The sequence below is a fragment of the Suncus etruscus genome, chromosome 1 (assembly GCF_024139225.1).
Source record: "Suncus etruscus isolate mSunEtr1 chromosome 1, mSunEtr1.pri.cur, whole genome shotgun sequence".
NCBI classification, from domain to species: domain Eukaryota; kingdom Metazoa; phylum Chordata; class Mammalia; order Eulipotyphla; family Soricidae; genus Suncus; species Suncus etruscus.
The window spans coordinates 178,126,982-178,199,070 of record NC_064848.1 but is presented as its reverse complement, the minus strand read 5'-3'; the positions used below and the strand labels follow the sequence as shown (position 1 = coordinate 178,199,070).

Below are 72,089 nucleotides of genomic sequence, written 5' to 3'. Positions count from 1 at the left end.
TAAAGAAAAGTCTGGCTGGGGGGGGAGCGAGAGGAGAAGCAGGCAAAAAAGGCAGAGAGAGGGAGGCAGCAAAAAGTCATGTGAGGAAAATCACATGGCAGACAGGGCCATGGGAATAAAAGTACGCTGACTCTAAGAAAACTTTAGCTGACTGCTTGTGAATTATTTTTCTGCTCTTACCCTGCATCTTCAGACTAGATGCCAAAGGGGCTAGAGGCACAGTGGGAGGACATACCTAACACGTGGCTCTTTATATAATTTTAGTTTTACCTCAACACCTGAGTACTGCTGGGTGTAAACCCCCCCTCAAAAAAAAGAGGTCTCCCTGGAGTCGAAGATGTAATTCAGAGGTAAAGGCGCTTACTCTTACATATGTGACCTGGGTTCAATCCCTGACATCATACACATACATACATCACATACATACAGAGTCTTACCTGGGTAACAGCAATCCTGGAAATGTTGCTAGATGAAGAAATAGGTTTGTCAGAATTCCTATCAGAAGGTCTAATAGAGAAGCTCCGATAGAGCCGAGATGGCAACTGTAACTGACTATGGTCAGTCATGATTTTTCATACCTAAGAGGTTTCCCAAGGAATCCCTGAAGGATGTCTGTCTAAACAAAGGCTGTCCAATGTCTTTCTAAACAATGGTTTGAATGGATAAACAATAATTATTGGCCCTGAGAAGCTTGGATAAAGGAGGGAAGACATGGCTGGGGGGAAATTTTCCCAGAGAGGAAGGGGCAAGAGTGGTAGTAGCCAGGCAAGTAGGCAATGGATGCAATGCCCCATGCCCTGAGATGAGTGGCTCAGGCGGGCCTGTGGAAATACAGTGTGCATTCTAGAGACAAGGCAGACAGCCTCCTTGAGGTGTCACCCAGCCCTGGGAGCAGCCTGCTACATGGCGATATTCCATACCCTGTGAAACAGTCATGATGACTACCTCAGTTTAAAAGGCTTTATCTGTGACATTCCCAGACATTTTCTCATTTCCTTGTCACAGCTAGCCTGTGTCACTTGGTCCTGATTATTCCTATTTAGCGAATGCAATAGTTGAGTCTCCTAGAGATTTAAGGGGATGGGGAACTAAGGGGAGAGGGCATTATGTCATGAGTGTTGAGTGCTAATGTTGAGTGGGCTAAGATACTGAGATGGAATGTTGTTACTGACTTATTTTTCTAGCACCAAGATCACTCCTGGTGGTACTAGGGTGCCAGTGGGTGCTGGGGATTGAGTTGAGAGCCTCAAGGATGCTGTCCATGTGCTTTTATCACCTAATCTTCCTTTTCCCTCAGAATATGTTTTAGGTCTTAAGCCTCTGGATTTTGCTCATCTGCTTCTTTTGATTTGCAGTTTTCTTTTTCTGTTTAGAGCTGAGATGCTGCTGAAATATTAAAATGCTCTTAACAAAACTTTTTTTTTTTTGGCTTTTGAACCACACCCAGCAGTGTTTAAAGGTTAATCCTGACTCTTCATTCAGAAATCACCCCTGGCAGACTTGGGGGACCATATGGAATGCTGGGGATTGAACCTGAGTCAGCCGCATGCAAGGCAAATGACATACCCTCTATGCTATCACTCTGGCCCCACTCATAACAGAAGAAGGGAAACGTCTAGGCTAAATGTCCTGATCAGCTTCTGGTACTGGCAGAACAACCCCCAAATCAGTCATATGCTGATGGGTTGGGGCCTCAGTGCTTTAAAAATAAGAGAAAAGAACATTTGGGAATAAAGGAGCAAGAAAAATCATGTGCATGCTCAAGCAGCTTAAAAAAAAAAAAGAAAAAAAGCACAAAGAGGAATGAGTTGTTCCCTCCGGGTTTTATATTCTCTTGCCAGATCCTTTAATTATGCCTCTATTCTTTTTTTCCCCCAAATTTAATTTTCCCCCAGACTTAAATAAAGAGCAGATGGATGCTTTATAGAAGGCATGGTGCAGTGGCCTTTTAGAAGTTATTTTTGCCCAGATAAAGGCCCTGGCCTGATCTTTAATTCACTGTGTGATTGTGGATTATTATTTACCTCCTAGGTGGTTCTATTTCTCCAACTGTAACATGGGAATCAGGACATACTTACCACCAAATCACCTTCCAAGAAAAAGAAAGAAATTCAACCTGTCAGGATGAAAATCTATGGAAAACTCCCCAAGGCTAAAGTTGAGTCATTATTATTATTATCAATTTGGGGGGCAGAAGGGGGTGGCAATTCCCAAATAGTGTTCAGGGTGCCCAGGTCACTGCTGCATGGTCCCTGATAATTTGTAGACCACTAGAACATTCCAGTGATGCTCTGAGAGACATATGGAACTAAGGATCAAACTCTGATCCCTGCACTGAGCAGGTATCCTCAGAGTCTAATCCCTGCAATGAGAATGCTACTCAGAATCATTCATTACAGTTCTACAGGTCAAGACCTTCTTTCTTCTGGCTAAGGTGAAAGCTGCAAGGACAGTGGCCAAGATGGGCCTTCAGATCTTCTCAACCTTGTGTTCTTCATAGTACTCTTAGATGTCCCTGTTATTTTTGGGGGTGAGGTTTGGTCTGATGCCTCAGAAAATAGTTTGGAGAAAGAGAGGGCCAGTCTTGGATTATCCAAGCTGGAAATTCAACATAATCTACAGGGGCTGTAGACATAGCATAGAGGTAGGGCAATTGCCTTAAATACTGCTGACCTGGGACAAACCCAGGTTCGATTCCTGGCAACCCATATGGTCCCCCGAGCTTGCTAAGAATGATTTCTGAGTACAGAACCAGGAGTAACCCCTGAGCACCACCAAGTGTGGCCCCACACCCCCTCCCCACCAAAAAAACCCACACACCAAAAAAACCCATAATCTCCATGGGGGATCATCTCAAAGAAGTATGAATCATTTTCATTCAAGATGGAGATAATTCCCTCTGCAACATTAACAAATAAACAACAAACAAGTTTTGTCTGAATTTGTTTTTCTCAAAAGGTGCTTGGTAAGAGGGGATGCAAAGGTAGATCAGATAGATGGAGGGTAGTGGGAGAAGATGATCAATGAATGGGTTTGACTGTGGCTCGGTAGCAGAAGGAGGTATATGTTCCATGGTGCATGTCTGTGGGTGTGGTAATTAAGCACTACTTGTATCGCTAACCACATGAACTGTGTTTGTGGAAAAGATTTCTTTAGTTTGTGAAAATGCTGGACCTTGGTGAAGTGAGTAACAGAAATAGCCAGTAGGTAAACTAAAGGTTTAAGGATTTGAAAGCCAGTAAATGTTGGGGGCTAGAGGCAGACACACACTATGACCACATGAGAGATTGCAGAAGCTAAGAGACAGAGACAAAAGGAAGAGAGTGAAAGGGGCTAGCGGCAGGAAATCAGAAATACAGGACAGAAGACAAGAAGAGCATTCGAAGCCAAGGGAGGAAGACTGAAGGAGGCTAGGCAGAATAGAGAAACCAGAAGACAGCCGTCAGACAGAAGGCAAGGGCAGAAAACATGGAAGAAAGGGTAATGCTGTGAACTCCCTGAAAAGGTTTTTCAAAGACAACAGGGTTGTGGAGTGTGCCTGTGTAGTTGATGGGCTTGCGGAAGAGTCTCAGACAGGATGAAAGCACCTTTCCTGAACCTGGGAAGACAGGATGCAGCTGGCCCCATCCACTGACACTGTGATTTTGTTTCTTCAGAATGGCCACTAAAGGAGAAAAAGAGTGGGGAGTGGAATTCAACACCTACAGAGACCGGGGTCCCATGCTCAGCATTTGATGCTGCAACCCACCTTTCCCGGGGGCATTGGAGGTTGACAGAATCATCCTGCTTTTCAAAGGAAGGAAATCTCTAGCCAGTCCTCCTTCCACACTCAGCTCCGATTGCCAGGGCAGATGGACCAGCACAGATCTGTGAAGAGTCACACCAGGTTACATTTCCTGCATGATGAGCCACACTTCTATTCCAGGGGCTCAAGCTCCTCAAACTGAGAAGTGGAAACACTAATATGGAGAGAGATTTCTATTACCAAGAGCTTCGGGCCAGAGAGATGCCATGGAGGTAAGGCGTTTGCCTTTCATGCAGAAGGATGGTGGTTCCAATCCCGGCATCCCATATGGTCCCCCTGTTGCCTGCCATTTCTGGGCAGGCAGGGCAAATTCTGGGCATTTCTGGGCATTTCTGGGCAGGGCGATTTCTGAGCATAGAGCCAGAGCGCTGCCAGGTGTGACCCCCACGCCCCCCACCCAAAAAAAAAACAAGAGCTTCACTGGAACAAATAAAGGTTAAATCAATGGACAAAAGACATGAGCCAGGAGCTAGGATTCAAAAGAAGCATTCTGAGGACAGCAGGAGGGGAGAGGTGTGGAGGGAAGGAAGGTCAACCAGGAGACTTCAGCTTCCTCTAGTTAGGGAGCTGCAAATCCCCCCTTCTGCATAATTTGCATAGGAAAGGCTGGCTATGGACACCTGCCCACGCTAGCATCTGTTAAATGGACATTGGTACAGGCCTCACTTCTCTCTGAGGTTGAAGTCTGACTGTCCTAGAACTTCATTTTATAGCTCCACAGACTGGGGTTATGATTGTGAGGGGAGCTTGCCTGGTTCCTTTCTGGCTGTTCAGGGGTCAGACACTGGGGTCTTTCTAACCTGAGGCACGCTCCACCAGGGACCCCAACACTAATAAACATTCCACCCTGTGGCCTCAGACCATACAGGGAAATCACAGGCACCCTGTTTTGGGGTGTTTTTTTTGTTTGTTTGTTTGTTTTTAGTTTTTGGACCACACCTGGTGATGCTTAGGGGCTATTCCTGGCTATGCACTCAGCAATCACTCCTGGCTTAGGGGACCATATGGGATGCCGGGCATCGAACCAAGGTCTGTCCTGGATCAGCCCTGTGAAAAGCAAACACCCTACTGCTGCACTATCGCTCTGGCCTCACACTCACTCTGTTAATAACAAAATATCCCACAACACTTATTCTAGAGGGGGCTGCCACAATAGATTCTGTAACCCTGGGGATATCAGTCAGACTCTAAAAACAATAAGGACAAGTGGGATTCAAATCGGGGTTGGGGGCAAGGTTGAGGGTAGCTTACTCGAGGCATATCAGGCAGGGAATATCAGAATGGATACCCTAGGGGTGGAGGTGTGTGAAGGATTTCATCCATTAGCTCTTAGGATGGTGAATTTCCACCAAACTCACAGCAATTCACTTTGGTTGTTGTTTGTTTGTTTTTGGGTCTTACCCAATGTGGATTACTTCTTGCCGTCTGTGCTCAGAGATCCAATCTGCCAGAGCTCAGGGGACCAAATAGGGTGCTGGGGTGGCAAGTTAGCACCCTACCCACTGTAATATCTATCTTTCTAGTCTCAAGACTCAGAACTTTATTTGGGGTGGGGGGGGGCTACACCCAGTGATGCTTAGGGATTACTCCTGGCTATGCACTAAGAAATCGCTCCTGCAACCCTCTGTTCTAACCAGCTGTCCTACTTCTCCATCTCCCATTTCTTTCCCCTCTGTGGCCCCAAGCTCCACCAGCTGTTCCCCAGTGATGTAACCTAGCTTCCCTCTGCCATAATCTACTGACCATGCACCTTTCCTTCCTTCCCTTCACAACTGATCGAGTAAATACTTGATTATTATAAATTTCTTTTCTGTGCTTTAACTTTTTGTTTGGTTCTAATAAAATTAAAATTTCTAAATTTACATTTTATAGGGTATTGTAAATACAAATAAATTGTATACTTGAAAAAAAGTTAAAAAAAAAAAAAAGAAATCACTCCTGGCTTGGGGGACCAAATGGGACACCAGGGGATAGAACCCAGGTCCGACCCCAACTCAAGAGCAATTCTTGCAGAAACTGTGAACTAGATCAGCCAAACATAGAGCCAGAGGTCAGGGACTAGAGATGAAGGGGACTTTAGAGGAGACAAGTTTGGTGACAGGAGGGTCTTTGCCAATGCACGTTTCCCAGGTTGTTCTTCTCAATACCAAGACCACAGTCCCCTTGCTTAATACCCACAAGACTCAGTTTCCTCTCCTCTGGGCTTCTCCCCAGTGCCATACCTTGCAGGCAGGATCTTGGGAAGGAGTTATTAGTTCTCTCCAAATCCCCTCAAGGAAATTGCTTTTGCACGCTAATTTAGGAGTCCATCTCCATCCTACCCTCAGTACCCCTCATGCCTCCCTGACTGACTTCCTGGCACCTCCCTACTTTATGTTTCAAGCACATTTCCTTTATTGCCTGCTCGCCACCCCCCCCCCCCCATGAGGAAGTCAGTCCCATGGCAGGCTCTGGCATCTGTGTTGTTCACTAGGAGAGTCCCCAAACCCCTGGAATACAGCATCTAGCAAGTAGGAGCAGGCATACTTCCTGATTGCATGAATCAGAATTCTCTTGAAGGTCTCTGCAAATTTCCTTGGCAGTTTTGTCTTTACCAACAGAACAGGATCATATCCCCGAAGGATGAATGCTTCAGGTAAGTAATGCAACATGTCCCTTTTCATTTGATACTGTAAATACAAGAATTATCTCTGATGGAATCAAGAAATATTTGCCTTCCATAAGAATTCTATGGTGTTTTGCATGATTGAGTGAGGCTGGGAAACAAAAAAGGGAAGTCCATAAAATATTAGGACAAAGAAACTCACTTGGATTGGGAGTTTCCTGCAGAAAAATTCCCAGGCACACAGGATCATCTTCCTGAAAATGTTTAAGGATCCTTCCTAGGTTCTTGTTAGAGAAGAGTTGTTTCTTGTTCACGTCTGTATATCTTGCATGCAACTTTCATCAAGGTTGTTCTCAAGCCACATGTTTCCTTGTACATGCCATCCCGTGCCAGGAATAGTGTCCTGTAAAATATATAATTTTTTTTGTTTTTGGTTTGGTTTCTGGGTCACAACCCGGCCATGCTCAGGGGGTTACTCCTGGCTCTGCGCTCAATCACCTCTGGCAAGCTCAGGGATCATATAGATGCTGGGAATTGAACCAGTGTCTGTCCTGGGAAACATCCTACCCCTGTGCTATCTCTCTGGTCCCCAATGATTGTCATATTTTTTACCCTGTGGCCTATCTTCTATTCCTGTTCTTATCTTCCTACTCACCCATCAGATCACTGCTGCGACTCTGCCTCTGCAGGGAAGACTTCAGACTACCTCCTTCCCTGGGGAGGAGAGTTAATCACTTTCCTCCCTCAATAATAGCGTGGAAGGCAAACACTCATTGCCATTAGGTTGCATTATGGTTGCTAATTGGTTCCTGTGTCCTTCTCCCCCAGAGATTTCAGAAGCCCAAAGGGCCAAGTCTTGCACTATCTCCCCAACCACTCACAGCTTTGAGGCAGGACTAGGAGATGAAAGTGAACAATGGTGGCTCTAAATGGCCCTGAAGCAGAAAGAAGGAAAACATGTTGATCTTGGGACTGATGTTTTCCTTGTTCTTCATTCTGAGCTTAGCAGGAGGGCAAAAGGCTGTTTCCAGTGACCTGGTCCACTAAACAACCTGCTAAACTAGGGCTATGGTTCTGTGTAGAGCACATGCTAAGCATAGGTGAAATCCCTGGGCTTGAGTGATCCTTAGCACCTACCAAATAGAGTGATTCATTCTCTCTCTCAGGAATTTTGTTGTTGAAAAGCACAGCTCACCACAGGGTTCCTAGAATAACAACTTGCCTCACTCAGGGAGATGGCTTAAAAAGGCAAGAGTGCATGCTTTGTATGTGGAGTTCTGGGTTCAGTCTGGCACTGCAGGGTAGTATGAACCTCCTCCCTCCTCCCAGTAATCTCCCACAGAGTGTGTTTTCAGGCAGGAAATTCAGGTTCAACATAATGTGAATCTATTGCACCAAGTAAGGAACCCTTATTGAAAAGCTACTCAGGGCCTGAGCGATAGCACAGTGGGAAGGATGTCTGCTTTGCACACTGCCAAACTGGTTTAGATCCCTGGCATCCTAATTGGTCTCATGTGCCTTTCAGGAGCGATTTCTGAATGCAAAGCCAGGAGTGCCAAGGTGGACCAAAATCCTGAAAAAGAAAAGCTACTCAAATCACCATTCTATCCTATTGGTCCTATAGGTAGTTGCATCCTCACAGACAAGTAGTACTCAAAATCAGATTACTTTAGGTTCTCAACTGAATTAACAGAGGAGTAGGGAAATTGGTCGGGCCAGAACAATATGTGAGGGTTTTTGCTTGATTTATTTTCATGACAGCAGCCTCAGTGCACAGCCAGTCTTTGGCATATACCTAACAAACATCTGTTGAATGAACATGACTGATAACCCTGAAACATCATTTGAAAGACAAGGATGGGAAAATCACTGATGATTGCTCTAGTAGGGTGAGTTTCCAACAACCCTGCTTAATGAACAGATGTTGACTAAACTGCTGGGCAGTGGGTGCAGTAGGGGAAAGACCTCTGGTGCAACTATGTAAAACAGTTTTTACTGGGGCACAAATGGAGAAGCCCCAAGCTCCCTGCAATTATAGCCATTTTCATGAAATGCTCACTCAGCCTCGTCCTAAGAGGGTGAATATTTAAAGAACATTCTTTGCAAAGAGTACAAATCACTAGAGTGTCCTAGGGAACCATCTGCCTTAGTTTAGTCCTTTGTTACATTTTGATCCAGGACCTTTTATAAGAGCTAAAAAAAAAAAAAAATGCACAAGGTATTTTTAAGAGTCTAAACATGTCTTTCAGGTTGTTTCTACAAGAAACATTTCTGCAGGTGGGATATCACCAAGATTTTAAAAAGCTGGCCATCTGGGAAGTAAAGTTAACATTTATCTAGTGCCAATCAGTTTGCCAGAAGGCATCAAACTAGACACTCTGAATCGGGTTGACTTCATCCTGAAGATTGTGTGAGGAGGGAGGATGGCGTATTCCTCTGGTAGAGAAGGATTCAAGATGATCCACACTTACCTAATTTAACCCAGTTGATCTGACACAGGCTGGGCTGGTCCCATAGAAGCTTAAATGTAGTACAGTAGGGCCAGAAAAATAGTTTAAAGGTCCGGAGTGCATGCTTGCATGTAAGAGGCTCAGGTCACAACCCACAAACCCTATGGGCCTATAGCACTGGGCCTGGAATATACCCTTGAGCATTGCTAGGTGGGGCCCCTAAACAAAACCATTACCATCAGTAAAAACCCATCATCTTGTAGACAGCATTCAGAAAATATTCATGATTTCATGAGAATAGTGTCCTTTGAAAAAAAAATAGCCCTTAACATCTTCTGGTGATTGGAGCCATAAATTTGATCAAGTGTACTAAGACTGAGGCCTAGAACAGAGAAAGCTGAGAAAGCCCTGACTATCTTCCTCGGAGAAGTCAGGGAGATTCCAAAGCTATATTTTCCCAATGGTCAGTCTGTTTGGATTAATGAGTCTGAGTGCACTGAAAGTCTGATAAGGAGTTGAGAGTTAGTTTGGTGGATTGAACTGACTCCTGGGCAGAGAAGCTTTAATAACTCCTTTTGCATTGCAAAGCAGCTAGAGTGCACAGTAGCACTTATTTTTTTTTCTTTTTGAAAAAATAACACCACTGACATATTGCAGGTGACAATGGCACAAAACATAAGAACATGTTGGCACAGTCAGTTAAATGCAACAGAAGCAGCAGAAAAACATGAGTGTAGTAATTCTAACCTCCTAAACTGAAAACATTCCTTGGGTCCTCTTGGGAAACTATTTTGCTTCACAAGGAAGGAGCCTCTTCCAGGTCAGTTTCCTTTGGAGGTTTTCCTACTCTTTTCTCTAATTAGCATACAAGAAGGGGCAGACACAAACTGAAAGACCAAGTCAAAATGAGGAGGTTTGGAAGAAGCTTTGTTTTGAAAAGGTCTGCCTTTGGGTGAAGCCTTTAAACTTTCCTTTGACCCAGGAATTATACTCCTGAGAATGAAAGCTGACCCCTGGGGCTCAGGCTCTTGATGCTTACCTTGGATGAGGAAACTCATCATATGAGCTTGTTTTCTCCTATGTAAGAAAGGCGTATTAAATGCACAATCCATTTTTGGGTAAAGATTAAGTTAGCATACTGAGTGGCTGGCCCACTATTATCTTAGAGACCCTATCATAAACAGAGACAAAACTATACCAAAATATCTGCTGTCACACAATTCATAGTGAAGAAAAAAAAACGAGCACAATCTAAAATGTCAAAAATCAAGTGGGTCATTAAATAAATTATGCTGCTGCATATCCAGTTGAGGATAATAGTAGAGCCAATCATTACAAACACTATAGTATTTCTAAATGTCTATGAACAAATAAGTGGGAAAAAAGCAGTATGTAAAATCGCATACATGACAATATTTACAACTGTGAAACAAAAACCAAATCTTAAAAGGAATGTTTGACATGAATTATGCAAAAATAAAACTGGATGATGAGTCAACTTTACTCTTGCGTTCTCTATTTCAGTCTTACATTATCTAAAGCTTTTTTGTGTGTTTATAGAGTAAAAAAGATCTAGGAAAAAAAAATCTTTACAAAACTTCAAAGATGTTCCTCTTTTTTTTTTTTTTTTTTTTTTGATTTTTGGGTCTAACCCAATAGCGCTCAGGGATTACTCCAGGCTTTATGCTCAGAAATTGCTCCTGGCAGGCCCGGGGGACCATATGGGATGCTGGGATTCAAACCACCCTCCTTCTGCTTGCAAGGCAAACATCCTATCTCCATGCTATCTCTTTGGCCCCAGAGGTGTTCCTTTTTGAGTGCAATTCTGCCCTAAGAACCAGTTTGCAGTGCTAAGTTTCGATTCATTTAATCATGCAATAAACACTGAACCAGAAAGGAAGTAGGTTAGGTAAGATAATTCACCAAGATTAGACACTATTGATAGTTGTTTCTCTGGAATCTTAGGTAAGTTTGGGTTTCTTTAGGAGCACAGCTGTCTAAAATTTGCATATCAATTTCTCATCCACCTTTCCCTGAGTCATTATGAGCCTCAGGCAGACTAGCAGGGGGAATTCAGAAAGGCTAAGGTAAGCTAACAGAGTCAGATCACTCACTCAAGATGGGTGCCTGGTCCCAGAGATTGTGATAGGCACAATGAACTGATCAGAACCATGCCTGCCTGAGGAATAATTTTATTCCCATTCTGATTCCTCCAGCCTGCCCCCTCCCCACTTTCTTTCCGTCATAGGCCCCTCTTGCACTCTATATCCACCAGAGCTATGCTAGAAGACAGAGGTAGAAAGAAAGAAAGCTGTCAGTCCTTGGACTGATCCTAGAAAGAAGGGACAAACAAACATGCTTTTCATGTACATAAGATGGGTCGTGGAATGTTGGATTGAAAAAGGGAGGCACCACTAACCATGCAATGGAGTCTGGGCCAATGGCATAGCAGATGTCAATTGATGGAGGACTGGAAATGAACAAATATTTGGCAGGCCAGGAGAGGTGGAGCAAAAGTACTTGAGGTATAAAATAAACACATGGTGCAAAAGCCATTACAAAAGCACTGTGAAGGTGCGGTATTGCCGGGAAGACCATGAAATGCACAGATACCAGTCTGGAGAGTGAGTTGTTAGGTATGCAGTGTGGTATATGTGGTTGAGGATGGAAGAGCCTCAATCAGCCCAACTTTATATTGTATAAAGAAAAAGTTGCTTTGGGTAAAGATACAATATATTTACTACATGTACAACCTTTGGAATCTAACTAGCTCCATTTAAATTCAATGTTTTACACGAAAAATATTTGGTTAGTATTTGAACTGGCCCTGGCATTTCTATCATTAACACATAGATAATTCAGTAATAGAGTACATGCCTCACAGGTATGAGACCTTGGGTCTCATATTCTGGGTTACTTACTCATTTATTTTTGGTTTTTGGGTCACACCTGGCAGCACTCAGGGAACCATATGGGATGCTGGGATTCGAACCATCAACCTTCTGTATGCAAGGCAAACGCCTTACCTCCATGCTATTTCTCCAGCCCCGGGTTACTTACTTAAGACCAAAAAAGAGCAGGGGAAAGAGACTAGAAAATTCTAGGTGACAGAGCTTACTTTTTTCCTTTTTGATTTTTGGGCCACACTTGGTGGTGCTCCAAGTTTACTCCTGGCCCACTTCTGGTGGGCTTGGGAATCAAACCTGAGTCAGTTGTGTGTTAGGCAAGTGTCCTACAGCTGTAAAAGCATTACAGCCCCCTATAGTGCATTTTTCTCTTCCCACAATAACTTTCAAAAGTACATATGAATGGCATACAGATACTAGATGAGCTCAAATTCTGAAAGAAAAAAATTACATGATCATGTTCATAGTCATCTTATTTAGAGACAGTGGGACAAATCCAAGTAATAATTTTATTCATCTAACGACACATTACATTTTAGTGGTTTTGACAGTGTTACTTTGAGCAGACTTTAAATGAATCCACACAAGTTAATATATTAAAGTAAAATATCCACAATAAAACAAGTGTCTAGATGTTCAGAGCCATGCAGACAGGGGTGATCTGGTTGGTGTTTTAACTGGGTACACCTTACAGTTTAAAAGGTCACTAGCAAATGCTAGTTCTTCAATTCTTCACTCTCTGATAAATCACCAAGTTCATCAGAGTTCTAAACACACATACACACACAGGTACACACAAGTGCATGTGCGTACATGGGCACACACACTCCTTTTTAAAGCCATTATCGGTACAAAATTACAGTAAAAGTCAAATGGATTGTCAAGCCAACAATTCCAACGCTCAGACCCATTTCTAGAAAACAGGCGATTTCTACATCCAATCGAAAACCTAAGCTATTTCATTTATTAAATCACCAACAGGAGATTAATTAACAAAGCAATTAATACATTAATCTTAATATAAGACATTGAGGAAAAACAAATATATATTAATCATCACTTCACTGAGCCAATATTATATTGTAGACTACAGACAAGTGAGTTTCTATTAAAACAATCAATGTTTTAAACCTTTTTCTAGGAAAAAGAAAAAAAAAAGCCTATCAGGAGATGCAGGAGAAAGGCAGAAATGTGAATTTATGCATCAAATTCCACAATTTAATATGAACATCATATGGATGATATAAAGCTAAGTGACAATGACTTAACTGTCAGGCACCGAACAGGCAAGACCACTTAGCTGGAGCTTTCAGTGGATGGCCAAATCCACAATACTATCATAATACAGACATGAACACTCATCCACTGGGGAAAGAACACCTTGAAGAGAACATGGCAAAGGCATAGAGAAAAGATTGAATCTTCTGAAAAAGTGTATGATATCAAAATACTTTTCCATCACTGGTAAACCAAACTCGATCAAGTATATATGGCCCAAAGCTGCACAGAATTCAGAGTCAGAGGTTGGCAGAAAAGTTCGGAAAACGGTAGTTTTTAAAAATTGGCAATTTCTCTCCATGCTTAATAAAACGATCGAGAAGAGGTATAATGTTTGTTTGTGGAATGTTGAAAATTTTCTGCAAAAATTCACATGAATGAAGAACCACGGAGATGTGGTTCAATGAAATTGTTTTTAAAAATTTACAAAAACTAAAGTTTCTCTTTAAAAAATAACCATGTTATGCCAAGATGAAACATGGTAAAGGTAGTGTAAGTTCTGTCCATGATTCTTTACATAGCTGATGGGAAAGTGATAGAAATGATTTCTCTTAAAAAGGAAGCTTGTAGTTGCACTGACTTTGACAACCTGACCCAGTAATTTAGAAAAACCATGTAGTAAAACCTGTAAAATGAAAATACAAAATTCGGCTTTGTAAACATCAGTTGGCCAAGTCTACGCAGAGTCCTTCATGATAGTGGAATGGAATGAAGAATTAATTCACTATCTTATTTATCTGCTGTGAGAGGGAGAATTCCAAAACACAGCTTTTATAACTTTCACAGTAAATATAGTCAAAAGATATAAAGATAAAGTCAGTGCAGTGTCTTCTTTTTTTTTTTTCCCCCCCTCTGTGCAATTTTCAGCTCTTACCCCATTCCCAAGTGCCATAATTAAAATAATACTGGTTTGGAGACCTAGTACAGATTGGTCATAAATGTCGCATAAAATCTGTAGGACTTCGGTAAAGATATTTCCAAATGGCATAGTAATGCACTGCAGCTGCCGTGGCCACAAACAGGTGCCAGATGGCATGGGCAAATGGAATGATGCCATCACTCTTGAAGAACACAACTCCCACGCAATAAATTAAGCCCCCAAAGGCAAGTTCGTAAAGTCCATCGGTGTTATTCTGTCAACAGATGAAAAAAAAAAAGGTTTTGCTGTTACTCGTCATGTGACAAACTACAGAGATCATTGCAATTCCCTCCTAAGTTTCTGGATTTTCTAAGCATGAACAGAATCCTGATGTGTGAGTATGAACTCAATTGAACAGTCTCCTACTTGGATTACTCTTGGGTGGACTGGCCTAATTTGACCAAGCAGTCAGGTTACAGGTCCCAGATGAAAAGCCAGTCTGTTTATCTGTAGCAAGTCTGAACAGAACACAGTCACATCTTGACATGACAGTTCATTTCAATAAAGTGCAATCCCTAGCTTTTATCTTCCCCTTTAGGAGCTTTCTCCTTTATGAAAGGCACACCCACAACACTCCATTTATAATTTACATCTCTGCCTGATATGTAAAATGTTCACTTCTTGTTGACTTCCTATTTTACACCAATTGCTTTTTTTTGGGACCTTTCTTACTTGTGTGAGCTGAAGAGCTTCCCCAAGGACTGTAACAGGAAAATCACAGCTACCAGTGACTTAAGATCAGAGACTGTACAGTAGAACCTAGTTTCTTATCAACTGGAGGCTGCCAGGTCTTTTGTTTATTTGTTTGATTTTGAGCCTGGGTATTTTTTAGTTGAGTTGGAAAGTTACAATCGTGTATTCTAGTACAGAAAGGAGAATTTGTAGGTTACGGTTGCTTTTCAAAGATCTAGGTGGTCAGGTGCTAGAGAGACAGTTCTGGGGTTAATGTGTTTGCCTTGAGGTACTAAACATGGCTTACTCCAGTTCAATGGCCCTTTTTTTTGGGGGGTGGGTCACACCCGACAGCACTCAGGGATTACTCTTGGCTCTATGCTCAGAAATCGCCCCTGGCAGGCACGAGGGAACATATGGGATGCCGGGATTCGAACTACTGTCCTTCTGCATGAAAGGCAAACACCTTACCTCCATACTCTCTCTGGCCCCTCAATGGCCCTTTGTGTGCACAGAGCCAGGAGTGAGCCCTACCATGCCCTTGTCTCCAGCAAACCCCTTGACTAATGACAAACCAAAGACCCACCTCAAGAGTATAATTAAATTGAGTGTGTCAATGAATGGAAAGGAGAAAAGCAAAGCAGGGCATACATAGGAAACTGATGAAAGTCAGTCAATACCCTCCATACTAAGGACTAGGAATAGAATGGTCTCAGGTTCTGCATGGTGGGTAAATTTCTAGCCAGGCAATGGACAGATTTTGGAAGGGATGAGGTATGGATGTCCTATATGCCTGGACATTAATGGCTGTAGAGCAGGTTACTATAATCAAGTCTTTCAAGGAGCTTAGGAAGAAGATTTAATGCAGCTTCCCACCTGAATGGGCCAAGGCAATAGATGACTAAGGGTGAGAAAAAAAAGATAGGATCCAGGGCCAGGGATGAGAATGATCATCTTCCGAGTTTAATTAAGCCCTCTGGGTTTTTGTAGGATTCAAAGATGAGAAAGAAACCAGCTCAAACGAAAAAGGTAATGGATTTCTAACTCTAGTCGCTCTTACCATTTGGAAGTCATTTGTCAGTTTTAGAATCTGGTGAAGTTCTTAACCCTACTGCACCTCCCTCCAAAGCTTTCCAAATGATTAAATCCCCCACTCCCCCATACAACCTCCATATTTGGAGATAATAGATATAAAGTAAAACCTAAGAAATGAAGTAGCCTGAACAAAGTCGTATATCTAGTTACTTTCCCCAAAAGATGATCATCTTTCCTTTAGTGTATTGAAATAATAAACAAGAGCTCAACCAAGTACACAGGTTGGTTGTGACAGTCTATTCATAAATAGTTGCTTAAGATTTCATAATAATCGTATTTATTGTATCAACTTTAACAGAAGTAGAATATTTAATTCTAAAACAAAACACAATTATTTTCTTCATTATCAATAGGTACCTGAAGCACATGTATTTAATTCAATTAAATCTCTGAAACCCTAAATTGGGTTATTACTAACACAGTGAGTAGTTTAATAATTTACTCAAGACCCCACTGCTTTTTAGTGGCATAATCAGGATCTGAATTAAGTATGGGCTGAAGGGGAAACTGAAGATTAGTGTGAAGCATTCCCTGAGTTCCCCAAGCCAGAAGTGATCCCTGAGCGGAGCCAGGAATAAGTGGCCCCAACAACCATCAACCAATCAAATAAAACAATAGCCCTGAATATTATTTTACAGAGTTTAATACAAAGATCAAAGTGGACAATAGAGACTATATTACCCACCTCCTTCTATTCAAATATGCATCCCTATTCCTCTAAGGCAACCATGGCTTTTATTGCTATTGCCACTGTCTATCTGTTCTAAAACTGCACATAAATAGAAGTACACTATAGACTTCTCTGTCTGGCTTCCCCCACCCCTTTATTTTCTGGGCCCAGTTGTACCTAGCTAGATACTTGGGAATTATTCCTACCTCTGTGGTAAAGGATCACTCATAGCAGTCCTTGCAGGGCCATATGGAGTGCCATGGATAGACACCGGACTGGCTTCATGCAAGCAAGCACCTTACCTACTCTACAGTCTATTGCTCTGACCTGGCTTCTCTTTTGCTTGGTATGGTTTTGGAGATTTGTGCTGACACTTATGTTTATTAAGACATTCATTCCTTCTACTGAACATTCTGCTAATAAACAATGATTTTCCTTTTTATTATTGTTTTGGGGACACACCCAGAACTGCTCAGAATGAACTCCTGGTTCTGTGCTCAGGGCTAACTCTTTTTTTTTTGGGGGGGGGGGCCACACCCGGCAGTGCTCAGGGGTTACTCCTGGCTGTCTGCTCAGAAATAGCTCCTGGCAGGCACGGGGGACCATATGGGATACCGGGATTCGAACCAACCACCTTTGGTCCTGGATCGACTGCTTGCAAGGCAAACGCCACTGTGCTATCTCTCCGGGCCCAGGGCTAACTCTTGAAGGGATCTGGTGGACCAAACGGAGTGCCAGGGATTAATCAGGGTTGGCCTTGTGCAAGGCAAGCACTCTACCTGTATTATTATTGCTCCAGGCCCCTGGTGATATATAAAGAATAAAAATCATACTTATGTTGTCTTATAAATTTTTTGTGGATATATGTTTCCATTTATCTCAGTCCTCCAATGGCTATTCTTGGCTAGGTTATACAAAGCTTTACCCTATACAAATTCAGCTTAGAATATAAGGAAGTCTCCAGATTTATGGAAACTAAGACTGATAGATTCTGCCCTCAAGTTGTAGCTCAATAAATAAAAATACAGTTCTCCTTTTCATCTATCCAGACTGCTGCTCTCTGCCATGCCCTGCTCTGTCTACCTCACCCTTCCTTTCCCTTTGCCTCACTGTTTCCCTTTTTCCTCTTTTCTCTCTCCTTTTTCTCTCTTTAATGGGTGATGCTTAACAGTACTCAGGGATCACTTCAGGTAGTACAAGGGGAACCATATGTAGCAGCAGGGCTCTAACCCTGGGTAAGCAGTGTACAAAGCAAGTGACTTAACTTTCTACTAACTAAATAGCTAATGTACTAACTCTCTGGTCCATGTCTCTACTAATTGTTCACCTTTTGGGGTCACAACCAGCGGTACTCAGAGATTGCTCCTCAGCTCTGCACTCCAGAATCACTCTGGGAAGGTTCAGGGGACCCTATGGGTTGTCAGGAATCAAATCCAGGTCTGGTCCTACCTGCTATACTACTGTACTGGCTACCAATGTCTCTTTTTCGTTTTCTTGCAGATTGCAAAATTTCCCCAGACAGAGGTGAGTTGGACACTTATCTTTTGGTTTCTCTCCCCTCCAGGATCATTTTCCTGTTAAGACTCTGTTCTCTATCTCTGTCTCAATCTGAGTTGATGTACTTTTCCTAGTTTTATAATTCCTATGGCAGAAGATGATGTTTTACTCATTATTCTAACCAAGAATTAAAGTTGTGAGTCTTCATGCACATGGTATTAGTTCAGATGAATTATGAAGTTCTTTCTGAATGTTGTGTTTGTTTGGTCTCTATGAGATATTTCACAAGACCCATGGTTAGCTACAAAAACGATATAACATGCACTGGTGCTAAATTGAATTAGTACCAGCACTTGTGTTTCCAACAAAGAATATTTTCAATTCTTCCTCCTCTCCTCTCCTTCCTCCTCTTCCTTGCTGTTGAAATAGCTGTACTACATCCAGCATCCCAAATGACTCTTGACTCCTACCTGTTTCCATTAATGTAAACTTTTCTGGTACTTGTAATGTGTTCCCGTAGTCTCCACTTTCTCTAAACAAATATATCCTAAAACACTACTATAGTTATTTTTTTTTTATTTAATATGATCTGTACTTATTTGCTTGATTCTAAGTGTGAGGTTTATCCTATTCAATCACCAACATTAGTCACTTGCTACTGTACTACTTATGAAAATGCCAATTAAAGATTTAGGCTAGTAAAATTACTGGATAAACCTGCTCATATGATACCCGGCAGGAATTGACTCGAAGTTCTACCCTAGTGATTAGTAACCTATCTACACAGATCTTCTTCCTATTATATTGGGTGTCCTGAGCAGTCCTATATAGTCTTTAAGGCAGATTTTCTCACTGGAGTCATTAACTTCTCTCCTCTCCTCCTGTTGTCTTTATCAACTGAACTACATGTATTTTGACGCTAGACAATCATTAAAGCTTTCATAAGGTTCAATTCTCAAAGAAACATATTTATTACCTACTCAAGATACTTCCTCTGAAAAATCATTTCAATCTACAACTCCCCAAATTTTAGATTTTTATCACCTGGACAAACTATATACAATAAAATAATATTCTTTTAAATATGGTTATGAACTCAGGAGTGAAATAATAGTGTAGTTCTTCTGACCACTAGGCTCAGAAGAAAGTTCAAACTAAACACGTGTGATATCCTTAATGAATATAGTGGCTAGAGCCCTAAAATGTAGAATATAAGATAGTGGAATACATAAGCTAAAGCCAAAAATAACCAATTGGGCGGGATAATATAAATCTAATGATGTCTGTTGCAGATTGATGGAAATTTCATAATGATAATTTAATTTAAAAGGCAGATGAAAATACATGATTACCAACTACTTAAAAGTGATGGTACACTTCTACCCATAAAAATCCCTTAAAGATATTTTCAAGCAAAGTAAGAAAAAAATAAGTATTTTATCAATATAACAGCACTAATATGGCTTATAAGCAAGGGTAAACATAGAATAGAGTATTTATTCAACACCCACCTCGCAAGGGGTTAATGTTTAAGATATACAAGGCACCAGTATAATGTAAAACAAATCAGAACAAAAAATTCAACCCCATCAAAAATTGGAAAGAGATGAATAGATACTTCCTCAAAGAAAAAATACAGATGACCAAAGGTATATAAGAAAAATGCTCCACATCATTAATCATCAGGGAGATGAAAATCAAAATAACAATGAGATACCATCACAGAGACTGGCACACATCACGAAGAACAAAAACAACCAGTCCTGGTGTACATATTGGGAGAAAAGGGCTCTAATTCACTGCTGGTGAGAAAATCAATTGGGCCAGCCTTTTTAGAAACAAATATGAGTCTTCCTCAAAAAACTAGAAATTGAGGGGCCAGTGTGATAATATAAGAGGTAGAGTGCTTTTCTTGCATGCATCCAACCTAGGTTTCATCACTGGCATCCCATATAGTCCCCCCCAAGCATACAAGGATTAGTTCCTGAATGTGGAGCCAAGAGTAACCCTTGAGCATCACCAGATGTGCATTCCTCTAATGGTGAAAAGCTATGTCTTTGTAGGGGCAGTGGAGCAACCCATTGATTTACAGAGAAATTACATGAAATAAATAAAATTATAAAGTCACTCCTTACCATTGATGTCACCACCAACGCTGGTGAAAATCCCATTGTGAGATAGAAAAAGAGCTCAACCACCTTATACCTGTAGGAAAGAAATGCAGTTAATTAATAATTTATTTCTACAGCACATTTCCATAACCAGGTTCTTTCTTCTTTTGAAAAGGAAATATAAAATCTTCACTACTCAAAAGAAACGTACTTTCCCAGCAAGAAAATACCGGCCTCCAGTAGGTGAGTTAACAATGAGCTAGCATTTCTTTCTGGATTGAAAAGGCATCAAAACCAAATGCTACCTAGAAATGTTTTCTGTTAAAAGGACTTACTGTTGAATTCAATCCACCACTCATTTTTCTCTTTCATAGAGTATTTGCCTTCATTATAATTTAATTCACAGCTATAGCTGATGGGATGGAAATTATAAGGATGGACAAGGAACAACTCAGTCTACTGTTAATAGCATCACAGAGTCATAAGTAATAACTGGCCTGCAATTTTATTTGTTTCTATTTTCTCTTTGCGACTACACAAATTCCAATTTGTGAGGCTCAGTACTTTAGGCTACAGAATGGCTGGATATACTTTGAAATATACTGTATTGCAATTCAGCTCATATTTCTGCTTCTTTGCACTGGACCTTTAAGTTCCTCAAAGTCAGGGACCAAATTTTATCTATATGTGGATCTGCCGAACTGTGAACAGTATCTGGTACAATTTAAGTACATACTCCCTGATAACAGCCAAACCGAATGGCCAAGGATGATGTATGTGCCATTCTTACAATGTTTTATAATCAAGTCTATGATGAAGGAATCATATCAGGAGGCAGAAAAGAATGAGTTTGTGGTTTTAGTTTATCTTTTAGTTTATATAAGTTTATATTAGAAGGCCTTAATTTTGGTATCAGAAATTTAAGCCTAAGAAGCAGATTGCTCCTTGGATTTTTCTATTGACTGCATTAATACCAATCAGAAATTGATAATTACATTCAAAAATGCTTCTTAATGAATCTCAGTCAGAGATTTTGTAAAACTACCCATTTTCATCTGAAGGTAAACAATTTAATGTGCTAAACATAAATTATATTTAATTCTGAGTGCCTTTCTGCCAACCACAATAAAGAATCTAATAAACAATATCCACAGCAACTCTAAATGGCTGTGAGTTTCAAACATATAAAAGAATGAAAAGAACCACTGAATTTTTTTTGCAAATGAGTCACTAATTGACAAACATTTTCCTCTTCTATGCACGAAGCTGGAACCAGATGACTTTGAAAGTCTCTCGAACTAAGATATGAATTTCAAAACAGTTTGATTTGATCTTATTTTATGGGCTCATCTATGAGCTACAAATAACAGTTTTATAAAAAAAAAAATGTTCCACTTTTAGGATATTCAGGGTTTAGGTTCAATTCCAGATACTCCTTTTCTCCTGGAATCAGTTTTCAAACATCTTTGGGGTTCTTTATCTAGGTTAGTGTTATGTCGGCGTTAATATTTATGCTCTACAATCGTCTCTTTTAAAAAAAAAAAAAGGTGATTTTTTTTTTTTTTTTTTGTGGTTTTTAGATCATATCCGGCAGTGCTCAGGGGTTACTCCTGGCTGTCTGCTCAGAAATAGCTCCTGGCAGGCACGGTGGACCATATGGGACACTGGGATTCGAACCAACCACCTTTGGTCCTGGATCGGCTGCTTGCAAGGCAAACGCCACTGTGCTATCTCTCCGGGCCCAAAAGGTGATTTTTTTTTTTAATTTCATTACTAAATCCAGAGGATAGAGTTATTCATCTGCCTGAGGATCTGAAATGAGGCCCAACTGTGAGTTAATCTTGTGCTTAAGCTGGGCATTTGCCACTCATTTCTTTTCAAAGCAATTTGCACCCCAAGAAAGAAAACCAGATGTTTTTGAAGATTTGTTAAAACAATAGATATTCTATTTTATGTATTTCTACTATTTTGAAGGGAAATATATAAAATGTATTGTAACACAGATGAAATTTAGACAGCCAACATCAAACAGAAATGATTTTCTCTTACTTTTCATGGTAGAGAAATACATAAATGGTTCCTCCAGCTGCCATGAGCCAGATAAACCAACGCATATGAGATGCCAGGGGTCCAAGTTCACGGAGATTTAACCTAAAAATGTAAACATGACAACAAAGAATAGAAATGATAAATGAAGTGAATTCAGAAAAGCCCAAGTTTTCCTCTAGACACTGAAAACAAGGAAAACGAATTACTAGGATTAGACCAGGAAGAGAGGCTCTCATCCCCACTGTGCTGCAATTTCACTATGCTATGGCAGGCAATATTTGGGCAGCAGGGCAAAATTAAAGATAAAATTGTCAGTTGACCTTTAAGACATAGAATTCATTCTCCTGTGGTTTTAAAATAGAACCAGCTAAAAGGAAGCATGTAGAATGAGTCCTAATACATCTGTGACACCTGAATTTCCTTATGCAGATGCAGTAGAAGTTGCTTGCTTTTATTTCTAGCAATTGAAATACAAGCAGGTTGGGTATATAGAATCCTGAACAAAATTCTGAACTGGGATTACCTAACCACAAAGGATTCCTAATACTCATACCAAGTGTCTCTAATATGCTATGGGAGACATTTTTTCCCCCTTTGCAAGGATGTAGGGCAACTAGGACTGCTTCAGCACATGCAGATAGCAATGGAGTTTGAACTCCCAGCTTTACAAGTTTTGGATTTAAAACCACTGAGCCAGTTTTTGTTTGTTTGTTTGTTTGTTTTTTGTGGGGGTGTGTTTGGAGAGAAATTAAAAAAAAAACAAAAACACTTTAACTGGTTTTTAGGCCACACCCAGTGGCACTCAGGGGGACCATATGAGATGCCAGGAATCAAACTGGGACCCTCCCAGGTTGGCCACATGCAAGGCAAATGCCCTACCACTGTGCTATCTCTCTGGCCCCTAGAGAGAATTTTGGTGAGAACCTAAAGATGAAGTTTTGTGAAGTCTAAATTTTAAATCATGTCAGCTCATTTTAATATTACTTTTCATTAAGAAATGAAAAAAAATGTTGCCCTACTGGCTCTTACTACAAAATTAGCATTTCTTTTTTGTTTGTTTGTTTGTTTTTCTTTGGGTCACACTTGGCAGTGTGCAGGGGTTACTCCTGCCTCTGTGAGCAGAAATCACTTCTGGCATGTACAGGGAACCATATGAGATGCCAGGTATTGATCCTGGGTCAGTCCTGAGTAGGCTGCGTGTAAGACATCCTACCACTGTGCTATCACTCTGACTCCTAAAGTTAATATTATTTTCTTTCTTTTTTTTTTTTTTTTTTTTTTTGGCTTTTCAGGCCACACTTGTTTGATGCTCAGGGGTTACTCTTGACTAAACGTTCAGAAATTGCCCCTGGCTTGGGGGGACCTTATGGGATGCCGGGGGATCGAACCGCAGTCCTTCCTTGGCTAACGCTTACAAGGCAGACAGCTTACCTCTAGCACCACCTTGCCGGCCCCTAAAGTTAATATTTCTAAGTGGAAATACTAAGGACTACAAATAAACAAATTTCTCATTCCGCTGTTTGAGTCCTCAGCCTAAATTACCATTTTATTTAGTTATTACAAATTGAGGTACACTTCACAAAAGTTCTTGCTCTTATACATGCAGACCTATAATTCAGGAATAAGCAGACAGTGCTTTTCACTCCAATAGATAATTAGGCTCCTTTTGAATGAGGATGCTGTATCAGTAAGAATCTGGAGGCTGACTATTTCTAATGATGATAGGAGTTGATGGCACAATCTAAATTTCTAAGGGTTTAAAACTATATTACTCTTTAGTAGGGAAAATAAATACTTCCTTAATTATAGGTTTCAAAACAACGAAACATTATATCATACCAAGGAAACACCCTCACTAGGTATTTTTAAAATCGCTAAAGATTTAACTAGTTTTGTTACTCATCTAACTAAACAAATGTCTAGTAGACACTTTTGTGCTAGAAAGACCAAGAGCACAGATTAAAAACTTATACCCCTTACACCTATTTTCAGCACGTCCATCTTAACAATGAGCTGCTGTAATATTCAGAACAGCAGCAAAGGCATCGAGGAAGAAGGAAGGCAAAGGTGACATATTTCACAAGTGTATGTGCTATGACATGTAGGTTCTCAGTATTTCTCTAGAATAATCTATAATCTGAAAAACAAGTTTCTTTAGCTATCTCTTCTTCAAGATACCTCATAGCAACAGTCTTCAAATTCATGATCTGACCCAAGTAGATGATACTGGGGAAGAGTGAGGAATGTATAGATTTATGTGTACTGGGGTAATGGGAGAGGCATACGCCTAGGGACAGTGGCAGAAAGAAGGAAAGCAAAGAACTAAGGAATTCTAATCATAAAAACACTATCTTCAAAAAGAGAAAGACTGTGTCTTACCATGGAGCATAAGAAGCAGCAATGAAGAAATAGATAACCATTCTGTCGCACATGTGAAAACAATGCTCCATTGTTCTGGTGAGGAGGGGGAAAACAAGTTAGAGCTTTCAGAACTGAAGTATGAGTTATCACAGCTATGTTGCAATTTCTGTTTTGGCTTTACTTTCTCAAGGTAGTTACAAGTTGGTCTCAAGTACACAACTTTAAAAAATATATACAAGATGCATGAAATAGCTAAAATCAACACAAAGCTCAAATGCATTGCACCATTTTTAATTGGTTTTCAATAGCAAACTCAGTTTGGTAAGAACATGTATTCCCACCTCTCAGGCATCCCACTTCCCTTCCCCCAACACAGATGACCAAAGCAGGCTGAGGATGTTTAGTCTTACTGAAGGTTGTTGTGTGTTAAGGAATGAAGACAGTAAGGTCATGATTCTAAGAAGTAAACACTAGATGAATGCTTCGCTAAGTGACTGCATAGCCAAATCATCTAGAGAGCTTCTGAACTCTAGACACAAACTACAGTACAGTACAGAAGGTCTATTTAAAGAGGCTAGAAGATAGAATAGAGGACGGGAGGGAAGATTGTGATTCCTAGCTAGGTCTGATATCTTCCTAGGTCATCTTCCTAGATTGGTTGAAAAAGTTGGACCTGCGATTGTATTCATAATCCTCCAGTCATCTCACCACCTCCGAGCCTTACTTTCTTCATAGGTAAACAGAAATAACATATCCATCAAGAGTATGTGTGAGCATTAAGTGAGGCAATCTGGCCCATGGCTACAGTCCTTAGGACTGTACCCTTAGCACATAGGAAGTGCTTTTAAAAATGTCAATTCTCGGGCCCGGAGAGATAGCACAGCGGTGTTTGCCTTGCAAGCAGCAGATCCAGGACCAAAGGTGGTTGGTTCGAATGCCGGTGTCCCATATGGTCCCCTGTGCCTGCCAGGAGCTATTTCTGAGCAGACAGCCAGAAGAAACCCCTGAGCACCGCCGGGTGTGACCCAAAAACCAAAAAAAAAAAAAATGTCAATTCTCTACTCTTTTACTTACATTAAGGCTAAACTTGATTTCTTTTTTTAAAAAAATAGGTAATACAGAACAAAACGACACATGGCTTATGATTCTAGCAGGGCTATTTCGAGGCTCCAGAGAATCTGGTCTCTATTACATCTTCTTCTCCAGCCCCTGGCAAGGAGGACCTGAAGACTGAAGTAGGCTACAACTTTTTATTGATTCAGAAATCGAGACATCCAAGCCAAGTCAGCCCAGCCAACCACAGTGGTGGATTGTGCCAAGAAGATAATGAAGTGTCCTGGTCTCTAGGCTCGGCAACAGCATGGTCTTAGGAGCAGGACAGGTACTTTTGAGGCTCTGTGTGTCCCAGAATGCCCTTGTGATTCAATGCTCTGGTTTTATTTTAAGCCCAGGACTGTTACTTTATAGGCAAAGGCAACAAACTGCAAACTATAAGTAGAATAGAGAAGCATGGGAAGGAAAAAAACGCACAGGCCCAGAGTCAGAGGTCCTGGGATAATCAGATTCTGCTATTATAACTGATTCAGGTCATGCCTGAGTCTCAATTTCCTCAGGTGAAAATTAAGTCATATAGGTTAGATTACCCCAGAGACATTCAATCTAAAAACCATTTTTCTAAGTGATAAAAGCAATAATCATTTTATAAATCTCAAATCCCAGTCTTATATAAAGCATGTCATTTTAAAATATTAGATTGAATAGTTTGAGGCTTGAGGATTATATAAAATCAAGAGCTTTATCTTTAAATGTATACACATATTTGAATATACATATACATACATCTGTGCATCTCTTTCTGGCAGTGCTGAGGATTGAACCCAGGGCCTCACACATGAGAGACATTTGCTTTACTGCTGAACCACATTCTAGCCAAAATAAGTTTTTCTTGCAGGGGTGATAGAGGAAGCATCTTGTATTCAGAAAACCCCAGAAACATTCCTGGAGCTATTCAGCCTTACTCAGCAGACCTGAGACTTCTGTACTGGACCCTAGGAATGGTGATGCTCAAATTATTTTAAATTACTCTGTCTGCTCTGAATCTTAAAAAGAAGTCTGCTTCCTTTGTACAGAATCTATCTCATAAGCAACTAAATGGTGCGCTGCTCTTGGACAAGCTTCCCTCAGAAGTAAAACGCTTTTATGGTCTTTTCCATGAAGACAGGAGGTCCATGGTGTGGTTCAGAAAGTGCCTGGCAGCTAACAGTAGCAAAATCACATGACTCTTGTTTGAATAGATGTACAGACCCAATTCTGAAAATGGAGCATAGTAAGACAGTGAACAAAGCTGTAAGAAAGCTTCATTACATCAGTCCTCTAGTCCTTTATGATTTTTAAGTTCTTTTTCACATGCATTACCTCATTCACCATTCACAATAACCTTATGAGTCAGACATTGTAATTCTCACTTCATCAATGAAGAAACTGAGGATACATCAGGTCAAGAGTCTGTCCCTAAAGCTAAGGGACAGGGTTGTCGAAGCCCAACAGCCAACTCTGAGTTCTGTGTCCTCACAGCCACCACTCGATAAGCTATCACTCACAATAAGGTGCTAACAGTCACTTGACAGCAGGTGAGTGAAGCACAGGCCTTAAGCTCCAAGTCCTGGGAAATCAGTGCCATTTTGATTGAGATAGCTGAGCAACAGCATGCTTCCTTAGCTATACCTGGAGGGAGGGTCCCCATACTCTATTAGGCCCACAGAAAATTTCCTAATAATGAGGTAGCCTTATGGTGGATAAAGAAATAAAATCTCTCACTTCAGTGGCTGAAAACATGCCACTGTGGGAGGCTAACTTGTCTGCTATTCCCATCTGCTGAACTGGCATGCCAACAGTACCTGAGGTGGCTCTTTTTCCATGATATAATGTGAAAATACTGTGGAGACGATTGAAGAGGGCACAGAGGCCCATGCCATAAATCCATGCCGTTATCTTCTCCCAGCAGTCGTCAGACAGCCGATGGAGGAGGGCGCTGCCCACAAAGGCCGGAACAATGAGGAACTGAGGGAAAGGACAGAAAGCAAATATCCAAAGTCTTACCAAATTGAACTCTTTGTTAGAAACAACAGAAAAACACACATGGGGCTATTTTAGACTGTTTTTATTTGTATTCTTTGGGGGGGGGGGTCCACACCTGGCAGTGCTATTGAAGAACCATCCCTGGCAGTGCCAGGGATCAAACCCAAGGCTTCCACATGCAAAGCATGCAATCCAATCTTTTTGAGCTATCTCCCTAGTTCCTAGAAAAAATCATTTTATACATTTGCTTTTCTCTGGCAAGACAAGAGTCATATGAAACTGTCAGTTCCTGCACTGTAAACGGGGTCCTGCTGTTCAGAAGGCCATAAGTGGGAAACAATTGGCAAGAAAGAAGCAACTTTACTCCATACTTACAAAAGAGGCGTTTTTTATCCCTATATGATTCAATTAAACACAACTTAATCCTAGTCTTCAAGGTGCCTGAGTATAGGAATTTAAACAGTCAGATGCAAGGCATAGTCTCAGATTTCTGCGGAAACCTTGGATTTAAATCATTCTTTCCTGTTTTTCTCAAAAGCCAGGTAAAACCCCAAGAGCATGGCAGGTGGCTAAAGGAAATAGTAAATCTTACAATGTGAACTTCCTCCAACTAATCCCCCAAATCACCTGTTTAGGTCACGTGTCCTGCCTGATGTTTTAATTTGGAGCTATACATTCTACTGATTTGGGAGTGATATTCAAGTTTAATAGCACTTTTGTAATCTACTCCCATCTATGCAAAGAACTTTAACCATACCAGGGCCATAAAGAGAATTTTTGCTTCCCTATATCTTTTTTTTTTATAGTCCATAAAAAACAGAGATGTTTTTCTGTCAGCAATTTTGACTAATAAACATTCCATAACAAATCCTCAGAGAAATAAACTATACTACTATGTTAGAATAAGCATATCCGGCAAAGAAGGTAAACTTGAGCAATCATTTTTCTTCTCCAGTGTATACTTTTACCCTTTCAACAGAATACTAAATCTCCTTAGATAAGAACCGAATTTCCAAATGCTCATGTTTCCGTTGGCCCAGATTAAAATGAAAAACTTAACAAAAAAGGTTTTCCATTATGTTATTTTGAAATAATACTCTACTTTTTCATGTGAAAGTGAAAACCCCTCTCTTTATGAACTGATGAAGGCAGAAGTGTTTTGTTTGCTTCATAAATTGTATTGGTCTCTGAAATCCCAAAGTCAGAAATGTAATTTAAGAAGATGTACTTTTCAAAAAAAAAAAAAAAAGATGTACTTTCTATTCTAAAAATTAACATGGAGGTTTTATCAGTTTTTCCTTTGCTTTGGTCTATGCAAGTTCCCTACTATACATATCAAGAAAAGTAAAGCCTCAACTGATTTAGGTCTATCTCAAGCATATATTATCCTTAGGCTTGAGCTTTATATTTTAGTAATCATTACCAATTAATTTAAATCCTCAACATTATCTACATAAACAACACTTCATTTGCTGGTCAGCAATATAGAAACAAGGTATTTTTCAAGATAATGGATAGAGATTGGAACAATGAGAGGAAAGTCATAAAATCTGTGATTCAAGGGGGCCAGAAAGATAATTTAATAAAGTGTTTGACTTGTATAGAGCAGATCCGGGTTTAATCTCAGCACCCCAGATGGTCCCACTGGCCCACAAGGAAAAGCCCTGAGTGCAGAGCCAGAATTAAGTCCTGAGCACAGCCAGATGTGACCCAAAAACAAAAACAAAAAAACAAAAACAAACTATGATTCAAATATTCATAGTCCTTAGAACAAATTCTAGTGCAGGTTCTCACATATGCAGCACATGTGTTATTACACAGCTGAGATACATCCCTGGACTTCACACTTGTGTTTTTTAAGGTCTCCAGAAGTCATTTTAACTTTTGGCTCTGTTAAATTAATCAAACATTTAATCAAGAATAAAATATTATTAAAAAGCAACTAACTATAAAAGACCATCAAGTTGGGGCTGGAGATTAGCATGGAGGTGGAGCATTTGGCCTTGCATGCTGAAGATCGGTGGTTCAAATCCCATATGGTCCCCCGAGCCTGCCAGGGACGATTTCTGAGCATAGAGCCAGGAGTAACCCCCTGAGCGCTGCCGGGTATGACCCAAAAACCAAAAGATAATCAAGGTCAAACTGTGCATTTTAAACATTTTGACCTCTGGTGCAATTAATAAGCTCACTCCCCATGAAATAGTCATTATATCAAAGACCCCTGTCAAGAGGTCAGTGAATGTTCCTATGCTCGCAATCTATGCCATAGGTCCAGAGAAATTGTCCACTAGAGAAGTGACTCTGAATTTCATTACTGAGCTCTTTTATGGAATCCAGGACAGGCCTGACAGGTACACATTATTTTTTTTCTCAGGGAAAAAATATTTTAGCATGATTCCAGCATATTAATTATTTAAATAAGAATATTTTTAACACTGGAGGAAAAAGGACAGTCAGTGATAAATGAGGCTATTTCTGCATTATAAGTAATACCTGAATCCCACAATTATAATATATAAAAGATGATGCTTTATCAAATTTTGACTTATCCTAAATAATTACCAAATGTCACTGTTTTATTATAAATGAAATCAGAATCCATGAAAAAAAGTTAATTTGGCAGATGTCCCCCTTTATAGAAAATATTGTTGATTCTTTGAGGACTTCGAAGAAATAACAAAGATGACTTGAATTTAGACATACTTTATTCTTATTCATATGCAACCTGTATGTTGCATTAACACTATCCTAAAATAAATTAGCCTGTTCTCAGCATTCCTTCTCTAAAAAAGTAAATTTGTCTCCTTCATTTCTCGTGTACAGATTATATTATCAGCTACCATATTTTCCCCTCTAAAGTCTCATTAGGAGAGCTGGAGAGATTGCTCAAAGGATTGGAGTCCATGTCTGGCATGCATAGGGCCTTAAGATAAATCCTCAGCATGTAGGGGGAGAAGAAAAAGAAGGAAAGGGAGAAGAAGGGAAGGAGGAGGAAGGAGGAAGGTGCGAGAGAAGGAGGTAGAGGAGGAATAAGATGCTAAGGAGGAAGAGGGGGAGGACTGTATGGGTAGAAGGACCGAAAAGGTCCCTGTGCACTGCCAGGTATAGGCCTGTGGCCCTCAAGCACAACAGGCTCAAGCATTGTCAAGAGTCTCCTATAAAACAGATTATGTGTATATATCAGGAAATAAGATAAAAAATCATAAGGGACCAGTGTGAGACCCTGGGTTTTGATACTCATATAATATCTCCTAGTACTACTGGGTAGATGGTAAATGAACGATTCCTGAGAACCTACAGCAGTATTAATAGTAATGACAAGAACAAATTCTAAGAGAATAATAAAAACCTCAAGAAAACACAAGAAAATACCACTCATGTTACATGACATCAACAAAATATAACAACATGCTATTCACAAATACCATACACAAATGAAGCACATTAGAGTTGTGAGGATTTACCTGAATAGCCTTGTTTTGCTTATTTGTTTTTCAGTATATCTAAGCTTTCTCTTAAAGTACATTTGCTTTTATAAGGGTAAAAAAAAAATAAGAACTAAGGACCAAATTAGAATTTTCTTCAATATGGAACAACATCTGCTTACACTAAACAAAGGGGCATCGTGAGAATAGAAAGGACATGGCCACTTGTTTTGAGGATCATATATAGTTTAGAAATTAGAAAATGGGTCAAGAAGATAGCACAGAGGGCTGGAGCTTAAGCTTTGCACTTGGGAACCTGAGGTCCAGTCCCAAGTACTCAACTTGTGAACTTTCCTTGTCAAAATTCATTTCATGGGGCCAGAATAATAGTACAGTGGGCAGGAGCGCACAACCCACATGCTATCTCCAGTACCCCATATGTTATTCCAAGCCCTGCCAAGAGTGAGTCCTGAACACAGGGCCAGGACTGAACCCTGAGCACAGCTGGGTGTGAAAACAAAACAAAAACAAATTTATGTTATTCCAGGGGTTAGAATAACTGAAGAACAGTCATCTATGGTTTCCTCTACCTAGGGTACTCCCTACTATTATTATTCTTTTAAAGGTCTTACGTAGAGAAAGAAACGAACCCATTTGACTAAAAATTAAAGCAATCAGTGTTCCATATACTCCTACACTCTCTGATATAATGACCAGTATGATACCCTGGGAGGTAAGTTCAAAGAGATTGGTGGTTCCACTAACTTCGAGGTTTCAAGAGAAAATTGTAATTGTTCCTCCTCTCCCAGAGACCTGTAAAGGATGGGAAAGGCAGAAAACTTATACTCACTGCATGTGTGTAACAATTAGCAGCATGTTCATAACAAGTTGGTTTATAGCGGCCATTGGCTGGGGCCCGGTGGTTCATAAACCTGTAGAAACAAAAAGACTTCATGTGAGAAGAGTTCAAAGTCTGAAAAACAACGGACAGGGAAGCCTGCCAGGGGTGGTACAATAAAAAGGTGACTATGGTAATACCTAGCTCCTGAAAACAAAACCAGAGCCTCTTTAACTGGTGTAAACTGAGACAACAGCAAAGGTCTTAAAACAAATGTCCTAGTTTAATGGATTAAGTATCCTTTCAGTTTGTTCACAAGAAAAACCTACCAACTAAGGTAAATAAACCAAAACAATAATGATCTAATAATCCCTGAGAGCATAAAAAATTTCAAATGCACAACCAAGTCTTTTTTTAATAATTATAAATAAATTCTTTCATTGAATCACTATGAGATAGTTATAAAGTTGTTCCTGATTGAGTTTCCATCATACAATGTACAATATTTTTCACCATTGCACATTTCCCACCGTCAATGGCCCCAGTTTCCCTCCTACCCTCTCCCCTGCCTGCCTCTAGGGCAGACATTTTCTTCTCTCTTGTGTTCTCCTTTTTCTCTCTCCTTTCTTTTAGACACTGTGGATTGCAATATTGTTAGTGACGGGGTATGTGCATCATTTTATCTCCTTTCAGTGTCCATTTCTTGGCCAGAGTGATTGTTGTCATTCTCTGCCTTAACTTCCTACCACCCACTATTTATGGCAAGCTTCTTACAATAGACTGGTTCTCCTGGCAGCTTATTTCTATTGTCTCTGGATATTATTACCATTATATATATTTTTTTTTCCCTAACCTAAAATGAGAGCAAACATTCTGTTTCTCTCTCCCCACTGACTCATTTTGCTTAAGATGATATTCTCCATATCCATCCATGTGTAAGCAAATTTCATGACTTCAATTTTCCTAACAGATGCACGGTATTCCATTGTGTATATGGAATACTTTCTTGATCCACTCATCTGTTCTCCGCACTTGGGTTGTTTTCAGATTCTGGCTATTGTGAATAGTGCTTCCATGAACAAACACGTGAGTGCAGAGGGCTTATTTTTGCATTTTGCTTCTGGGCCCACTGGGGTATTTTCCTAGGAGTGATACTGCTGGGTCATATGGAAGCTCAAGTTTTTTGAGGAATATCCATTTGTTCAAAATGGCTGGACTAGTGGACATTCCCATCAGCAGTAAATGAGAGTCCACTTTGCACAATCAAATCTTTTTTTGAAGTGAAATTCAGTTTATTATTGTCTTCTAAACTTCTGGCTTCATCATGAACACAATTGCATGGAATGCAAAACATCTTACATTTTTATGTTTCTTTTGCTTAGAACATATCTAAAGCTGATACTAATCTTCTGCATAAAAAGGGCCAATATTTGCTTTGGAAATCAAATCTTAAATCTAAACAGAAAAAAAAGAATGGAGGGAATTTTTCAAAACTTTGCAAAAGTGACTATCACTAAATGCAGTAAGATGTTGCATTTATTTGCATTTTTCCTCTCAAAATTGTGTAAGTCCTTACGTTTGTAGACCCTTAAACTTTGTATACCTTGATTAAAGGTTAATTCAAATAGTTTCCCTACCTGTTCTTGCACACATGGCTTAAATATATGACATCTGGCTGCTTCTAAACCACCTAAAATTAAGAAGCTCATCTTCACCTGCATTCTTCCTGAACTGAATGCATTTGTTTCAAAAAACAAATAACTAATAACCCTTTGGGTTAACATGACAACCAGCAGCCTAGTGAAAAATGGACGGACTTAACCTAAGTATCCAAAATGAACCACCTCTTTCAGTGTGGGGTGAAGATCCCACCAAACCCCAAGAGCCTGGGTTTAGAAGGGATTTTGAGGGCCGGGCGGTGGCGCTAAAGGTAAGGTGCCTGCCTTGCCTGCGCTAGCCTTGGACGGACCGCGGTTCGATCCCCCGGTGTCCCATATGGTCCCCCAAGCCAGGAGCAACTTCTGAGCACATAGCCAGGAGTAACCCCTGAGCGTTACCGGGTGTGGCCCAAAAACCAAAAAAAAAAAAAAAAAAAAAAAAAAAAAAAAAGAAGGGATTTTGATTGAGCCTATCTGTTCTCTGGAAGAAAGCAACTAACTCTGGAAGGAAAAAAAAAAAAAAAGAAAGAAAAGGCAAGGCAAGCAGCTTCCTGAAAGCACCAGATGCAAAGAAACAAGGCAGAGACAAGAGCCCTGACAAATCACGAGCTCAAATTGAATTCCTACTTGAAGCCTGCAATTTATCAACAGGCTGTGCACCCCTCCCCACAAAAAGCAAAGGTCCTTTGCTTTTGCACATTAAGTGGTGGGGGAATTTCATTATTTGCCACTAGCGATTCCTTATTAATTGGCTATAATGAAAAATAATGCTAGGTTGAACAAAAGTGTAGACAGGTTGTGCAAAACTGGCTAAGACAGGAACCAGGGAGATAACTGAAGAGGCTGAACAGGTTGAACACCTGCTTGTATATAGGAGGCCCAGGTTCAATCTCGAGCACCACAGGGTCTCTTGAGTACTACCAGGAGCAATCTCTGAGCAGACATAAATGTGGCCCACAACCCTGGCCTCCCCAAATAAATTGGCTAAAACAAATAAATCTATAGTGTCAGTCTGCAGTTAAGTTAAAAGACTAGCCAACATTACTTTTCTTTGAACAAAGATAATCACATAAATATAAATAAGATGGCAGTCCCTATTAACCCAATACAGTATGTTCAGGTAGATAACCCACTGGGGACTGAGATTGGAACAATGAACATACTTTACTTGGAGCACCAAGGGGGTTAATTCTGTACTAAAATATACAATATGAACTCATTAAATGAAATTCACCTGGTAGATGGAAAACCATTAAGAGAAACATAGTTAATAATGTCAGAATTTATCCAAGCTATTCTTGAACATAGATATATAAATCTTTTCTCCCCTGACAATCCTTTAAATAATTTTACTAATTTCCTAAGGGATGCAAGTGTTGCTATCCAGCTCTTATTAGTAAAAAAGAAAATAATTACACTCTTGGGAAAAATGCTTTCAAAGCGTCACAAGCATTCAAGGATCTACCACATCATTACCCTGAGATCTAACAACTGAATTATAAGCAGCACACCCTGTTAGGAATTTTTAAGGTCAAAGAGTAAAGTTCCAAGATGGTTGAGGAGTGATTAAGTGGAGAGTTTTATGCAGGGTGCAGTAAGTCGGGTTAGTATACCCACCACCAGACTGCAGACTGAAATAGCAATTTATATCTCTGGCAGCCCAATCTAAAAATAGTCAAGCCATTACACAGCAACAGGGATAACTTTCACATTTTCTCCTAAAAGCAAAGAAGCTGGATGGCTGTATTTGTGACAGTTTTGTCTACCCACCTGGAAAAACAGCTTAAAAATAAACTCAGATGTGGAGTAAAACAGACCACCCAGAAGAAGACTCAAGATGGTCTCTCCTTTTAGACAGAGGAGATTCAGGGAATAAGGGAAAGGAAGCATCATTATGCTAGGTGCTGATTTCTTCAGGAGTGGGTGGGAGAGGGGGGGGCGCTCATGGGAGGCAGCAGTGTTCTGGTGGGAAAGTTACAATGCAATTTCTCCATTTATTCTCTTATCTGACATATCAGATCTGACATTTCTGATCAAGATCCTGTCTCCAACATAGCCTCCTGAAGAAATAATTCCTGAGGTTTAAGTTAAAAAAGCAGATGTAGGGGCCGGGCGGTGGCGCAAGAGGTAAGGTGCCTGCCTTGCCTGCGCTAGCCTTGGACGGACCACAGTTTGATCCCCCGGCGTCCCATATGGTCCCCCAAGCCAGGAGCAACTTCTGAGCGCATAGCCAGGAGTAACCCCTGAGCATTACCGGGTGTGGCCCAAAAACCAAAAAAAAAAAAAAAAAGCAGATGTAAAATGCAAATCAACTCCCCCCCACTGAACTATTCTCCCCCCCCCCCAAAGGATAAGAAAAGTGTTATGGCAACAGCATCCATCTATGGAAGACACTTTTGACTAAAGGAAAGCCACTTGAGGTTACCCAGTGCCAGAAAATATTCAACATGCTTTAAAAGAGGTCATTCGGGCCTGGATACAAGACACCATATTAATAGTCATTTATTACTCACCTCATCATTTTCTTCCCTTTGGTGCTCTCCAGCTTCCACTTTACCTAGTTAATCTATCCTCTCATTCTTTTCTCTTCCTCCAAGGCAGAATTTTGGGATTAGAGTTAAATTTTTGGGTAGAGAGCTTTCCTTGCAAGTGGCCAACCTAAGTTTGATCTCTGGCACCCCATATGATTCCCTGAATCCTACCAGGAACAGTCCCTGAGTACAAAGCCAGGGAGTAAGCCCTCAGCACTGCAAGGCAGAGAACCAATAGCTACATTTGGGAACCTAGGTATTGTGCTGGGATATTTAAAATTTAGCTCAAAGTAGACTTGCAACCCACCCCCCCAGCAGATCTCAGATCAAACACCAGTCTCTTGTTCTTCACTCTCCAAAGACCCTATACCCTATACTCAATGCTAACTTCAGAACATCCAAGGGCCGGGTAGGTGGCGCTGGAGGTAAGGTGTCTGCCTTGCAAGCACTAGCCAAGGAAGGACCGCGGTTCGATCCCCCAGCGTCCCATATGGTCCCCCCCAAGCCAGGGGCGATTTCTGAGCAAATAGCCAGGAGTAACCCCTGAGCGTCAAACGGGTGTGGCCCAAAAACCAAAAAAAAAAAAAAAAAAAAAAAAAAGAACATCCAAGAGTTACCCCTTCTAGAGTCCTGCAGACCATACAAAGCAGGGCACAGGTTAATGAAAACATTGTCATCTGTGGTCTGCAAATAGGCTGTCTAAATGGGCCCATGCTAGTCTTCACAGAGGCTTGTCTTCATGCAGTGTGATAACAGTATACATTGCAGTCTCAGTAAACAAACTTGCTCTTGGCTTCCCAAAGTGGCTCTAGCCCTTAGCCAGTTTGGCTTTCACTATTTTGTCAACCTGAGTCTTATTTTCCTTAAGGACACCTTCTACTAACTCCACTTCCTTCTTTTCTAGCAACTGGAACTTTATCTGCCACAGGGCTGTTGCACCTATCCTTTCCTCCAAGACCTTTCTTCTCCAGAACTATTTTGCAGTCTCTCTACTCATCTGGCAAGATGGAATGTCCCCTTGGAAGTTTGCCTGACAGCCTTCCCTATTCACTATTCAGTCACCAGAGTCCTGGTATCTGTTTCTTATCATGTTTTATTTCCTCTTTCCCCACTGTAATATGAACTCTACAAAGGCCATCTTGTATATCCTTTCATTGCCAAGCCTAGGCACAAGATTCAAGTTAATGCTCAAGCTTAATAAATAAGAACTAGGGCCTGGAGAGATAGCACAGCAGCGTTTGCCTTGCAAGCAGCCGATCCAGGACCAAAGGTGGTTGGTTTGAATCCCGGTGTCCCATATGGTCCCCCGTGCCTGCCAGGAGCTATTTCTGAGCAGACAGCCAGGAGTAACCCCTGAGCACTGCCGGGTGTGGCCCAAAAAACCAAAAAATAAATAAATAAATAAATAAAAAAATAAATAAATAAATAAATAAATAAATAAATAAATAAATAAAGGACTAAAAGAAAAAAGGGCAGATATACTCTACCTTTAGCTTAACTATTTATCTTTATCGAAAAAGGGTCAGTGCAAAGCACAGTGGATAGGCCACTTGCTTTGCATGTGACTGACCCAGGTTCAATTTCTGGCACCCTATGTGGTACCCTGCACCCACCAGGAGTGATCCCTGAGGACTGCCTAAGTGTGGCCCATAAACCAACAGAGAAAAAGTAAAAGAGAAAGTAAGATAATGAGAGAAGGAAGGGAGGGAGAGAGGGAGTGGGAAAAGAAAGGAGCCAGTCTATCAGTTTCAATGGAAACTCATCAGGTTCCATCTATAGCAAGGACAAACAGGGAGCCTTCAAGCCAAAAGAACCCTGAATCGGCTTGAAAAGAAAATTCCTGCCTTTCAACATTATCATTGGCACAACACCTCATTAGCTCCCATGACTGAGCCCAATGTTCAAAAAAATGTGTCTACTGTGGGAAGTGTGGACAATAATTGTAATTAAATCAGAGAGAAAGCACATAGGAGGAGCCTACCTATTCCTAATGACTCAATGCTCCCAAGGCTGTGGTAAGGCAGAGGAAAGGCTGGTTTTGCCTCTCCTTGCAGAGATCAAAGTCTTTCATCCTCTAACCCTAGATGCTCCCCTATAAAAAAGGTTTGCAATTTGTGTGTTCCAGGGTCAGTCAATATCCTGTACCAGGTAATCATCTATCAATACCCAGCCAACACCTGGCACAGGAAGGTACTTGATATGTTAGAAGCTATTCTATCAGACAGGTGGATTCCAGTTTGTCTCCTAGCAGGAAGGGCTTGGTACATGTTTTGGTCTGTTTTGGTGCTGCAGGGGGACTCTAGTGTGGAGAAGGATAAAATTCATCACTTCTTTTCCAGTAGAATTTAGTACACATTAAGCTTTTTTAGATAAGTCATCTGTGCAAAGTCCTCTCCCAGTGAGTGGGCTGTTTCCTTCCAGCCCTCCTCCACAGAAATGGCAGAACTCTGGAAATTGAGCCAAAGCCACAACATCTGCCAAGTTTCCATTATGAACACACCAGCAAGGTGTTCAGGTTTTCTTGTAATTTAGGCATAGCTACAAACTCTGGCCTAATGCAATCAGATCCTGAGAAATCTATCCAGAAAAGCAGTGCATGGTGTGCAAAGACAGAATATCCCTCCCTACAGTTCAGTCGTTTTCCGACCTGTAGCTTCCATGCTCCAAAGAACAAAACAGACTGTAATAAGAGGTACATTTTGAAGGCTGGGCTACAAAAAATAAAACCAAACCCAGAAAAACAAAAACAGAACTTCTGTTATTTTACTATTTACTTGTAGGTTTTATTTCTAACCTCCAAACTGACCCTCAAAATGATCTTTTCAAAAATCTAGCCTATAAGAGAGAATCAAGAATTAAAAAACTCGGGGGCCGATGAGGTGGCGCTAGAGGTAAGGTGCCTGCCTTGGGAGAGCTAGCCAAGGAAGGACCTCGGTTCGATCCCCCGGCATCCCATATGGTCCCCCCAAACCAGGGGCGATTCTGAGCGCTTAGCCAAGAGTAACCCCTAAGCATCAAACGGGTGTGGCTCCCCCCCCCCCAAATTAAAAACTCATGTGATTTTTCAAAGAAAATCAGGTTTAGATAGTCACTGATTTTCTGTAGCCTGTAAAACTACGAAAACCTGTGCAGTCTATGGCCGTCCCAGGCAAAGAAAATGCCTGTACTTCCCACTTTTATGTGAGCAGAGGGCAAAAATCACACCACCACTGTGATAATGAGGACTGGAGAGATTAGAGATTCCCCACCCCCAAATAGCTCAACCAGCTAAGATCCTCTAAGATCTTTTTTTAAACTTCCTTTAATATATGATTTTAATGTTGTGACCAAAAAAAAAGGACAATAAAACATTTTCTCTTTTCTCCCCCAAAATTAAAGAACAGGGGAAAATATTACAAATTCATAATCAAATAAGGGTAATTTCACAAAAAAATTTTTACCACTGTTGTCTGAAAACAGGAAGAACACATATGTGCAGAGAAGTAAAACCAGATCAAAAGAGCCGAATGCACACCACCCACAGACCTTAGCCAGTGACGCCTGAACGTGGGTTACATTCTCATTAAGCCCCCCCAGGCTGTGCTCGCTGGAGCTAAGAGCAGAACACCAGGGGATCGATCCTTCTCACCTTTGGGGGCACAGACTTTATGTTCTCGCGGGGGTTAGGAAATAACATCATGTTATTCAGGACCCTGAATGCTGAACAATATATCAGAAGTTACTCCATTTTCTCCCTTCTGATTGCAATCTAACCCCCGACTCTTTCTAAAACAATTCTGGCTTCTTTCTCTTTAGGTCCAGAAGAAAAAAAAAATGAGATGAACATCATGGGGGCTCGGGGTGGCAGCACCCATCCTTCATGAAAATAAAAGAAGTGCAACTTTGAGATCAGGCATAAATGGCAGTGCCTAAGCATTCAACGATGAACTCCGTGCGTGGAAGGCTGTCCCGCATTCATTCCTTCTTCTTCTCTCAAACGCTGCCTGTCATTGCACAGGCGAAACTGGCCAGACTGGGAACTGGGAACAGGGGTGGCTGCAGAATCCAGACAAAGGGATGGATGTAGAGTCGGCGCACAGAAGGGGTGAACTTTCACCCACTTCAATGAGTAAGAATGTGAGAAAACAAACCCAAAAAAAGGGCCCACAGCAGCTCCCCCCACCCCCAACCCAACCCAACGCCCCGAACTGTGGGCCGGCCTCCATCCAGGGTAAAGGGCAGAGACCCAGGCCTGGGGGTGGTAGTGGTGGTGGAGGGGTTTGGGCTGGCACCTCCTTGCCACCAACTGGCTCTCCAGGATCCAGCAGCCTGCCTGGGTTGTTGCAAGCGGTGCCACCTCGATTCCTCCTCGTTCCCCACCCGCAAAACCTCAGCACCCCAAGACTCTCAGGGCTCCCCCATCTCAGGGCCCTATAGGGCATCGCTAGCTCGGAGGGAGAGGGAGCCTCGAAAATCTGAGCTCTTGAAACCTGGAGGAGCAAAAGCTGAACCAAGCAGGGGGGTGCCTCAGTTTCCCCCCCATGACTAGAACCACCAAGCAGAAAGAAAAAAAAAAGCACCCACAAACCGCTCACCCCTATTTTACATCATAGCGAGATGCTGGGGTTCAGCAGCTACTCGGCCTCAGGGTTGCACGCCTGGGGTCCCCCCAATTCCTGACCCATGTCTCCCCCACACCATAATTCTGGGGGATGGGGTTATAGCCAGGGAGGACGGACGGGCGTGCCCAGAGACCCCCACAAACAGAGAGCCTGGGGCGCGGGCGATGAGAGGGAAAGAGCTTTGTCCGGGTGGGAGAAGCCGAGGTGCAGGGGCTGGGAATCCATCGGGATCTGCGGGGTGGGCGTGGGTGGGACTGGGGTGACAGGCAAGAGCTCCTCGATTGCCCCCCAAAGGCTCATGTAGGGACGCCAGCCGGGGCGTGCAGGGAACCCCCAGGGAGCTAGCTGGTGCCCGGCCAGGGCGCGGGACCTGCGGGGAGGGAGAGTAAGGGAAGGATGGATCCAGGTAGGGGAGAGCGGGGACCCACGCGGGAGGGCTCCGCCGGCGGGCACCGGGGCCCGCTCCCTCCCGGGGATCCCGGCGTGGGTGGAGCGCGGGGCTGGGGGCGCCGTCCCTCCCGCTCCCGCTCACCGCTGGAATCGATTCCTGAACCGCATTGATGATCCTCCGGAGGCTCCTCCTCGGGGGCCCAGCAGAGCTCCGAGACCTCAGCGCCAGCGGCCGGGCGCGCGGCCCGCATGGGCTGGAGCTGCTCCGGAGGCCGCCCGTGGGGCCCCGCGGTCCGATCGCTCGCTCGGCGGGGCAGGGCTGCAGCGGGCCACCACCGGGGGTCGTGACAAGGCCGGGAGCCGGGCCGGGTTGGCTTGGGGGCGGGCGGGCGGGCGGGAGGGAGGCCGCTTAAACGGCCCCGGCGCCTCCCGCCTCCCGCCTCCCGGCTCAGCCCCCTCCGCCCACCGGGCTCCCGCGCCCCGCCCCAGGGCCCGGCTCCGCCCCCTTATCGCCACGCCCCCTCTGCGTCACCGACCCCGCGGCCAATCAGAGCCCCGAGCGGCGCGGCGACTACTCTGCCATTCACTCCCGGGGCGTGGCCCCGGGGGAAGGAGTTCGAGCTGGATGGGATGGAAGGAGCTGGGAGGGTGATGTTGCCTGCTCTTGGGGAAGGAAGGAAGGAAGGGGTCGAGAGGGAAGACGAGTGGGAGTGGAAGAGGAAGGTACTTTTTGGGTCTAGGAGGCCAGCCAAGAATCCTGAAGCAATTTGCGTAGGAATTAGCAGGAGAGATTCTTGTCTGCGTTCTTTCTGCTCCTGAGTCACTTCTTTCTTGATCATTTATTGCTTGATGTCTTTATTTCTTCTTCATCATGGGGAGGGAGCTCCAGATAGGCTATATGGATTGAGAGGCTCCAGGGCATATATTTGTTTTTATAAACCTTTTGCTAAGGATGTGGCTGAGAAAGTAGAAGTCACTACATCTAATTGAGTATGATACACATGACAAGCAGGGGGGTAATATCTAGATATCCTTGCAAGTCTGCAGACCTGAAGCAGGATGCTATCACTATAAATCCAAATGCAAGGGGTTGGTGGAAAGGAGGGGCAGAGTAGTAAACAAATGACTGATTTTTTTTTTATCTTTTCCCTCAGAATTCTGCTGTGCCTCTTTCCATGTAGATAGTCTGTTCACAGAGATCCCCCCCCCCCCCAGCACAAAGTTGAGCCTCTAAAGTGGACATTAGGTCAGCTTGCTTAGAAGTGTTTACTCAGCCCATGGTGGAGCACACTGAAGTGCTAGGAATTCTCTTACTAAAGATGCCGTTTTCGTTTCCTTTAATACCTTCCAAAGGTCAGGATCTAAAAGGGTACTTAACCACATTTATCTCATTAATTTTCCCCAAATGCCAGGAAATAAAGATTGCCCTTCACATTTCACTGGCAAGGGATTTTGGGTCTTAGAATGAGGTTCTTGCCTAAAACATGTATGACCCGAGTTCCAGACCTGACAGTACAAAAACAAAGAAAAATGAGAATTTGAAAATTGCTAAAAGCAAAGCAAAGAATTTGCACCCAGCTTTTTTTTTTTTTTTTGGTTTTTGGGCCACACCCGGCGTTGCTCAGGGGTTACTCCTGGCTGTCTGCTCAGAAATAGCAGCTCCTGGCAGGCATGGGGGACCATATGGGACACTGGGATTCGAACCAACCACCTTTGGTCCTGGATCGGCTGCTTGCAAGGCAAAAGCCGCTGTGCTATCTCTCCGGGCCCTGCACCCAGCTTCTTAAATAGTCAAAATCCCAGATACTTTTAGTATCCATATTTCTTTTTCCTAAGTTTTAAGTCTCTCTCTTTCCTCCATCCTTCTTTCTCCAACACCCCTCAGAGTTTCATACATGCAAAACTTGTGTTCTAGCACTTCGCCCAACCCCATTTCTCTTACACACACACACACACACACACACACATTCTCCAAACTTTTCTACTCCAAGTATGGAAAATAACTATGAATTAAAAGTCTACTGGTCTGGTATATCCGGGCAGCTAAGTCAAATGAATTGTCAGATTATATGGAAGATTACAAGGAAATAATTAAAGATAGAATAACATATAAAATAATTAATGTAAGTAACAATATGAAATAATGTAAAGGTTAAAAAAAAACATAAACTAGTTAGCGTGTGCATGGAACTAGAGAAACGTATTTTGCCCTCAATGTTTAAGGAGTTACATAAGTCTAATGTCTTTAGATTATATTGTGTGCTGCTAAGAAATAGTATGTACTACAACTGGGGATTTGAGGGACAAAGTAATTGTATTGTACATGGGTTCAGTTTTGTTTTTCTTACTGTTCTTTGGCTGAAAGTTCAAGGCTGGGATATCATCGATGGGACCACCGAGAAATTCTGTTTATGGGTGATTGGGCTTCCACTGTAACTTTACCCTGTCCTCTTTCTTTGCATCTTTGTTGTCATAATTAAAATAAAAAATAAAAATAAAAAAAAACATAACCAGTAGAAGCCAAATCATTTTTCAGAGCAAAGAATGTGAAGAGATAAGCTATCAGGGTGGCAAGGCTAATTAGGGCGTGGAGATGGATTTGGGAAGAGATAATGGGCATGTTCTGGCACTGCCTTTGATGGAGGTATATGGCTTTTACTAAGGTAACAATGGTCAATCAGAGAAGTTGATGAGAAGTAACTTAGGTTTGAAAACACCACTCTAAGTAAATGATACTCGTTCTAGAAATAAAAAAGGATCACATAAACATCAGATCAGATAAAAATCACATAGAATAAAATGCCTTGACGCTATAGCTTGTGGAAACAATTTGGTCACAAACTTAAATCAGGTTTGATCAAACCCACCCCAGGGTGTGGAGAGATAGTGCTGTGGCTGATCCGGATTTGCTCCCTGGCTCCCTGAATCTGCTCTGGGAGTGATCCCTGAGCCCAGAGCCAGGAGTAATCGCTGAACACTTCCATGAGTGGCCCCAAACAAAGCAAAACAAAATATAAAAGACAAAAACCCCACCCCAAAGGAAAAGTGATTTTCAAAAGATTAAAATAAAACACAAATAACAGCATTGAATTACTTATCTAAACAACAAAGGCCACTTTCTTTTTTAATAACGAGGTGGCTCTTTAAATTAGTTTCTGAGGAGGAATCCCAAGTATGCAGAAAAGCAGCACTAGATTCCATTTAGAGATTAGTGTGACCCAAGGAAAAGGAAAATGGAAAGCTTTCTACATTTGCAGGATGTGGCAAATTTTGTTGAACTCAGACAGGGTTCTTTCAGCAAAACAGCAGACACTCATTTTTGCCTGGGCACTGTCTATGCCTAGAAGAGAATTTTTGTGCTTTTTGCAGATGGCAGCTGCAAAGTAAATCTCCTGGGTGAGCACCTGCTCTGCTCTGTGAGGGCACAGGGTTCCTGGACAGGACACTGACCCTACTAGGAAGCATCTGGAAGTCTATCCTCTAGCTAGGATTAGCCTATTCCAATCAGCAAGCTACAGCTTACACGGTCTCCAGATGCCCTAGAAAGAATGACTAAACTTCTGATGACTCTGGTTCTGTGATTGGCTTTTGTCTGCATCTTTAAAAATATGTCCCCAAATAGGAGCTGGAGCCGTGGCGCAGGGCATAAAGCATCTGCCTTGCTCGGGCAAGCCTAGGATGGACCGCGGTTTGAACCCCCAGAGTCCCATATGGTCCCCGAGCCAGGAACGATTTTTGAGCGCAAAGCCAGGAGTAACCCCTGAGCATCACCGGGTGTGGCTCAAAAACCAAACCAAAACAAAAAAAGTCCAAATACAGCAACGATTAAAATGTGAACATGTGGGGCCCGGTGAGATAGCACAGCGGCGTTTGCCTTGCAAGCAGCCCATCCAGGACCAAAGGTGGTTGGTTAGAATCCCGGTGTCCCATATGGTCCCCCGTGCCTGCCAGGAGCTATTTCTGAGCAGACAACCAGGAGTAAACCCTGAGCAACTCCGGGTGTGACCCAAAAACAAACAAAAAAATGTGAACATGCATGCTGGCTGGGGTTAGAGATACTACAACAGGTAAAGCACTTGCCTTGCCTGAAGCTGACCCAGCTTTAATCCTCAGCACCTCAGTATGAACACCGGTATAACCCACCAGGTGTGAGCCCTAGAGATCCAGGAGAAAGTCCTGAGCCCTGCTGGTTGTGATTCCCAAACCAAAATATATAAACACACTTCTTCAGAATGTTTCAGAATGTTCCAGAATGCTCCAGAAAGGAGGAATAGCTCTTTTTTTATAAAATAATTTTTATTAGGGTCAGAGAGATATCATGGAGGTAAGGCAGAAAGACCGTGGTTCGAATCCCAGCATCCCATATGGTCCCCCGAGCCTGCCAGGAGCGATTTCTGCGCCAAGAGCCAGGAGTAACCCCTGAGTGCTGCCGGGTGTGACCCCAAAACAAAACAAATAAAATAATATTTTTGAGACAAATGTGAATTACAAGTCTTTCACAGTTATACTTGAGGTACAGAGTGACAGTGAATTAGGGCAATTCCCACCACCAGTGTTGACCCCCCTCCATCACTATCCCAGCATGCATCCATACCTCTACCCTTAGCTACCTGAACTGCTAGTGAGGCAGGTCCCTTTTGTATATATCTTGTTGTAGTTTAGGTCTCTTGATTCTATTGTCATTGCCTTTGTAGGTATGTAGGGTTGATCATTTTTTATTTCCCCTCAGTGCTCATGAGACTTCTTTGCCCCTGGTATTTTTTTTTCCCCTCAATTTGTAAGAAGACAGAAATATGAGGCAGAACAAGACGATTCATGTTTTACGGTTCTGTGAAAGAAAGAAAGAAAGAAAGAAAGAAAGAAAGAAAGAAAGAAAGAAAGAAAGAAAGAAAGAAAGAAAGAAAGAAAGAAAGAAAGAAAGAAAGAAAGAAAGAAAGAAAGAAAGAAAGAGAAAATGGGTGGGAGTTTTACGGTTCTGTGAAAGAAAGAAAGAAAGAAAGAAAGAAAGAAAGAAAGAAAGAAAGAAAGAAAGAAAGAAAGAAAGAAAGAAAGAAAGAAAGAAAGAAAGAAAGAAAGAAAGAAAGAAAGAAAGAAAGAAAGAGAAAATGGGTGGGAGCTCCTGTCTAGAAGGTATAAATATAAATTTAAAAGAAGAAAAATGTAAAAAAAAAAAAAAAGAAAAAAAGGGGGGGCGGTTGTGGCAAGAATAGTTCTTTTTTACTTATTCATTTGCCTACAGCCCCAGGCAGGGTAGTCTACATTTTTTTTTTGCCTTCCTCCACTCACCCCAAACCCACATATTGAAATCCTCTGATGTGATGATATCTGGGGTAGGGTCTTTCAGTGATGACTATCAACCACCACTTTTAGGAATGAGGTTAATTAGTGTCTTCTTTAAAAAGCCTCCAGGAGTGTGAGGACACAGGTAGCAGTCAGCATTCTGTATGTAACCTGGAAGATGGACTTTACAAGAGCCTGAGTCATAATGGCACTCTGATCTTGGATTTTGCACCTCCCGTAATATTAAATGAATAGACTGAAACACCTGAGTTTTACAGCATATCTCTCTTCTTCATGTTCAGTTCCTTGATTTAAGGGATGAAAACATATCAAGAGAAATCAATAGAATAAAGATCGTTAGAAAAAGGAAAGGGTTTGAATAGACAGATTATATTGAAACCATGATGAACATGAGCTAGAGAATATGCATTCCAAAAGCTGGGGAACTTGAGTAAAAGCAATTTGTGAATTGTGGAGTGACTTAGTTACGTGAACGAATTCACAGAAGGGTGGGAAAAGGATGTAGAAAGGAGAAGGCAAAAAAGGATTGTGAGTTTTACTAAAAATTGAAAATTAATAATTCCAAATGGGGCTGGAGAGATAGCATGGAGGTAAGACGTTTACCTTGCATGCAGAAGGTCAGTGTTTCAAATCCTGGCATCCCATATGGCCCCTTGAGCCTGTCAGGAGTGATTTTTGAGCATAGAGCCAGGAGTAACCCCTGAGTTCTGCCAGGTGTGACCCAAAAACCAAAATAATAATAATAATTTCTAAGTAAAATTTTTCTAAAATTATTCTTGATGTTTTATTATGTTTATTTTAAACGACTCCTTGAGGAGACTTGGCAGGGACATATACACAGATTTTATATTTTTAGTGCCTACAAAGGCCCTGGTAACTCTCCCTCTATTAGCTTATTCCATCTTTAGCACCATCCATAGAGGGGCATACTATCACATCTGTTTTATAGATGAAGAAGTGAGAACACAGAAGATGCTGTAAATTGGATAACTTTTTATTGTGTGTGTATATATCACATCCAGCAAGTCTCAGGGATTATTCCTTTTGGGGGAACCATATGTGGTGTTGGATATTTAGCAAGGGTCAGCCAGGTGCAAAGCAAGTACCTGAACCCTGGTACTATCTTTCTTGCCCCTGAGTTACATACATTGATAAATGTAAAGATAAGCCAAAATTTGACTTAAGTTTCTGATAATAAGTCCAGTGATTTCCCCCTTGTCCATTATATAGCTGAGTGTTATTCTTCAATTTCAGTCAGTTGTATCCTGTCCCAGTGGACAAGCAATCTGCGGGCTATGGTGATTATTTCCCTCCAATGATCAAAAAGCAGCATTATTTGAATAAAGTGTTAAAACCTTGCTTTGGATGTTTATAAAGTTCATAAACATAGAATGTCAGAACATTTGGGAGGTGCAGTTAGGAAATAGTATACTGGCATGTGCCCAACCTGAGTTTCATTCCTGACATCATAAAATCCCCCAGACATCACAGGGTAAAGCCTTACAGACCACTGGCACTGGAAAAGCAGGGCCTGAGCAGCATCCTATTATTGGGAACCTTACATTGTGGTCCTTATATTGAATTGACAGCTTGATCATGCCAGAGATTTTCTGGTGGATCCTCTCTGCCTCCTGACACTGCTTGGGAAGACTTTTCCCAAAGTGAGTGAAATAATGAGATTGAAGATGGAAATGCAGTGAAATCTGAAGAAAAGACCAAAAAAAAAAAAAAAAAAAGGCAGCATAGAAACAACACAAGTTGATAGCTGTGGTTCTCATAATGTGGATGTGGCCACGATTTTACACTGATGAATTAGTGTGAGTCTCTATGAAATTCATCCATGCTTTAGCTTCAATCAAAAGAATATTTTTGTACTTTTTTTTTGGGGGGGTCACACCTGGCAGCACTCAGGGGTTACTCCTGGCTCTATGCTCAGAAATCGCTCCTGGTAGGCTCAGGGGACCATATGGAATGTCGGAATTTGAACCACCATCCTTCTGCATTCAAGGCAAACACCCTACCTCCATGCTATCTCTCTGACCCCATAATTTTTTTTTTAGGTTATGGTGGGAGTGGGGTTGGGATAACACCTGGCAGTTCTCAATGACTCCTCCTGGAGGTACTCATAGAACCATACATGATGTTAGAGATTTGAAGTGAGGTTCGTCATGTGTAAAGCAAATTCTTTAGCCCTGGTTCTGTCTTCAGCCTTAAAGATTTCAGTCAACTACAATGAAATCAAGAGACTCAAACTCCAACAATCTAAACTTTCAATGAACTGTTATACTGGCAGGCTAGAGGGGAAAGGGTGGTGGTTGTGATACACTCTGGTAACATGGTAGAGGAAAGTCGACACTGGTGGTAGGATTAGACTTAATTTATTGTATGTCTGAAACCCAACTATGAAGGACTTTGTAACCCACAATGGTTTCAGTAAAGTAAAATTAAATAATAAAAAAAAAAGATTTCTGGGCTGGAATGATAGCACCGCAGTAGGAAGTTTGCCTTGCATGCAGCCAACCTGGATTCAATCTCTGGCACACCCTATGGTCCTCTGAACCTGTCAGGAGTGACTTCTGAGTGCAGAGTCAGGAGTAACCCCTGAGTACCACCGGGTGTAGTCCAAAAACCATAAATAAAATAAAATAATAAAATAAAATGGGGCTGGAGAGAAACTGAAGCGGTAGGGCGTTTGCCTTAGACACTGAAGGACGGTGGTTCGAATCCCAGCATCCCATATGGTCCCCTGAGCCTGCCAGGAGCGATTTCTGAACGTAAAGCCAGGAGTAACCCCTGAGCGCTGCCAGGTGTGACCCAAAAATAAAATAAATAAATAAATAAATAAAAATAAAATAAGATATCTATTTAATAAAATATAAATACTCCTACATTGAGGTAATTTAGCCATGGATCTTCAGGCTTAGGTACTGTATGAGCATTGTAAATAGTCAACTCTGTGATGTTTTATTCTGACAAAGTTAATCATGTTCTAAAATAGTTTTGAGAGATTTTTGGGATCTTTGTGTGGTCTCAGTTACTCTACTTACACATGATTAAATAAGAAGAGGTGGTAAAATGAAGCATGGTTTCTTTTAAATACAGAAAAGCAGATTATGTTTGTGTGAGTACAATATTTGAATATTTATAAACTTTCCCAACTAAAAGATTTCCCTAGTTTTACTGTTCTGGCAGTTCTAAGACCATTGTCCTTCATTTAACGTTGCTCAAGTGCAACTGAGCCTCTTTGGAAAAATCCTTGTGTCTGCCATTTAGATTTCTAATACTTGAAAACAAAAAACTTAAATGATTTTATAAAACACAGACAAGTATTGTAAATTATTACTAAAGCTTATTATGTATATGGAAAAGGAATTATGTTATACTTCACTATTAAACATTTGTTTCTCCTAAATACATTTTGTAGAAACTTCCATTTATTTCTTCCACACAAACCTATCTTCCCCCTCCAGGCCAGCTGTGTGTGTGGTGGGGGCGAGAATCCTCCACATTCAGAGTGTTTGTCCTTACATTTTTCTCATGTAAAGTAATGCTATCTTTCTTTTTTGGCTTATATATTTTTAACCCCCCTACAACCATTCTGCTGAACAAAACTTAGAGTATTTATGAGAATCTACCTTTCTAGGAGAGATTCAGGAGGTTAGAGTTATAGAGTAATTTCCCCCTTTTACATGCTTATTTAATGGCCATTTATTGAAAGTCTAATGAGTAGAGTAAAGACAGATACAAACTTGAATGAGATACCCTAGCCTTGGGCTGGAGAAATAGTACATGAGTTAAAATAATTTCCTTGCCTACAACTGACAGTTCAACGTCAGGCACTGTTACTAAATACTATCCCTAACGCACTGCCAGGAGTGATACTGAAACAACTCCTTCTCCAAAAGATGCTTTATCCTCAAAGAATTTCCAGTGATAGGAGAGAAAATAGAATGACCATAAATCAATGTTCATTATATTCAGTGCTACGATGGAGTATTGCTTATGACATCTATGCACCCCTTATACGAATTTCTGGGGGCCAGAAAGATAGTACAGCAGGTAGAGAATTTTTCTTGCATGTGTCCAACCTGAGTTCTCTCCCTGGCATCTCATATGGTCCCTCTAGCACTTCCAGGAATAACTTCCAAGTGAAGAGACAGGAGTAAGCTTTGAGCACTTTTGAGTGTTGCTCTAAACAAAACAACAAAAGGCAGAGAGGGGAGATTGACAAAAAAAGGGAGACTTTTAAGAGGTGATGACATTGAAATTTAGCATTCATTAATTAGGTTAGAAATCAAGCTAGGCTAGGAAGGTAAAAAAATTTACATTTAGGAGCCAGAGTGGTGGTGCAAGTGGTAGGGCATTTGCTTTGCATGCACTAACCTAAGACAGACCGTGGTTTGATTCCCCCGCATCCCATATGATCCCCCAAGCCAGGACCAATTTTTGAGCACATAGCCAGGAGTAACCCCTGAGCATCACTGGGTGTGCCCCCCCAAAAAAGAAATTTACATTTAGAGGAAAGAAAGGGCATAGCATATGTTAAAGCACTATGATAGGTTCGAAGACTTACAAGCCTATAGAGATGAAAGATATTTGTGGATAAATGAGGTAGAGGAAGATGATTAAATAAGAGTTCATATTAAACAAAGCCTGATGTGCTAAGCCAAGGAAATTCAAACTGATATGGAAAGATCAGAGACCCACTAAAATAAACCTTAAAAACTCAAAGGAGGTGATTATGTATGTAGAAAGAGCTCTCAGACAACATTTGTTTTGAGGTTTCCAGGGAGATTGCACAAGGGCTGGAGGCCCCTCACAGAATTACTCAGAGTTCTCTCCTGGCTTGTTGCTTGAAGTTATTTTTGGTGGTCCTCAAGAAAGTCTATACAGTTTGGGGGACCAAGCTTGCCCTCCTTTATTCAATGCAGGTGCTCTATCACTTAGAGCTATTTGACCAGCACAGGAACTGATTTTTTTTGGGGGGGGGGTGGGTCATACCCAGCAGCGCTCAGGAGTTACTCCTGGCTCTACGCTCAGAAATTGCTCCTGGCAGGTTCAGGGAACCATATGGGATGCCAGGATTTGAACCACCATCCTTGTGCATGCAAGGCAAATGCCCTACCTCCATGCTATCTCTCCAGCCCAGGAACTGAATTTTTTACTGTTAATTTAATTTTATTCTTATTACTTAATTTTAATAAATTCTAAAGTTAACAACCACTAGTTAAGTGGCTACTTATTGGACATAAACACTATATATTAGCCTCTTTAACTATAGTAATAGAAATTTCAAGCTAAACTCTGGCAAATGGTACCACATTTTCTAATTTGACTTTATAGCTATGTCTGAGTTATATGCCTAAATTCTGTGCAATGAGATAGGAGTCGAGTTGGGTTCTACTTTCAAAAGCAATACGAGTTTTTTTTTTTTTCTTTTCTCCATAGGCTCAAATATGGACACAGAGGTGGGGGTGTTTAAATCATGTGGCAGAGCAGAGCAGTAACATGAAGGATTATTGGCCTTGAGGATTTTTTTCTGTATCATGTCAGTCAGACTTTTAACAGGAAAAAAAGGCATGTCTGTCTCATTTATGCCATTCTCATTTTGGGTTTCTGCTACATGCAGAAATCTTAACGGAGTCTGTGAGGGAAGGTGGAAGTAGAGTGACTGGTTTAGACAAGATTAGAATAATCCACCACAAGAAGTGGTAAAGGTCGGAACTCAGGCAACACCAGTGTGAGTGGAAAAATAGAAACTATTGTGCAAGGGAGTTCTTCAACAAAACCAACATCTTTGAGAATTTAAGGAGGAATACAATTCTACCTAAGACTTCTATGGCATTATATTAAATTCAGAATTAAGTTCTATTTAAAAATAGAAATCTAATGAGTAAAGAGAAACAAAAATAGGACATTAGCTCTTCCTTAGACCCAACTCAGAAATACTGCAATGGAGATATAAATAAATCAATGTAGGATCCTGACCTATTCAGAAATTTTCTTTTTAACTAAACAAAACTACATCAGCTTTGGAAAAGCTGAGAAGTAACATATCAACTCCAGAATAATTTAAATATGCATATGTTGCAACTCCAGATCACCACTCCAAGTCAAGAAAATACGTTGACAATGATAAGTGTTCAGAGATGCTTTAAAGAAAGATTTATACTATTGCAGCACATACTTTGCCAGCAACTTGCTGACTTAAAGATTTTAAGCAAATTAAGCAAGTTTCTCATTCCTTATTTTGTGGGGGAAAGTTTGAGGTCACATCCAGTGCTGCTCAGGGCTTAGTCCTGGCACTGCTCTCAGGGATCACACTTGGTGGACTCAGGGTGCCATATGGAGTGCTTTTGATTGATGATTGAATTCTGGTTTGGATTGCATATAATGTAAGTACTCTACCCACTGTGCTACCACACAAGCCTCCATTTTTTTTTCTTTTTACCATTAAAATTTTGCATCAAAAGATCTTCCTCTACATGCAATTAAACTCTAAAAAGATTTTTAGAACAGCAGATAGCTCAAGTGGTAAGAGCAGATACCTACTTTGTTCAAGGCACTGTTCATCTCTAAAAAACAAAGGGCACCCAGCATCAACCACTGGGTGAACCATCAATGGGAAGAATCCTAGGGTTATTAGCACCCCAGGGGATAGCTTTTATTTATTTTTAAATTAAAAATCAGCTGGACCTAGTGTAATTATAAAGAATAATATAGTATTTTGACCAAATAAATGACTATTTGTTAAGCATAGAATCCTATACCAGACACTTTTGATTGTGAGAACTGCCAAGAACTCTGGGCATACAGTTCTGCTTCCATCCTCTGCATGAGATACCGGACCAGACAACCCTAGCTGAACTTCTTCTAGCTGCCTCAGGCCATGTTCCTGGGATGACCCAGCCCCCTTTGGAGTTCCTGTTCTGGAGTTCCTGTTCAGAAAAGCTCAGGGCAGTCAAAATAATTTACTGTTTGTTCTTCCCAACACTTGGCAATAGGCCCCTGACTGACCTCTCTTTCTTAGAACAATTACTAAAAAAGCCTTACAATTGTGACTCCTTCCTCTGTTTATTGCCCACAACCCAGGAGCAATGTATTTTTCTAAGACTTGAAAGCCACTGGTTGGAACTGTAGTTATTATGAAGGATTCAATCTCTGGCTTCCAGATTATCTGCAGGAAGATAGAAAACTCTTCAATAGGAGATCTTTTGATCGTATAGTATTTAAGGTGCTTGTCTTGCAGGTTGCCAATTCTATTTTAGTACTTGGGTTTAATCTGCCAAAACAGAGAGCTATGTGCTTAGATTCCCCCTCACTCCACCCTCCCAGCTCCCCCCCCCAAAAAAAAAACTATGAACAAATTCCTATGCACACTGCACATCTTAATTATAAGTAAAAAAGACAAAACAGGAACAAATACAATATTTAAAATGAAGAACAAGTAAAGTTAAATCAACAAATTTACCAGTATTTAAATGGGAATTATGGGCCTTGTTTTGGCAGTTTGAGTAGTTTTGGTAGTTTGTGGACCCCTGATTGGGACTAAGAGGAGGAGTCGAGAGAGAGAGAGAAAAGGAGGGAAGAAAAAAAAATGAGTATGCTGCCCATCCCACACATGCTTACTTCAGCTGAGAATGAGTCAGCTGCTAAGCAAGACAGGCAGAAGCAGCAAAAACACCTGGTAAGGGGCTGGAGCGCTGGTGCAAGTGGTAGGGTATTTGCCTTGCATGTGTTAACCTAGGATGGACCACGGTTCGATCCTCCAGTGTCCCATATGGTCCCCCAAGCTAGGAGCGATTTCTGAGCACATAGCCAGGAGTAACCCCTGAGCGTCACCAGGCATGGCCCAAATAGAAAAAAAGAAAAAACATCTGGTGAGCCACATAAATGCCCTTAGTGGGCCACATGTGGCCTGTGGGCCATAGTTTGAGGACCCCAGCTCCAAGCCCTCCTCTGTGACACTGAGGTTCCTCTTCCTCCCTGACTTTTTCAGGCATCTGTGCCTGAATCGGAAAAGTCTCAAGCTGCCTGAATTTGCTGCTTTCACCCCTTTAATGAATAATGCCATGCTTTGTTTCTCTTTGACATAAAGAGGTATATTCATTTTATAATTCTATGATGTTAGCTATGTCATTCTTATTTCAAAGACAAGAAAATCGATCCTCCTAAAGATTAAATAACCACCTCTCCCAGTAACATTTAGCATTCACTAGTATTTGAGTCATAAAAGGACATAATTACTGAGCTGCAGAAAACTGTAAATTTCATTTCATTCAATCTTCTAAGCAGAAGATCTTATTAAGAATTATTTAAATGCTAGCTGAAAACCAGATAAGGTTGCTGCTATAACAAATGAAAATACAGGGCAACCAGCTGACAACAAGTACACTATTATGAGTCTGCCCCTTGAAATATTGGCTGTTTATTTCCTATTTATCTGAAGTACAAATTTAACTGTATTTTGTCTGGCGACTCCAAAGACTTCCTAGGGATCTTTCCACTCTGTAACTGAATAAAATAAGCATCAACTATTGCATAATTTCTTCGCAGGAAATTGTGGTCAGGCCTGCATGGGTTGAAGATAGAAAGACTATAATTTAGTGAGTTTTGTGGATTTGATGAGACACTAAACCTTTTGTTGAGAATACCCCACAAAGGCATATTTATGAGGATGGCATGGTTCATTCACAAGCCAACCAAAAAGTTTAAGCTAATTTTTAACATGTTTTTATGTGATAAACTTAACTGTATCCAAAGTGTACAATGGTTGACTGGGTTTTCACACTGCTCTCTATCTGGCCCATTTCTTTGTGGTCAAATGATAAGTTAAGTTTCTTCCTAAATAACTGATGAAGGGTTCCCTAGACAGGAAAAACAACTCCCCCACCCCTTTTAAGGGGAGACAGAGAGGCCATGTAGGTTCTAGTTGGCAGAGAAGGTAGGTTTTGAGGAAGCAAATAAACAGAGAAGACTCTGAGCCAAGACTGGAAAAGTAGCAGTGCAGAACAGCATTTCTACTGATGAGTAAACAGAACCCTGGAAAAATAGATCAGTCTTACTGATAAAGAGATCAGAGCTTCCAGGGTTGACTCATTAGTGAGAATAAAGAAATGTGAGTATTTTCTGACAATGACTTTGTAAACAAAGACACGAGTGAGGCAATGCCATGGTGATAACATTCCTTTTTTCTTTTCTAAATGACCCAGCACCATTGTTAAAAGCTATGGTTCACACACACACCCTAAAAGATGCAAAGGAACTTAAAAAACTATGCCACAGTTGCACAGCCTTTTCTAGTAGTTGTTAAGCCACAGCCGTAACTTGCAAAAGGCTGGAGGCAGAAGTCAATGTTATTTTCTGTTTGTTATGTGCAGTCCTCTCCTCACTTCTCCTCTCCCCTTTTTAGCAATGAAACCCTGGGGATTCATTCAAGGTCACACTATTAAGAAAAGGAAGAACTAGAGCTCCAGTAAGGTCCTCAGCATGGAGCACCATGGTAAGGAGTGGGATTTGGGAGCTCAGTCAGAGCATGCAGGGAGAGGTTCAGGCACCAGCCCACATAGACCCCTTTCAGGGCCAGAAAGCTCCATGAGAGTTCACTCACACAAAGGTCAGTTTATTTTAAGCAGCACAAATACTGCAGGAAACACATAATTGCCCTACCTCTGAGCATTGTAGAGCTGACCGGAAGTGAGGTCTTTCTAAGACTGCATAATTTTTCCTTGATGGCTCCCTCTTTGCTCCTCCTCCTCCCATTGTTATTGTTTTGCTGTTGTTGTTTTTTTAAATATACACTGACTTTCTCTTCGTACTCATAAACTGACCCCTAGTTCTTCAAGAGGTGCCCTAGTTCTGTCTTCAGGACATTTCATCTTATTTACCCGCTCCTAAGAAACAAATATTTCAGCTGAGCTTCAGAGCACAAACCCTAGAGACAAATGATTTGAGGGTAAATCCTGAATTATCACTTCACTTTTCCACGTTTTGATGCCTCATCTGTAAAACAGAACTAGTAACAGTCTCAGCTCTCTTAGGAACTTCCGAGAATAAGTTAGGTAGTGTTTCTAAATACTGAGCATGTTGATAATATATGGTTCAGATCCCAGAAACATAGCCACTGTTGTTATTACTATTATAGCAACTCTGGTGTTTATATTCTAGCTCCTGGTTGAGTGTTTCCAAGTCCCAATTCAAAATTCTCAGTGGAGACAGATATTGCTTGAGCTTGTCTTGTAGGTAACTAGGTAACTAGGTTTTCTGTGAATTGGTTGCCCTGATCCAATATGCTCTCTCTGGAATGTGGATTCCATGCACTGTTGACTTATTCAAACGTTATCAGGGGCTGTGTGTGGGAAACAGTTCTTTTGGAAGAAAATGCATTTAGCTAGCATTTGAAAAATGCTTGATATTAATTATGTGAAAGGTTTTGTTCTTATATATCATCTACTGAGTTTGAAAAGTGGCTTTAGGGCGAAGATTAGTGCAATAGGATGAGCACTTACTTTGCACATGGGTTTGTGCACATAGGATCAGTGGGTTTGTTCCCCACTATCCCACTAGAAAATTCTCTCTGATTTATACCAGTATGTGATTTTCTATCTCTTAAGGAGTCATATACCTAAACTGCACTTACTAAATACCTATTGGGCATAAAGAAGCCTGGCTTGCATCATGTACATTTCAAAAGTGGTGATTGATGGGGTCAGAGCGGTGGCGCAAATAGTAAGGCATCTCTGCCTAGCCCACACTAGTCTAGGATGGACTGTGGTTCGATACCCTGGAGTCCCATATGGTACCCCAATCCAGGAGCAATTTCTGAGCATATAGTCAGGAGTAACCCCTGAGCCTGCCCCCCCCCCCCAAAAAAACCCAAAAACATTAGATGAGTTTCACTAAAATAATTTGAAACTAAGTGAGTATGTGATAAATCTGATAATAAAAACTTAAAGTGTTAAAGACATCACAAAGAGAAATATATATGTCCAAGTTTTTGAGTATCTAAGAAAAGTCCATAGAAGTTCATAAGAACTTTTTCTAAGAAAAGTTCATAGAAGAGGCCTTAGGTTAGATTAGCCAGCATTGGGGCCGGGTAGGTGGCGCTGGAGGTAAGGTGTCTGCCTTGCAAGCGCTAGCCAAGGAAGGACCGCGGTTCGATCCCCCGGCGTCCCATATGGTCCCCCCAAGCCAGGGGCGATTTCTGAGCACATAGCCAGGAGTAACCCCTGAGCGTCAAACGGGTGTGGCCCAAAAACCAAAAAAAAAAAAAAAAAAAAAAAAAAAAAAAGATTAGCCAGCATTGCAAAACTAAAAATCAATCAATAAAATAAAAATACTAAAGCCATAAATATCATAAAGCACATAGAATATTACATTTTGTAAAGGAAAAATTCTTATGGGGAAAGTTATTTGGCCCAGATAGAAAAGGATGGGAGGGGGCTGGAGAGATAGCATGGAGGTAAGGCGTTTGCCTTTCATGCAAGAGGTCATCGGTTCGAATCCCAGCGTCCCATATGGTCCCCCGTGCCTGCCAGGAGCAATTTCTGAGCATGGAGCCAGGAGTAACCCCTGAGCACTGCCGGGTGTGACCCAAAAACCACAAAAAAAAAAAAAAAAAAAAAAGAAAAGGATGGGAAGACACTGAACAGAAAATATGAATTAAAAAAATAGAAAAATCCAAGGGGATATGCTTCAGTAATAGAGTACTTGCCTTGCTTGTTTGATCTCTAGTACTGCCCACATTAAAATCCCACGTTAAAAAGTATGAGTGTATTTTTCGAGATAGGATGATATAGAGCCTAATGTACCTTAGTAATTGTTTTGGTTTTGTTCAGGTGTATGTTATTTACTTAATGGGGAAGAATGTGTATAGAAACATTGGCATCAAATCATGAAAGACTTTGATGCCAAGTTGAAGAATTGGTGCTTAATTTATAAACAAGTAGAACCTGTCAAAGAGAAGTAATAAAATGCCTGCTATCTACCGTTGTTTTATGTTCTCATTTTTGTTGGCTGCATGTGCTGTAAAAGTGTGCCTACTTAACTGTATCTCCTTCCCAGCTCCTACATGGAAAACATTATTTGTTTGTTTGTTTTTAGGTCACACCCAGCAGCGTTCTGGGATTACTCCTGGCTCTGTGTTCAGAAATCCTGGCAGGTGCATTGGGGGAAGGGCATATGGGATGCTGTGGATACAACTGTGGTCCATCCTAGGTTGGCTGTGTGCAAGGCAAATACCCTCCTGCTATGCTATTGCTCCAGCCCCAAGGAAGGTATTATTTAGTAACTAAATAAGCTAGAGTCCTCACTTTTGTGTTATTAGGTGCTAATCTAAGCATTCGATACATATTATGTCTTGATAACCACCTGAATTAAGCATATTATTCTCATTTTACTGAAGAGGAAGGGTAGCACTGAGTAGAAAGCAAATAAACATTACCACCTAGAAGGTGGTAAAGGTGATTCAAATACCCAGGTTCAGTGCTGTCATGTTGTCTCCTTCAAGATGCAGGTTTGTTTTGCTGTAGCACCTAATGTATAGTACACCAGCTAAGGCACTTGCCTTCATGTGATCAACCAAGGTTTTACCCAGCTAGGTGTGCCCCACCCAATATTTTAAAATGAAAATAAAACATTTCTGGAATTTATGGAAATACTCATTCCAAGCTATACACAAATTGATAAGTTTTTTTTTTTTTTTTTTTTTTTGGTTTTTGGGCCACACCCGGTAATGCTCAGGGGTTACTCTTGGCTATGTGCTCAGAAGTTGCTCCTGGCTTGGGGGACCATATGGGACACCGGGGGATCGAACCGCGGTCCGTCCTAGGCTAGCGCAGGCAAGGCAGGCACCTTACCTTTAGCGCCACCGCCCGGCCCCAGTTTTTTTTTTTAATTACTCAGAAGAGGAAGCATGTTTTCCTTTTTTTCTTGCTTGCTTTCTTTTTTGCTTGATTTTCTTGCTTTTTGTTTGTTTTGGGCCACACTGGGAATGCTGGGATTGAACCCAAGTCTGCCGCATGCAAGGCAAAGCCCTACCCACTGTGCTATTGCTGCAGCCTCCTGTTTTTCTTTCTTACTTGCTGTCAATGGTCAGTTATTTAGGTCTGGCTTTTCTCTGTATATTGAAGATCAGAAACACGGCCTTGCTCTAGACTTGGGATATGGGAGACGATCCCAGTTTCAATCAATGTCCAGGGAACAAGTCTCAAATCTCTGAATAATTTATGTGCAGTGGCTCATTTTCCCTCTTACACGAAGCTTTTACTTTCCAATCAAAAGAATAAACAGAAGCACAGGTGTTTTCTTAGAATCACTGGCTCTCAGAGTTGGAGGGACTTTTTACCATTGTTCCACTCAACACTGCCACCCCAAATTCAATTTTTGGACCCCCCCCACTACCACATTATTATTTGTCTCAGCAGCCCTCAACACCTTTTTTTCCACTACTCCATACTAGATGGGTAATGCTCACGCACAAGATACATTACCTCTGCTGATGAGATAAGATATTTTGTGGTTTGTGTGTAGTTACTGGCATGCCACCCCTTTTTCTTCCACTCAAAGTGAATCAATAATTCAAATAATTAAGAAGGATACTATTACAGAGTCAAAAGTGATTATATTCTAAAGGCATCAGAGGCTCATTGTAGCTCACTTAAATGAGGCCTTGGGTTCAATCCCCACCAAAATTTAAATTATACATTTGCAAAGGCTAGCAAGTTAACCATGAAGTTAATCAAACAGCTAACAACAAGGGAGTAGGCTATTTTGGGTAGGTTTTGTGGGTGAAAAGTGCTCATTTTGAAGTCTAAAGAAATAATTCAGGGATTAAGGCAAATTTTGGTTCAATTCCTGTCATAGCATATGGTCTCTGGAGTGCTGCAAGAAGTGAGTACAGAGCACAGAGCTGTAAGCCTTAGGCTCTACCAAATATGACCCCCAAACAAAACAAAACAAAACAAGAAAAGAAAAAAAATGCTGATCTTATTAGTGGTTGAAATAATCTAATTACTCTAAATTTAGTATTTCCAAAGAAAGGTATTATGACTTTGGATGGTTTAAAAGTCAGAAAAATTTCCTTTTATGCAGTTGGAAAATATTTCTAAAATTTTTGGAATAGTCAGTGATAAAGCCGGGATATTCCTTTGATCTAACTTTGCATCTTCTTATGTAGTTAAAAGTCATTCGAAATGTTCACAATTCCCTTCAAGTCCTATATTGAACATAGACTTTCTCTAAGACATATTAAGGGTTCACAAAGTGTTTGCAAAACACAAATTGGTAGAATATCTTTTCCTCTATACAATAGCTGATATGAATGCTCCAACTTCAAAGCTTTAGCCAAAGAAAAATATTGCTAGGTTTTTCCTACTCCAATCTTAGCAGAAAGGGCATATCCCTTATAAAGCTTATTTGTCTATTTAGGTTCTTACATGAATCCTCTAGGACCCTCACATAGTTCTTACAAAGTACTTATGTAGAACCAATGGTATCATTCTTTTGGGTAGACACTTTCCTTCACTTAAAGGACATTTTGGCTTTGAGCAAATGTGTCATCATAGAAATTCAAATAATGATTCATCAAAAATTTTGAATTATAGCTCATCCAAAAAAAAAAAAAAAAAAGAGGCCTAAGTAATAGTACAGGGCAAAAGGCTCTTGACTTGCATATAGCCCATCCTGTTTGATCCCTAGCACTGTTAGGAGTGATCTTTGAGCACAGAGTCAGGAATAGCCCTGAGAAATGCTGGGTGTGACCCAGAAAACCAAACCAAAAACTAAAACAAAATCCTGAGTCCCGAGTCATTCATTGATATGCATTATTCCTAATTTTAGTAGCAAATATGGATTACCTGGGGACTTTTTAAAAAACCTGATACAGGGGCTGGAGAGATAGCATGGAGGTAAGGCATTTGCCTTGCGTCCAGAAGGACGGTGGTTCTAATCCCAGCATCCCATATGGTCCTCTGTGCCTGCCAGGGGTGATCTCTGAGTGTAGAGCCAGGAGTGACCCCTGAGCACTGCCGGGTGTGACCCCCCAAAAAACAAACAAACAAACAAAAATATCTACTGGGGGCCGGCGAGGTGGCACTAGAGGTAAGGTGTCTGTCTACCTTGCAAGTGCTAGCCAAGGAAAGACTGTAGTTTGATCCCTGGCATCCCATATGGTCCCCCCAAGTCAGGGGCAATTTCTGAGTGCTTAGCCAGGAGTAACCCCTGAGTATCAAATAGGTGTGGCCCAAAAACCAGAAAACAAAACAAAACAAAACAAACAAAAAAAACCTGATACAATCCAGACCAGTGAAATCAGAATTTCAGGTGGCAGTAGAATGGTAACTAGTATCATTTAAATTGCAGATGATTCCTGGGACCAAGATTGAGAACTCCTGGTCTAAACTCAATCCTTGCTATGCAGAGTAGAATCCTAAACTGATATTATTGTCATCAAGTAGGTGCAGTTTAAAAAATAGTCACAGTTCCCACTTAATGAATCTAATTATGCATTCAAACAAGATTGCTTGCTAATTCCTATGCACATTAAAGTAGAACATTTCATGAGAATTTTTCATACAATGCTGCATATATACAATAGGTGTGCAAACCAACATTTATTGAAAATAAATCATAAATTTATGTTGAAACAAATCTTTGTGACCCCTAGATTGCAAAGCATATGGGGTCACATAACTGAAGGTAAGGGCTATGAAAACCCAGGAACTGAAAGGTTTCTGAATGTGCAGCAACCAAAAAAAATTTTTTTTTTTTTTTGGTTTTTGGGCCACACCCGGTAACGCTCAGGGGTTACTCCTGGCTATGCGCTCAGAAGTCGCTCCTGGCTTGGGGGACCATATGGGACGCCGGGGGATCGAACCGCGGTCCGTCCTAGGCTAGCGCAGGTAAGGCAGGCACCTTACCTTTAGCGCCACCGCCCGGCCCCTGCAACTAAAATTTAATTCAAAATCAATCACGTAATGAGTTGAGGTGCATCTAGCGCACTCATCTGGGTTGCATTTCCGAAGCAAAAAGGGATGAGATGGAAGTTTAAGAAACCCTGGTCTTGGTCAGGAGCAGAAGTGAGCAAACTAAAACCCATAGAAAAAATACAGCTCTGCAACTAAAGAATAGCTCAATGAGATGGACTACATGCTTTGCATGTGAAGAATTGAGTTTGATCCCCCACATCACAAGTTCCATCCAGAGAGACCCTAGAGCACAGAGCCAAAAATAGCATCTCCCCTGGGCTGTGTGAGATGGAAACCCCCCAAAGACAAACAAAATAAATACAGTTTGCTGACTGCTTTTGTAAAGGTTTTATTAAACAAGTCACTCCTGTTCATTTACATAGACAAGCTGCTCATGTTCATTTACATATCCACAGTGGCTGCCTCTGTACTGCAGAGGCAGAGCTGAATAGTTTTAGGGATGTGATGCTGACACAGACTTCAATACCAACTCTGGCTCGTTGCAGAGTGTTTGCCTGTCTTCCAAAGATGTCTAGATCCAGCCAAGAAAGGCTTCCTTCTGGGCATAGGTGAAAGGGAGAACAAGACTTACCAGACTTTATGCTGGTGACATCCCTTCTGAGTACAATCCTGTATTCACATAGGCTTTTTGTTCTGCCAAAATGAATCTGTTATTTCTAATAGAATTACTTCTGGCTCTATTCTCTGGAGAAACAGATGGGCCAGTAAGAGTCCGCCCCCAGAGTCATGCTCAGACTCAAGTAGACATTTTCTGTCATTTAAATGATATTGCAGAATCATTTGGCAAAGGCAAAGTGTCTACTGGAAAAACAGGACAGCAGGAATCAGGAAGGTGAGCCACCCAGATGATGCCTTCCACTCGATTTCCCTTAGAGATAAGAATGCTTCTCTGTTGTGGTGGTGTTTTTCCTCTTCTCTCTCTATTGACTTGATTGAATTTTTTCACATATGTGTAAACTTCATAGCCATTATGGTTAGTCCCTTAGTTAGAATGTCAGAGTTCACTGGAATTGTCCTGGTATGATCTGATCTACCCTAGATGATGCTCTTTCGCAAGACAGCCTGCTACACCCAAGTTTCGGTCCTTCCTTTGTGATCATGGAACTGAGAACAGCTTGCCAGTTTATGGCTCATTTGAGCTTGGTCCCAGTAGAGATTCTGCAACATTGGTTTTTGAAATCAAATATATTATCTGACCAGTTTGTTAAACCATACTTCCTGATTCTGTGCTATTAGTTTCTTGGGTGGGACTTGGGATTGGGAGGGTCCAAGGTAAAATGATAAGATTATGCGTTGGCTGCATGAGCTCAGGGCCTTGTATGATCAAACATGGCCTATAACCACATCCAATTATATGTTTGTTCCTATAAACACTTAATTGAAATATAATCATGCTCATTTTTCTTATTTACTGATGGTCACTGATGTTATGGTACTATGGCTGAATTGCATAGGTATGGCAGATAATAAAAACTTTTTTTTTTTTTTTTTTTTTTTTTTGGTTTTTCGGGCCACACCCGTTTGATGCTCAGGGGTTACTCCTGGCTAAGCGCTCAGAAATTGCCCCTGGCTTGGGGGACCATATGGGACACCGGGAGATTGAACCGCGGTCCTTCCTTGGCTAGCGCTTGCAAGGCAGACATACACCTTACCTCTAGCGCCACCTCACCAGCCCCGAAACTCTATAATCTGTCAAGCATAGAATATTTACAGTGTTCCTTTCAAAACAAAATGCCAATTCACTAAGAATGGTTCCAAGCTGACCAGCATTGGTGATCATCAGGAGGAGTTGGTATGTATGTTCACTTTTGGTATCCTAGATCTACTTTTAAGACAGTTAAGAGGTACACCTGGCAAGCCCCGTATTTTTTAATATGTAAGGTGATGTTAATAGAGTTCATGCACTATAGAGCAAGACTGTAGATTTTTTTTAATCTAGTTTTTCAAAATAATTGGTGGAGAGAATATTTGTTTAGCTTGGGGTCCATTTCTTTAATATAAGGGTCAGAAAACTCACAACTATGGTTTGTTATACCAGAATGACGAAGATTAAAGTCAGCTACAGGAGGAGATGCAATGTAAAAAGTGGCACGAGTGAAGAAACTCATTCCAAATCAGATATATAAATCCAGGTCATGCTGAGTCCCTTTGAGGTTTCTTTTTCCTGCTGCAAATTCCTGATAGGGATGGGTTCTTAGAATTGCAGCAGTTCTGGCTGGAACTCCAGACAACTAACTCAGTGTTGGAAATTTTTGTACAGGAAGTGGGTAAAGGAAACTTTATGAGCAGGAAGGTGCACCTTTGGATTAACACCTGTAGAGGAAAAAGGAGGAGGGGAGAAAAGAGGATTAGGGGAGAAGGCAAAGATAGATTGCAAGACAGTCTTGAAAGATCCCAGCAATTCCCATGGGCAGAGCAAATTCTATTTGGACTGGATCCCAAATAGTGCGAGGTGTCAGCTCTTTATTACCTGTGAACTACCCATGACTTTCCTGAGGAAGGGCAGGTCTTGGCCCATGGGCTCTCTTCTATCAAGACAGCTCCTAAGAGGGTTGAGAGCTTCAGGGCTGTCTCTGCCTGCATTATGGGCACTGGGGAAGCAAATCCTTTCTGTACTTTGTTAAAGGGATCTGGAAAGTGCATCCAACCTCCACATCATTCTTATAAATGTCAATTACTATTGATTAGACTCCTCTGGGACACCCAGCAATATCTTATCTTCACTTAGTACATCCTTATGGTATTAGTTTTCTCTGTTTGTGAGGGAAGTGTGTGGGTGGGTGATTTGCTTACAGGGTTGCATCCATCAATGTTCAAAGAACTAAGCAATTCTAGGGATCAAACACATCTCTCATGAGCAAAGCATGTGCTCAAGCTTTTGAGTTGTCTGTGGACTCCTCTTATTAAGTTGAATTTTTCATTTATACAGCTGGACAAATAAACTCAGAGAGGTGAAGTAAATTTCTCAGACTCCTCAGCAAGAAAGTGTCCAGCTATTAATTCAAAACTAGAGATATAGATTCCTGAGATCTCCATTTTCCAACAAACCAGCATTTCTTTTTTTTTTTTTTTTTTTTTTTTTTTTGGTTTTTGGGCCACACCCGGTGACGCTCAGGGGTTACTCCTGGCTATGCGCTCAGAGGTCACTCCTGGCTTGGGGGACCATATGGGACGCCGGGGGATCGAACCGCGGTCCGTCCTAGGCTAGCGCAGGCAAGGCAGGCACCTTACCTCCAGCGCCACCGCCCGGCCCAAAATTTGAGGCCACACCAAGTAATACTCAGTGTTTACTCCTTTTTTTTTTTTTTTTTTTTTTTGGTTTTTGGGTCACACCCGGTAACGCTCAGGGGTTACTCCTGGCTATGTGCTCAGAAGTTGCTCCTGGCTTGGGGGACCATATGGGACACCGGGGGATCGAACCACGGTCCGTCCAAGGCTAGCGCAGGCAAGGCAGGCACCTTACCTTTAGCGCCACCGCCCGGCCCCAAACCAGCATTTCTTGGTGTGTGTTTCTGAAAACAGAAGCTTATAGCTGCTACTAAATGGAGAACAAAGTCTACATAGCCTTAAAAAAATGCTAAATAGCTTTTCAAAAATTTGAATAAAACATAAGCAGTTTTACTAGTAGACGTTCTCAGAATCTTTTCCTCAAGATCATTAATATGCTTTATTCTCTGAACTTACTTAAAAAATGAAACTCTTTTTAGATTGGGGAGATAGCTCAAAAGACTGAAGCACATTTCTTGCAGGATCAAGGCCCCTAAATTTGGGACCAGAGTGATAGTACAGCAGTAGGGCATTTGCTGAGAGCAGAGCCAGGAGTAGAGCCATACCCCAGTGGTATACCCAATATGTTCCAAAAAATGAAAGACCCTAAATTTAATCCCCAGAACTGCATATTCCCTTTACCTCCACCCAGCTCTGTGTGTAGCCCTGGCAACCCCAATGCATCTGGGCCTGAGCAGTATTGAGTTGTAGGTCTGAGAACTAAACAGTCTTGCCCAGTTGTTTGAGCACTACAGGGAATAGTCCTTGGACCCTATGAAAAAAGCCTGGGAGACCTCCACTCCCCAACAAAAATATAAACAAAATAAACAGAACTGTTTTGTAGCAGAATCTACACAAATCACATTTTGGGGGTGCATTGTCCTAACTATTCTTTTAAAATCTCTTTCCAGAGGAACATGGGAGAATTGACCTTAAAAGCATGCAGCCCAGTGGCCTCTCCTCCCACAACTTTCCCTGTATCTTTACCAAGAAAGGAACTTTCCTAGGACTTATTTTTATAGAGAGAATGGAATGTAGATGTTATACTTTGTTTTTCTCTAATCCTAATTTAGAAATACTGGTGCAGAATGTCTTGGTGGAAGGAGGGAGCAAGAATGGCACTTAGGGTGGAAGGAGGTCTTCCCATGCCCCCTGCTAAACCTGACCAGGGGCTGGCTCTTATTTCTCTATGATTACTGTCTGGTATAGTAAAGGGGTATCTCTCTTTTTTTGGGGGGCACACCCGGCGATGCTCAGGGGTTACTCCTGGCTGTCTGCTCAGAAATAGCTCCTGGCAGGCACGGGGGACCATATGGGACACGAAGATTCAAACCAACCACCTTTGATCCTGGATTGGCTGCTTGCAAGGCAAACGCCGCTGTGCTATCTCTCTGGGCCCTAAAGGGGTCTCTTTTAATTTTGAAAAACGCTTGAGTTTAGTGCTACATCTTAAAGTTGACATAGAAACTGTACAAAGATTTAAACTAAAATGACAAGTCTAGCAGCTTTAAATACATTCCAAAGGGAATTTGAAATACCTCTACTTAATTTTTTTTCAAGTACATATATATAAAATTGGGGCTGGAACAATAATAAAGTGGGGAATGCATTTCCTTGCACATGACCAACCAGGGTTTAACCCCTGACACCCTGAATACTACCAAGAGTGATTCCTGAGTGGATAGCCAGGAGAAAGCCCTGAAATCAAACATGTGTATACAGTAAAGGTGAGAAATAAATAAATTGAAGGTAGAAAAAAAAGATTACAATTCAATTACTTTTATTGAAAATCTTTTTCTAAGAACATGCTGAGAAAGCCTGGAAAGATAGTATAGGGAGAAAGGCACACTTGCCTTGCAGGCAAGTGACACTGGTTTGATTCTACCACTCCATATGGTCCACTGAGCACCACCCAATAGTACTTCTGAATATGGCGCTAATATTTTCTGCCCCTAAGTGGAGAAAATGCTGAGGAATCATTCTGTTAGGACTCTGGGGTGAAGATGGTAGAAGAATAGAAGGTAGGTAGAAGCTCAGACACTTGCTCTGCTTCCCTTCACTCTAATCCTTCTGGCAAGGTCATCTGCACTGCTTTGACTTGGAGATTTTTACCTACAATATGAAAATCATACAATACAAAAAGTATGGATGTATATATGTATGTATGTATGCATGTAGAAGTATGTAAAGTATAGAAATCAAACCCAGAGTTCATCTTGACTATTCATCCAATTAGATAATTAGAATCTGAGTCGCCTCTCACCATTCTCAATAGACCTTGATCTTTGGCATGATTTTAGTTAAAATCCTGTGTACTGTGCTTATCAATCTGACTAATCTCCTAACCTGGAGTTTGGATTTTAAGTAGCACATTCCCATGATTGGTGAAATATAAAATTGAGGATGTAGAGAAATTGAGATTTGATATTAGCATCCAGACTTGAAGAACAGACAAGCAATTTAAGATCTTACCCTAAACTTCATGGTTTGAACCTTGACCATCTGAGGGAATTACCCATTTTAGACTAGGATTAAAGTTCTAAAGGATTTTTGGGAGCTCAGATGCCAGCACCCCATCTGCCTGTCTTCTGTGCTGTGCTGCATTTTCACCCTGATTTCATCCTGAGTATGGCTCATCTGTGGATGGCTCGCCTTCCCTGGAGGTGAGTTTACACGCCCAGAAAGGGGAAGCCACTGAACTCTGCTGGAACTCAGATGCCAGCACCTCTATCTGCCTGTCTTCTGTGCTGTGCTGCATTTTTGGCCTGATTTTATCCTGTGTGTGGCTCATCTGCGGATGGCTCACCTTCCCTGGAGCCTTCCTTGGAGGTGAGCTTACACGCCCAGAAAGGGAGGAGCCAGAGGAGTGTGACTGCTCTGCTTCGCTTCACAGCAATGCACAACATTTAGCCAATGAATATAACCACAACACGTAGAAAAACCCACAATACAAGTGTGACAATGTGGAAACAATGCAGGCCTGCGCCAGACATAGAGAATGATGATGGCAACTCTGATGACTTGAACATGACCAACCAAGTAGTCAGTCTCTCAGATAAGGAGTTTAGAGTTGCAATATGGAAGATGTTCAAAGAACTCAAAGAAAGTATAGAAGAGAACACTAATAAGAAAATATGAAGATAGAAATCAGAAAACTCCAAACTGAAATTTCAGGTCAAATATCAGGTCTGAAAAACTCAGTAGATGAATTAAAGAAAAACATGATTGAGCTTTCCCATGGGTTAACAGTATCTGGGGATAGAATTAGTACACTGGAAGATGAGATGAATAACAATTCCATACAGCAGAAGAAATTGGAAGAAAGCCTTAAAGCAAATGATCAAACAATGGAAAAATTACTCAAAGAATGGGAACAGATGAAAATAGAAGTCTATGATAAGCTCAACAGAAACAATGTAAGAATCATGGGAGTCCCAGAGACCCAGAAAGAAAAGCTCCAGGAAGAATCAAAGGGCAAGAACATCATTAAAGAGAAACTACCAGACCTAAAGAATACATGTGATCAAATCCTGCATGCCTGAAGAGTACCAACTAAAAGAGATCCCAGAAAAACACACCAAGACACATCCTAGTCACAATGACAAATTCCACAGATAGAGACAGAATTCTGAAAGCAGCAAGATCGAAAAGAGAAATTACATTCAAGGGAACATCCTTGAGATTTACTGCAGACCTGTCACTGGAGACACTCAAGGCCAGAGGCAGTGGTGGGACATAGTGACAAAACTCAATAAAATAAATGCTTCGCCTAGAATACTGCATCCAGCAAAACTCACTTTCAGGTTTGAAGGAACAATACATAGTTTCAAAGACAAACAACAGCTCAGAAACTTTACAGACTCAAAACCATTCTTAAAATAAAAACTGAACGGCCTACTTTAAGACAAGACTGACCAACAGACACACCAAACTTCGATAAAAAGATGGCACTAACTCCCAGGACAATTCTTTCTCTCAATGTCAATGGACTAAATGCACCAGTTGAGACACAGAGTGGTTAAATGGATAAAAAATCTCAATCCAACCTTCTTCTGCCTACAACAAATGCACCTGAATAGTCAGAACAAACATAGACTCAAAATGAAAGGCTGGAGGAAAATCATCCAAGCAAACAACACCCATAAAAAAGCTGGAGTGGCCATACTAATATCAGATGATGCAAAATTTATACTTAGGAAAGTTGTAAGAGACAAAGATGGACATTTTGTATTAATCAAGGGATACGTACAGCAAGAAGAAATCACTCTCCTAAACATATATGCACCGAATGAGGGGCCAGCAAAATATTTAATAAAATTGTTGACAAATCTGAAAAATAATATCAATAACAACACGGCATTGTCAACACTTGACAGGTCAACCAGACTGAAACCCAACAAGAATATACTAGACCTGAAAAGAGAAATGGAAGAAAGAAGCATAGTAGATATATACAGGACAGTTCCACCTCCAGAAGCCTGGATACACATTCTTCTCTAATGTACATGGGACATTCTCCAGGATAGACTACATGCTAGCACATAAAACATACCTCCATAATATCAAGAGGATAGAAATTTTGCAGGCTACCTTCGCTGACCACAAGGCCCTGAAATTATATGTGAACTACAAAGGGAAACTGAAGAAAAACTTTAATCGCTGGAAGTTAAACAGCCTAATACTGAATAACCAGTGGGTCCAATATGAAATCAAAAAGGAAATCAAAACCTTTCTAAAAACAAATGACAATAGAGACACAAACTATCAGAACCTATGGGACACAGCAAAAGCAGTACTGAGAGGAAAATTTATAGCTTGGCAAGCACACATCAAGAAAGAAGAAGGGGCATACCTGAATAGCTTAATGACACAGCTCATAGAATTAGAAAGTACTCAACAAAAGGACCCAAGAATAGGAAGACAGAAGGAAATAACAAAGCTGAGAGCAGAAATCAATGAAGTGGAAACCTGAAAAACAATCCAAAAGATCAACGAAAGCAGAAGTTGATTCTTTGAAAAAATAAACAAGATTGATAGACCACTGGCAAAACCTAACAAAGAAAGAGAGAGAGAGAAACTTGATAACTTGTATTAGGAATGAAAAAGGAGAGATCACTACTGATATGGTAGAGATTCAAAGGGTAATCAGAAACTACTTTGAGAAACTCTATGCCACTAAAAATGAAAACCTGAAAGAAATGGATAAATTCTTGGACTCTTATAATCTTCTATGGTTGAATGAAGAGGATGTAGCATATCTAAACACACTCATCACTATTAAGGAAATTAAGACAGTAATCAAATGTCTGCCCAAAAACAAAAGCCCAGGCCCAGATAGATTTACTAATGAATTCTTTCAAACCTTTTTTTTCTAGATGCCATTTTATTATATATAAGCATTAAGTATTTTTTAAATAATTATCTTTATTTAAACACCATGATTACAAATATAATTGTAGTTGTATGATTACAGTCATGTAAAGAACAGCCCCCTTCACCAGTGCAGGATTCCCACCACCAATTTCCCAGGTCCACCTACTCCCCAGCCCCACACACCTGTACTCGAGACAGGCTTTCTTTTTCCCTCATTCATTCACATTGTTATGATAGTTTTCAGTGTAGTTATTTCTTTAACTGCACTCATCACTCTGTGTGGTGAGCTTCATGTCATTAGATGCACCTACATGGGGAGATGGGGGGAAGTAAGGGTTGGGACTGAGGCAGTAAAATATTAGAAATGAGCTTTGTAGGGCAATATCAAGGTCCCAATACATGATGGATATTATGGATATATAGAATATATGCACACAATACTATCAAAAGAGAAAAAATTTCCACTAACTGTCCCAACATAAACCAGTGCTAGAACAGCCTGCCCTCCTCCCCAAGCACATTCCATTAGTGTAGGGAGAGATAGGGGGAAAGCCTGTTGACCCCTATAGAGTCCACTTAGACGGGTACCCAGGGAAAAGACTGAAGTCCAAGAGACCAGCAAGAGCTGGTCTCCTGAATCAAGGAGGAAACCGGAAGCCAGATGTCTGCCCACCCTCCTCCCCATGCACCTCCCCCCTGGAGTACAGAGGGAGGGGGGAACCTGAGGATCACTTCTGGCCATCTGAGCTGGCACCCAGGGAAGGCCTGGGGTCAGGGGAGAAAGATAAGGACGGCTGGGGGCCTGCCAAGCCTCCCAGCACTCCTCAGGCTAGGGAGAAAAGGCTCTGGCATGGGGCCTCCCCAAACCCCATACCTGTCAAGAGCTGGTCTCCAGAATCAAGAATTCTTTCAAACCTTTCAAGAGGAACTACTACCAATCCTGGCAAGACTCTTTCATGAAATCAAAAAAACAGGAACACTTCCAAATAGCTTTTAGAAGCCAACATCACCTTGATACCTAAACCAGACAGAGATGCTACCAAAAAAGAAAATTACAGACCAATATCGCTGATGAATACAGATGCAAAGATCCTCAACAAAATACTGGCAAATAGGATTCAATGCCTCATTCAAAAGATCATCCATTACAATCAACTAGGTTTCATCCCAGGAATGCAAGGCTGGTTTAACATACGTAAATCTATCAACATAATACACAACAT

The 72,089-nt window shown here is 41.3% G+C and overlaps 1 protein-coding gene across 1 annotated transcript; it reads right to left on the bottom strand.

Annotated features, from left to right (window-relative positions):
- Window positions 1-13,317: 13,317 nt before the first annotated feature.
- MMD (monocyte to macrophage differentiation associated) lies at window positions 13,318-41,313 on the bottom strand. Its single transcript, XM_049772602.1, is given in 8 exon segments — window positions 13,318-14,177; window positions 20,033-20,102; window positions 22,058-22,159; window positions 24,437-24,511; window positions 27,316-27,365; window positions 27,368-27,478; window positions 31,772-31,853; window positions 41,082-41,313. Coding segments are annotated over 8 exon segments (717 nt in total). The 5' UTR covers window positions 41,108-41,313; the 3' UTR covers window positions 13,318-13,976.
- Between the last annotated feature and the right edge of the window lie 30,776 nt (window positions 41,314-72,089).